This window comes from Dipteris shenzhenensis, chromosome 1, assembly GCF_047967505.1.
Source record: "Dipteris shenzhenensis isolate YYH24624 ecotype China chromosome 1, Dip_SZ_1.0, whole genome shotgun sequence".
NCBI lineage: Eukaryota > Viridiplantae > Streptophyta > Polypodiopsida > Gleicheniales > Dipteridaceae > Dipteris > Dipteris shenzhenensis.
Window position 1 is genome coordinate 55,073,135 of NC_141596.1, and position 72,089 is coordinate 55,145,223.

At 41.8% G+C, this 72,089-nt stretch overlaps 2 protein-coding genes across 8 annotated transcripts; both read right to left on the bottom strand.

The window, feature by feature from the left end:
• Positions 1-8,557: 8,557 nt before the first annotated feature.
• LOC147906056 (uncharacterized) lies at positions 8,558-34,423 on the bottom strand. Of its 7 annotated transcripts, none has more exons than XM_087376351.1 (14): positions 33,621-34,423; positions 33,371-33,406; positions 33,218-33,241; positions 24,294-24,378; positions 24,092-24,165; positions 23,867-23,997; positions 11,195-11,690; positions 10,951-10,989; positions 10,709-10,848; positions 10,151-10,615; positions 9,900-9,964; positions 9,725-9,743; positions 8,951-9,035; positions 8,558-8,738 (listed from the first exon to the last, which is right to left on the bottom strand). In XM_087376351.1, exons 1-13 carry the CDS (start codon positions 33,643-33,645, stop codon positions 9,009-9,011), a joined length of 1,626 nt encoding a protein of 541 aa, XP_087232477.1. In that variant the 5' UTR covers positions 33,646-34,423; the 3' UTR covers positions 8,558-8,738; positions 8,951-9,008. The 7 variants fall into 7 exon arrangements, with proteins under 7 accessions (XP_087232477.1, XP_087232470.1, XP_087232462.1 ...); XM_087376344.1 differs by having other exon boundaries at positions 10,709-10,851; XM_087376336.1 differs by having other exon boundaries at positions 10,951-11,046.
• Positions 34,424-54,022: 19,599 nt separating this feature from the next.
• Positions 54,023-57,102, bottom strand: LOC147906057 (pentatricopeptide repeat-containing protein At2g33680-like). The gene has a single exon (XM_087382895.1). The coding sequence runs from the start codon at positions 56,854-56,856 to the stop codon at positions 54,112-54,114; it is 2,745 nt and encodes a 914-aa protein (XP_087239021.1). The 5' UTR covers positions 56,857-57,102; the 3' UTR covers positions 54,023-54,111.
• Positions 57,103-72,089: the final 14,987 nt, after the last annotated feature.

Here is a 72,089-nt window from a genome sequence, read left to right on the forward strand (position 1 = left end):
CCCATGATTTTCGTCCCAGTTTCCTGTGTCCAAGTTCTACACTCCTGCCATGTCTGCCAAGACAACAGGATGGAAGATGACCCTGGCAGCAACTGGTTCCAAGCAAGCAGCTCCTTTTTCCGACGATGGGTCTGCTGCCTGTACATTATTGTTACTTGACTCTGGAGCCCAGGCTTAGCGTCTACTGTGCCTCTTTTGCAGCCTCATGACTGGGCTTTGTGGTCCAGCGATTGGGTAGCTCTGTGTGGCAGTGTTTATACTTGTCATTCCACTTTTGTGGAGCTCTATGGACTTTGGCTGTATTCTCTGACGCACTTTCCAGATCTGAGGTTTCTCTTTGCTGCACTCTCGACTTTCCACTGTGTGATGGGAGAGAAGTGAGATCCTGACCTTCACTATGTGATGGGAGAGAGTTGTGAAATCCTTCCTTGAGGGATCCATTCAAAGTGGATTCTACAAAATCACTAAGAAAGAAATGTATATGATTCAAAGACCAAGCATGATTACACATTTTATGCAAAACTAGTGCACCAAACTATTATTGGGTGGGTGTAGCATATGCCACATAGGAAAATATAATATAATAAGTTGTAGTTACACTCTGATATTAAGTCTAAATTATCTTATTGGATTGCAATTTGCAATGTGGGCCAGTAACTATTCTTCTAGGATGCTAGTATAAGCCATGGTTGATAGCAAATTGTCTACTTTGAACTAACTGTTTATATTAAAAAACAAATCCTCTTACTACCAATAGCATAGGGCCTCAAATTGTATTATATTAAGATGATAGGCAAAGGAACTACATGTTCTCACTTATTCTCTCTTGTATGTGTTGATGTGTTGGTTACCTTCTTGCATCATTCTTGCTAGAAGATAGTGGATGTGTTTGCTAATAGCATAGGGCTTTAGGTTATCCTCTATTAAGAGGTAAAAAAATGAAGGCTATAAGAGAGAGAAACACACTAGGGGTGGAGAAATTTGTCTCCACGTTGCTAAGGTTTTCAAGAATTAGAAAAAGATAACCCTTCTCCACGTTGCTAAGGTTTTCAAGAATTAGAAAAAGATAAGGGTTTAGAAGCGTTAGTTAAGGGAAAGAACAATGAAAACATCTCCTTCACTATTTGAAGGGGGTTGGGTTCAAAAACTTATCGAGGAGTTTAATGTTGCTATGACTAGATCAATAGTAGGGATTCAAGGTGTAGAAGATGTATTGTTGCAATACTCGAGCACTCGAGGTCACTTGACAACATACACTCTTTAGACTTCAGTCTTTCTTTCTCTAACCTCAAAATACGTGTGATGTTTTAGTGCAAGGCCTTCATGTAAACTGGATCGGCCACGAGACACAAGTGCATACAGAGTTGCATTTAAAGCACTCTCAATCTTTTTTCATCGAGCTCATAGTGAGTGACATTCTCTCACTAGGCCTTGTCTTCTATATAAAACTACAAGGTTAGAAATAGCTAAAGAGTGTTTAACCTATGGCCATGTTATCATATACATCAGATGTGCTTTTTGAATTTAGCTTATTAGAAGTAGAACTTGTTGCTACCTCACACACACACATGAACTACGAACACAGATTTCACTGAATTTTAACTACTGAACTATTGGGCACACTTAAATTAACAACTCTCGTAGATTACCTGTGGAATCTCTGTCTCTTAAACCTACTTTGTGCTCTTTGATTTGGAATGTCGGACCTTCATGATACCTCAAGGATTTAAGAATTTGTGATCAACCATTTTTTTAAAGTTGATACACACAACAAACTTTGAGAGTATTGACTCAATGGTAGAGAGGTACTGATTCAATCTTTAGGTGGAGTGACCTCAAGGACACCTCAAAGATTTGACTCCATAGATTTTGTCGATAGGATCTAGGAATCTATAGGCAACCGATTTTCCAAATTGACACAAACAGAATCTTGAGAGTATTGACTCTATAGTAGAGATGGCACTAACCTTATCTTTAGGTTGGGAATGGAGCTTAATGCAAGCATGTGTTCATCTATTGAGATCAACACTTCAACAACTAGAGGTATATCTCACTAAACATGAGTCTATCCTTCAACTCTAGATAGATTTCCATGATATTTTCCTTTATATCTAGACTTCCATCCAATATCTTTTGCATGGGACCTCAGTGCCTTGATTAGTATCATATGGGTCACTACTATAGATTGCACTTAAAAACATGCAATTTAATGTCAATAAAAAAAGAAAATTATAGACAAATAATTAAATGACACCTTTTTAAAAAAATTTTAAAAGCATTGCTACAAGAATTGTTATCATCATTTCATAAATTGTGTTAGTAAATACTGCTACAAGAATTGTTATCATCATTTCATAAATTGTGTTACCAAATACTACTATAAGTGATTAAAACACTTATATTATAGGTGAGAACACTGGAGGCAATGCTCCTCTTTGTCAATTTCTTCAATTCCTACCTTATTCATTATCCTCCCTCATCAGTCCTCACATTTCTCTCTTTTTCTCTATGCCCTCCAGAGACTTTTGCTCTCTTCCCCTCCCTTTTGCTTTCCTACCATTTTGCCCTCCATTTTCCTCTAGTCTTGCATAGCCTCTTGCTCTCTTGTACATCTTCTTGCCTTCCTTTTTCTTTCTTTGAGGATTATCATGGATCCAAGTGTGAATTCATGTCTATTGATAATCTTGAGAGCTTTATTTGGTAAACAGGGTTGCCTCTATCTAATGTGGAGACATCCTTGAATGCTTTATCTTATTTTTCCAGGGGTTAGGTAATGAACACCATTAATTCACTAAGTGCTTCTTCAGTGACACTTATGAGTCTTGACACGTCGTCATGGAAACACTTTGTCTTTGAAAAGGGAAAAAGTACATGAATTAAAGGAGCTTACCACCATGAGATGTTGTCAAGGCTTCGTAGCTTGTGACAATGGCCAATCATCACAGGTGGACTATACTAGGACACAATTAGAGAGTAAGACATGCCCTATCGCTGCACCAGATGCACATCTCCCACCTACCCAATAGCATAGTAGTCCTTGCTTTGTTACGAAAATTGTATTTCTGATATTTCTTGCTATGGATATTATTTTATTTTAGTCAAGTGTGACTATGGCAAAGAATTCCATAGGAGCGCACCGGACGCGACAAGGGTCTACTAGGATGCTTTGTATGGTTTAGTTGGGGACGCCTAACTAGCCTGTGATTTGCCATGCTAGATGGTCGGTATTGTGGTTGGGTGATTCCATGTTAATAGTGATGTCGCTAGTGTTATTGATTTTGTGTTTGATTATTATCCTTTCAGCGCAATTATATTGGGATCAATTGATTCAGTAATTCGTTCAATTGTTAATAACTAATGTAATCTATGGCTTGAGTACAGGTGATGGAACTACTTACAAGGATTGGATTTAGTGCAAGGGTACCGATCACATTGCATGCTCTATGGCCATGGGCCAATGTTGTAAAAATAATGAATACTTAGCCATGGACTATTAATTGTGGATGAGGGTATATTAAGCTTGAGCTAGTGAAGCTATGTTGAGAAATTCCTCCAATTATGGACAAGAATGCTGTTGGATGTACTGTTTTTGGCTCTTTGCTTTTTGGAATATGCAATTATAAATACTCTAGATGGGAAGCAAGAGCCACCATTGAGAGGGGGCAGATTGGACCCCATGCCGAGTCACTTTCTTTTCTTTCCTTTGTTTTCTTGTTCTTTGTTTCTATGGATGTGGTAATTTATGAACTTGTGGGCATGGCTATATCTTAGTTTTTATTACACCCTCCTTGCATGCTGCCTTAGATCCTACCTCCACAATGAGGAAGAGGGGGACACACATAGTGCAATTGATAGTGTAACCGGAGAACTGTTGATAGTACCTCCAAAAAACTTTACATCGATGGTAGCAACAATTGAACATCTCCATTCCTAACAGGAGTAAGTATAATTTTTTTCAAATGTTTGATTTGGATTTGAAATAAAAAAGATTATTATAACTTGACTAATTTTATTCAAAGGTTTTGTAAGAATCAATGTGAAGAAGGTAAGAAAATTGTCATTACCCAATTAGAAAAGGAGTTTTGAGCGAGCTAGACCCATATTGTGTTACCCTTGGCGGCGTGAGATCTTGTAAAGCATAGGTGTGACAATGCCATATACATTTAGTTACACTTGAACTTAATTTCTTGCATGAGAGAGAGAGAGAGAGAGAGAGAGAGAGAGAGAGAGAGAGAATAATGATATAATATGATTCCCTTAAAGTCCACTGGTGACCCTTCAAGGTCTATGGGACTTGAAACTACTATCAAATGAGATAGTGGTTATTTTGCATTTGGAATTCCCACAGTGAAACTCTAAAAATTTTCTCTGTGGCTAGGATGTGTCTAACTAACCTATGTGCCATATCCAAAATTTTGTTGTTATGTCCTAGAACTTCCTTCAAATATGCACTCAATTGCTTAGCTGGTTGACTTAGAAGTGCCTCTGTGCTATTGGCATTGCTACTATAGTTCTCCTTTATATGCGTAAGCTCCATAATGGAGAAGTGTGTGCTCTTCATTTTTTCTCACTCTCGTTGGGTAGATATTGCAAATTCTCTCTTCCCTTGTTATCCTTGCTCTTGCCCATCTCCCTTTTATCGTTCCAAGTTGTGGGAGCTGGTCCTTATCGTATGGATCATGTGCCTCTTGAATACCAATATATCTTTCCTAAGGTTTCCTTGCCTATCATACTTCTCGATTGAGCTCATTGCTTGTTTGTAAATATGTATTTTCTTTCTTGATTGTTGCCATAACTTTTTCTGTATTTTTTGCATGACCAGCTCTTTGATTTTTCCATTTTTCTAGGATATTCACAACATAATTTTCTATAGCTCCATCCATTTGATACCTTATCACTACCATCCTTTGTATTTATTGCCCTATAGATATATAACGAGAGTTTGCTTGGACACATCTTAGCTACTTTAATAATTTAGGTCATGTGTTGGCACAATGCTCCCCCTTCTAGAGGCATCATTCCTATCTTTGCTAGCAAGATGGGGTAGGTGTCTTGCATTTTTTGTGTAGTTTCTATTATTTTTCTAGTATGTGCCAAGCCACACTTTAAAAGAAACGTTGGAAGGTGAAACATTTTTTTAAAATAAGGGGAGTCGAAATTTATTTTATATTTTTTGGGTCTGAATGTTGCAAACATTTAGTATGCTAAAACTATGCAAAACAAGATACAATGCTTATAATGACCTAAAGATGTTGGAAGGGCAGTTCAAGGTGCTACAAAAATCTTCTCTAGATTTATCATCATTCATTCCTTAGTGCTCATTAAATGTTAGAATGTGATCGTTAAACTTACAAAATCAATAATATAGAAATTAGATTACAAATTTCAAAGTTTAAACTTTGAAATCTAATGAGGCATCAATAGTCTTGAGAAACTCAACAATGAGCACTGGTGGTTAAGTTTCAAGGTTTATAGCTACCTGGTATCCATCATCATTACTATCTAAATTTGAAGTCAAAGAGAATAAATTCAACAATGATGAGGGTCTCTCCTACTCTTCAAGAGCAGATGCAATTGAAGTTGATGTTGCTATTACTGCTCTCTCTACACACTTATTATCGCATGCAATGTGCCAACAACAATGCTTGCTTCTCAATAATGAATGCATATGCATCATCATCCTCATCCACATTATGAAGCATTTCATTCTTAGGAACCTGCACACGTATCTTACTAGGATTAACCTCCTGTGGACTTTGTATGCTCTTCATTCTTCAAAGCAGTCATAAATTGCATGGACATATATGAGCCTACCATAAGTTAGTGTTGTTTGCTTTTAGCCAAATTGGCAAGATGGTCATATAATATAGCAAATAAAGTGGCATAAGGAAGTTGACAATGGACATGCGTATACCTTGTGTCACAAAATAATGAAAGGTAAAAGAATGCCATTCCACTTTAAAATTGGTGTTTTATTGCTTGTTGGTTGCACCCATGGCATAAGCAAAAGTTTGGCCGGCTGACCCGAGTATGAGGATGATGATGATGTTGATGACGATGATGATGATGTCACTGCTGATGATATGACTATGTACTACTTAGCACTTAGCATTCAGCATGGGTGTTTAGTAGCTCCACCCTTTCTGCTTGATTTGTATCAGTTTTCTATCAGTCTCATAGACCCATCGGTCTTCCGAAGACTTTAATAAACTTTCTTTCTTTCTGCCCTCTTCTTCTTTTGCTGGATTTTACTGGTTTATCCCCTTCTCTGTTGGGCCCTTCTAGCCTTAATTTCGTGTGCATAATCTCAGACTGTCCATACGCCCTTTTTCTCCCTCTATTACTGGGTTTTCAGTTCTCCAGGTCCTACTCTTTAAAGGCCTTTCTTGACTTGCTGTTCATAGCCTTGGGTCTGACTTACAGGAAGTTTTTCTTGCTGTGTTAAGATGGCAGCAAATCAGTTTGATAGAACTTATAGGACTATAAATGACCATCTAGCAGCCTTGTTGGCTGCCCCTTTTGCTGGCTCTACTCCCCCACTCTTGGCCTTTCTGGGCACCATATTGGGCCTGGCAACAGTCCTTCATAGGTCTCTAAGTGCTGCTCATGTGGCAGCCTATCTTGCTTCCCACATGGCAGCCACAACAGTAGCCCATTCTCATTCTCCTCGTCTCTCTATTCAGCCCCTGTGCTTCCTCTTTCTCAGCCTATGTGGCCTCTATGAACCCATACCTACTGCAGGTCATCCTCGCCCATTTCCTCATGTGGGGGATCACAGCTGGGGAAGTGACTCCTAATTCCCAAAAACATCCTCAGAATTTCCACAACCAAACCAAGACACACTCTGTGAAAATCACTGCTAGTAGACTGAAGTCTCCTCTTGCACACGAACATCCATCACGACATTCTATGATAAATCAAGGAGATAAATATCTTTAGTTCTTATTCCAGGAAAGAAGAACGAGTTAATAGAGGAAAGTCCACCAAAAAAAACAAAAGGAAAAGAACACTCTAAATGCTTCCAAAATCTGCCAATTTTCTGTAAGGGAGTTTTTGCCAGATCATCAGGTCACCACTCCTTGAAATAAATGTGTCACACTTCTCACACAATAAAATTCAAAAATCTATTCTCTGCTTTTCTATTTTCAGGCATAGTCACATGAAAAATTGGCATACTCCTAATGGATTTGTACCCATGATGTTATGCACTAGTGGTCTTGATTAAAGCTACTGGGGTTTTTTTCGTACAAAATGGTTTATTTCATCAATCCAAAGTTCGTTCTCTAAAGTTGAAGTTACAATGGATTTTTCCAAACGAGTACCAATGTTGTGTTGATCTTAACCATCAAAATCTCCCAACAAGAATCTTGCTTAAAGTGGCATTCCCACACTCATCCTTTAACCAATAAATTTCTACATTCCAACTCTCTCTTGACAACGAGTCCTTAAAGTACCTCTTTTGGAGAGGTTAAATTACAAGGGTTTTTACAATTTAACTAGACGCTCTAAATGCGTATGAGAATGCTCACTTATAACACTCCATGAATAGTCTAAACTTCTCCCTAATTGGTAGTGGGAATAGGCCCTTGTTAAACACTGATTTTTCTAAACAAGCCATATGCTCATGCATTCAAAGCATAGAGGTGGCTCCGTCTTTTGTTTGTTTGGTTTAATCACCTCTTACTCCTTCCTGCACCAATTCTACTCAACTTTATCCTTATGATGGGGAAAAGACCGACCACAATTTGTTCATAAGCCACAGAAGGAACAAACATTTTCAAAAACTGTTTGATGTCCATTAACATGGCATGTCATCCTTTGTGTATAGGGTCCCGGTTCCTTATTGAGATTTAATGGGCCGCTTACTTGTATTTTGTGCAACATGAGCTTGCAACCTATGCAAGCGAATGTGCTGCAATAGTTTTGACTTTTAGTAGTATACAAAAGTCTGGGCATGTCTTTTATAGTCAGTCATTCAGGTGGTTTTAGGGATATATCAGACATAAGGCAATTGTTATTACCCATATTTCTGAAATTTAAAAACTGCCTTATGTCTTATTTGAACAAACAAGGCATGGCCTCCTGTGACCCCATTTGCGTATAGAAATCCTGGCTCCTTTTTGAGCTTTAATGGAATGCTTAGTTGTAGTTTTCAATTTTGATGTAACATGAACTTGAAATATGTGCAAGCGAGTGTCCTGCAATAGTTGACTTTTGGTTGTGTGAAAAAATCAAGACAGATCTTTTATAGAATCAGTCATTCAGCTGGTTTTAGGGATAGACAATTCAGACTGAATTATTTACCCTAAAACGTTTGGATAATCTATCCCTAAAGCCACCTGAGTGACTGATTCTGTAAAAGATCTGCTCTTTTTGCACTCCTAAAAGTCAAAAGAAGGTTGCAGCACATTGGCTTACACAGATTAGACGTTCGTGTTGCTATCAAAATTGAAACCTACAGCAAGAACATGAAATTTGGGCAAATCCAATCAAAGGTCTTTGAAAAAAAAAAAATCCCAATCAATGGAAAAACTCTTTACACAAAAATATTGTGTACGTGATAGATTCCAATGGAAAATTTCCCGCTACAGAACATCCATGACCTGAAATCAGGAGATGTATGATGTCAACAACCCCTCTTTTAGCCTTGATAAAATACCCTGTGATATTCTAGATTACAGTTCCCTTTTGAGGCTTTGTCACTGCATCTAGCCCAAATGATTCGCTAAGTTCTCCTCCTGTCAAAAAAGTAGGTACAGCTCCAGGTTGTGAGTAGATTGCTAGTCAGGTGAAGACACACCTCTCTGCTCTTCATTTTTCAAAGCAAAAATGCACACATACTGAGTTAGGATGGACTCAGCCAAACCGAGCAGCCATGAATGAGTGTCTTATGAAAACTCATGGGACCTCTTTAAAAATTCCATGCATATATAGAGCTATTGTAAATCACCTGTGGTAGAGCTTCATGCAGGAGCCTAAATCTCCACACACTTCTAGAGAATGATCAATTATTTCCTCTTTTTCACTTGAGATTTCTGCAATAGACGAATTCAAAGGAAATTACCTATAAATATCAAAAAACATACAGAAATACAGCACACACAATAAACCAATGAAGTCGTTCTTGTTGTCTGAATACAAAGTTCAAGCTCAGATAGTGCACATGAAGTTAAATTTCAGAATAAAAGAGGCACATTAAGGAAATAGACTATAAATTCAGCCGTTCCTCAATGTGAAGAACCTAGTGTTTGGCAAGTACCTAAAGCATCTTTAACGTTTCTAATCCTTTTGCAGGTACCTAAAGCGTCTCTAGCGTTCTAATCTTTCATGTTTAAAGTCCGCGACCGGAACCAACCATGGTTCGTTGCTCTTCTCTTAAAATCCTATCTTATGAATGTAGCCCAGCATGTGCTTTAGAAAGCGTTGACACAATATTTTTTAATACCAAACGGCAAAGTAAATGCAAAAAAAATGAAAGCAACATGCAAACAAATCCCAAACCAAGACTTACCTTGCTAAAACATTCAACAAGAGGGTGTGTGCTTTTGTTGAAAGCCTTGGCAAGGTCTTCACTTTAACCCAATAAAAGAAATCCAAGGATGCTACGACCCCTCTTAAACTCAATTGGCCAAAGAAATCAGGTATTTACCATCTACATGGAAATGCATGAGGAGGATCTACAAGCGATGTGATGCATAAGGAGAATCTACAGGTGATGTGATACCTGTGTGATGCTTGCTCTCCTATCAGCGAGCCATATTTCATGTATCAAAAGGCATACTAAAAATCAGCATTTAAACACTCCATCATGTGCTATATAAATAGACTCAAAATAAATCATACTTCAGCGTCTGCCATTATGGTTGCAGATTAACAAGCAACAGGTTGGGCATATGCACCTTCTGCTTGAATTAGCACCCCATATAATAACTCCAACAGCAACCATTACGACTCCACCAAGAACCTACAAAAGGGAATTTAAAATGTTTAACTATAAGGAGCCGTACCATATTACAGTTAGAATAATTTCACCGACTGTTACTAAATGAGATCACCATCAAGGAATGCTGTGAGGTTCAATTCAAATTGAAACAATGATGCCTGAAACGGTTTTTCTACTCAAAAGAATATTATAGAGCTGATTGATTACCTGTTTTGCAACATCCAAAATACCCAATGAGCTCAAGTTCCTGTTCTCTTTTCCTTCCAAGTATGCATTATATTCTTCACCCTTAAACTGCTCTGAAGGTTTAAACACAAGATCAGGGTCCGTACTTTCGACATTGTGTGAACACTTTACAGAACTATCTGGAACTAAATCCTGCTGTAGCCCATATATGCTTGGATCTCTTTCAACAATTTTGCTGTCCCTGACTGCAACTTCTTTCAAATGCCTGTCCACATCTGCAGTGATTTTTGGGAGCCCTACAGAACCATCTGCTCTATCCCCTTGTTTTCTACTGGTTACATTGTTTAAACTTCCCCTTTCCTCCTCTAAGGGTTTTGTGTCACCTTCCAGATTCCTACTTGCATACTGCTTCATACGCTCTGCAGACTTCTGCCCCAAAAGCTTAACACCTTGTGATGGAAATGTTTGGTGTACAGGACCAGCATTCTGCATTCGCAAAACTGAACACCATTTAATCAATCATGAAGAACTTGAAAGATATTGAATCTGAAACAATTTTCTAGAAAGTAAGTTTGCTACCTTTGAGAAAGATTTCTCATAAGCCTTGACCTTGTCTTTTACAGTGTTTGGACTAAATCTGCTGTTGGACATTTGTATTGATTCAATGTGGCAATCCATGCTCTCTTCTATAGGGACCGTACTCACAGTGGATGCAACCTCTGCTGGAAGGTGAACCAATGGTGTCAGTGAGATTGAAGAGCCTTTTGAGACTTGTGGAGTCAAACTGTTACAGTCCAGTGATCCATCATGGATTCCCACACCTATTGAAGCAGCTGCAACAGAGGTCTTATTTCCATGTTCTGCACCATTGGATGCAGTAGATGAATATATGGAAGATACAACAAAATCATGTGTAACTGCAAGAGCAGAATCTTTTTAGTGCAATCTAAGAATCTGTTTCAATTGACTGCAAAAATTGCTTTGATGGTGCTGTTTTAACTAAATATTCTTCTATGAAGCCCCAGATTGGAAAGAACGCAACAATTCTCTAAAAACCAATGGTACCTGCCGTGGTAATGTCCTCCCTTTTCAAGTCAGGGCCTTCTGTTAAATTTCCAGCATCTGTCGTATCTGCAATAAGATGACCGCTTGAAAGTCTGCCAGTAAACTTTATGGTATTCTTTTTGTCACTAAAGGCATACTGTGCTATCTCAGAAGAATCTCTTCTTAACGGAAATGACAATGAATCCTCTGGTTTATCTTCATTCGTATCAGAGCAAACGAGAGTTCCAGGCGTTTCCTGTGTTAGGGCATTTACAGATCCCTCCATCATTTTTGAGTCCAAATTAGGACCTGGTGAGTTTACACTGTCCACCTCGTCTTTCTTTTCATCACCTAACATTGATTCTCTGATAGGGCTCAGAAGTGCCTCAGTTCTCCCTGTCATTGTTTGAATTGGTGCAGAAGAGCCTGTTCCATTTTCTCCTGCCAATTGAAATGACTGATCATTACCAAACAGCTTTGAGATTTCTTGCTCTCTTCTTTTCAAAGCCGCTGCCCTCTGCACACAAAAGATCCTTCATTGCTTCTTACCCATTAAATGATCACTGATGCTTTACTTCTTTCTTGCGCTCAAGTAATTTTAACAAAAGGAACTGTCCACAAGCTTATTCGTAAAGGCAACAGCTTAATACAGTTATTAAAAGACAGCCCAAGCCCTGAGTGGATTATATAAAGCTAATCAGATAATATATTTCTGGACCAAAACCAACATCTGCAAAACCAAATTTTCTGCATATACATAAAATTTGACTGTAGCTGCTCATGAAAATAGTATTTCAAAGCCTATGGATACCAATAGATTCATCTTTCATGATAGCATTTTGTATAGAATTCATCCATAGCAGAATGACATCTTAAGAAGTTACAACCTACAAACTATTGCATATTCAAAGCTCTAAACATTTAGCCTAACCACTTCTCATGAATTTTTTATGTGAGATATACAAGCAAGGTCGTGCATGCATACTAGTAGTTTAATCTATTTTGTAATAATGCTTGCAGGCCATGTCAGAAGATTTAAATCCCAAAACCAAAAGCTTCCAGCTCTTTTCTCATGGCACTCTTTGTCATCCTGCTTCAACATGTATCCACTTGCTTGGTAATATTTCTTTTTGTTTTTCGATAGTATGCTTATTAAGAAATGAAATGTTTTCCTACTGTTCAGTTACAGTCAATGGGGACTAGGTCTAGCATTTGAGGGTGGACCCCCTTGCTTGGGGTTATGGGCATTAGTGACCCACAAGAGTGATGGCCTCTCTTTGAGAGGGACATCTAGAAACCACACCCCACCTGAGTACCCAAGCATGGGACCGATCAAATGCACAGATTGCATACTGACCTAGGAACCATTCAAGAGAATGCTCCTTGAGCTTTGGGTGTGGGCCTCGCAGCATGCCAAGAGTAATGGAGATACAAGATAAGACGACAAACAAATGAGCTCAGTATGGCTCAATTATGACCTTAGAGTATGTCAGTAGATAGTCCATGCTGTTAGAAACCCGTGGGTGCGATCATAATGGAATTCTGACAACTTAGAAATTTTAGGGTTTTTGGGAGTGACACGTGGCAGACTGCCACATGGAATCTGAGCTGGCAGGTCAGTCCACCTGTCCCGCACATGTGGCAGCATGCATGGCAAGTGGCAGGGCATGCAGGCCAAGTGCCTGGCCCCAAATTTGGTAGATTTGGAATAGGCTGTGGGCTGTCCTCTTTGGGACTGCAGCCCACTAAAAATCTGGGGCAAGTGTCCACCTTCCACTCTGTGCCGGGGGGGGGGGGTGAGCCTATAAAAGAAGGCCTCTCCCCTTCATTCTGTACATGAAAAAAATCGTCACTTTTCTTCTCCCTCCTTTTGGTTGATGCAGCAGAACCTCTCCAGGTCCTTGGGTGCAGCCAGCTTCTCCCCAATCCATTCTCTCACCTCAGCAGCACTTTCTCTCTCTAAAGCAGCACACTCTCTCTCTACAGTTCCATCCCCTCCTCTCCAGAAATCTGCCCCCTCTCACCTCTTCTGAAACAGAAGCAACATCCTCACTCCTTCTCCTAGCCTGGAGCAGCCACAGCCCCTTTCTCTCTCCTGCTGCAGTATTTCTCTCTCTACTGCAGAATTTCTCTCTCTACTGTTCCAGCCCCTTCCCCTTGCAGAAATCTGCCTTTCTCTGCACCTCTGGAACAGCAGCAGCTCCTCTCTTACATCCCCTCCCTTGGGATCAGCATTGGCACTCTCTCTCTACAGCTATCACTCCATGAAAGCTTTCTCTCTCTAGCTTACAAGCTGTTTTTCTGAGCTGTTCTCATTCCAGCCCCATTTTCACACTCTCCTCACCCAAGGGAGCTTTAGAGGCATCAAGGACTTCATCTACAAAAGGATCAAGTCACGAAGGGAGTCTGTATGGTCAAGTTTATCTCATTTACAGCACTATTTCATGTTGTTTCTACTATCTTTCTAAAAACTAGTGCTTGCCACTAATGTTGGATGTAAGTGGTGATTGTTGCAGGCTTCTTCCTTGTGGATTGGGCAAGCCAAGAGTTGAAACCTGAGCTTGGAGTCCTCCTTTCTGTTGTCTACCTTGTACATATGCTCTTGAGTCTTGTATCTAGGTCCTAGGCTTTCACTGAGTTCATCAGTTTGGAAGGTGCATTGCACCTTGGTCTTGTATCTCCATTTTCAAGAATAGAGTGAGCCTGGATAAGGGGGGGGGGCCGTCTTGGCCCCTCAATCATATTGCAATTTCCAATGATGTCACTTTTGTGTTTAAGCTGTATAAGTCTTAATTTCAGCTTAATTGCAATCACCTAAGTTCAAGTATATGTGTTTGGCAACTCGCAATCATTTCATTCAAACGCCTCTGCAAAATCCGTTGTCCGAATTGATAGAAAGCACCGAGTAGTTTACATTGGTATTAGAGCTTAGGCAGTGGTCCTGTACTCTGTGCTTTCTCTTGTTGAGTCTCTCCTTCATTGAGTCACCTTGTCATCATGGCAGCCAATGGACCTGACCGTCCTCCTAACCTGCATGAGTTGAGTGCTCTCTTGTCAAACATTGTTCAACAGGTTTAAGTGCTGGAAAGCAACCAAGCAGAAACTCATGACCCAAGACCCCAATCCCAAGGAAGAGGCCGTGCGGACAACACCAACTCCAACAAGGAGGGAAGATCATCCTCTTCTTCCCCTCCTCGAGGTAGATGGCGTAATCGGAGTCCATCTCCTTCGAGACGTCCACGGAGACGAAGGTATACAAAGCATACGGTACCTCTTGGAGACAAGCTCTTCAAGTTTACCAAGTACAAGGGAGAGGACAAGCCCGAGATCTTGCTGGCCTGGATTCGAGACCTCGAGTATTTCTTTGAGGGGGACGAGTACGAAGACAAGGCAAAGATCCGGTTTGCCGTCCTGCACATGCAAGACTGTGCTTCACTCTGGTGGGCAGCTATGGTCGACACTAGACAACAAGCCCACACCTGGAAGCGCTTCAAGAAGAACTTGATGAGGCACTTCCTGCCTAAGGAGTTTAAGAGAGATACAATGGTGCAGTGGCACATCCTCCGCCAACGCCAAGAAGAGGAAGTCAACGAGTATGTTGATCGTTTTTGGGATACTTTGTTAAAAGTTCAAGCATTCAGTGGGAAGGATAAAAAAGAGCAGCAAAGAAGTTCTTTGCTGGCCTACAGTATGTTGTTCAACATGAGGTGGACATTGCCGCTCCTACTTCTCTCGAAGACATCACCAACATCGCCTTGAAGGTGGAGAAGAAGCAGTAAGCGGAACGGCAGCAGCAACAAGCGGAAGTCCTAGGGAACCTCTTCCAGGGAACAAAAGGGTAACGAGACAGCAAAGGACGCACCAAAAGAGCAATAGTCAGCCAGCCAACCTCCTCCGAAGAAAGCAGCCCGCACTTTCAGCTCATTGTCTCCACAACAAAAGCAAAAGCATTACTCCGAAGGGCGGTGCTTCAAGTGTGGCGAGCCAGGCCACAACTTCTACGAATGCCCTCAAGCTGCCAAAAACAGCAGCAACAAAGAAGCAGCCCCCAAAAAGCCAGCTTTGGTGGTTAACAAGGTAGAAGCACCTCCAGAAAAGGGAGCTGCAAACGACACCCATAGTTTGTTGAAAACATGGGGTTAGGTAAAGGATCACTCCGCTTTGTTTTTGTTAGATAGCGGAGCTACTCACTATTTTATTTCTCATGAGATGGCACATAACTTGGGGATAGCCCTAGAGGATAAAGGAGAAGCCTTGGAGGCAACTGCAGCCTTCAAGAACCAAGAAGAGAAGGTTGTACCCCATCATCGGCAAGCTTCGAGTACACATCCAGGGGTACTTGGATCATCTACCCTTCATGGTGGCACCACTTCAAGGATCGGATGTAATTCTCGGCATGCCCTGGCATAAGCAAGTCAACCCCCGAATCGATTATGTGAAGAATATTCTAACCCTCCAACATAAGGGTAGAGATGTGAGCATTATAGCGGGAGTTTCAGGAAACACCATTCCTATGGTAAGTCATGCACGATCTCCCAATTTGCTTAAGAAAGGAGTATGTTCTTTTCTAGTGTTTGTACGCAATAAGCAACCAAGTGAAGAAAAGTCAGATCCTCTCACAAAAGAAAGATTAGATTTCCTTCAAGAATTCTCTAGTTGCTTCTCTCAAGAACTTCCTAGTCACCTCCAATCTGAGAGACTAGAAGATCACAAAATTGACATAGTTCCAAGGTCTTCACCTCCAAATAGACCCCCATATAGAGTTAGTCAATCCCAGCAGGATGAAATCTTCAAGCAAGTCCAAGAACTCTTGGACAAGCAATTGATCCAACCCAATAGTTCTCCCTTCTGCGCTCCTGTCTTACTAGTCCAAAGGAAGGATAAAACCTTCAGGATGTGCAAGACTATAGAGCCTTAAACAAACAGACGGTTAAGAAGTGTTTCCCGATTCCTCGTATAGACGATATCTTTGATCGTTTAGGAGGATTTGAAATTTTCAGTCGCATAGATCTTAAGAGTGGCTACCATCAGGTATGAGTTGTACCTGAGGACATTCATAAAACAGCCTTCCGAACCACATTTGGGCTGTATGAATATATGGTAATGCCATTTGGCCTTACCAATGCCCCAGCCACGTTCAATCGGCTGATGAAACAGTTGTTCAGGAACTATAGATAGTTCACTGCCGTCTTCTTTGATGACATCCCCATTTTCAGCAAGAATGAGGAAGAGCATAAGGAGCATCTAAAGATTGTATTTCAAATCTTAGCTGAAAATGCTCTTCACATCAATGAGAAGAAAAGTAAGTTCTTTCTACCTGAGATTCACTATCTTGGTCACATTATCTCACGAGAAGGTGTCTGTATGGACCCAGCCAAGATACAGACAATTGAAGGGTGGCCTGACCTGAAGAATGCCCATGAGGTAAGGTCTTTTCTAGGCCTATGCTCATATTACCGAAGGTTTATTTGGCATTTTGCTGAACTTGCAGCCCTTCTACATGATCTCACTAAGAAAAATCTGAAGTTCAGATGGACCCAAAAAGAAAAGGACTCTTTTAATGCTCTAAAGCATGCCCTGACTACAGCTCCTGTACTTATCATTCCCGACTTCAGGAAACCATTCCTAGTAGCAGTTGATGCTAGTGGTGATTGCCTTGGGGCTTCTCTTACCCAGGATGGTGATGCTATGGCCTTTGAAAGCCAACGGCTAAGAGATGCTGAACTTCAATATGATATCTATGAAAAAGAACTCTTAGTTGTAATTCATGCTCTCAAACTTCACTATCTTTTAGGGATAGATTTTCTTGTAAAAACTGATCATGAAAGTCTTAAAAATTTTCTAACCCAACCTCTGATGAGAGAGAGACATATGAAATGGTCTATCCTTCTGCAATCATTTCATCTTCATATACAATATACTCTTGGAAAAGAGAATGTAGTGGCTGATGCCCTTTCTCGTAGACCACGGCTTCACCATGTTTCAGCTCCCTATCATGATGAGCTAACAGCCCTCAAAGAATTCTATGAGGGAGATGCTGATTTTGCTCAGCCATGGGCACATCTGAAAGATGGAGGCACCCATCAGCCTACCACATCAGGGATGGCTATTTATTCATGGAGAACAAACTATGTATCACAAAGCAGCTTAGATCTAAAAAGATGGAGGAAAGCCATAACCCACCCTATGCTGGTCATAGGGGTATTGTGGCCACTTTTTCAGCCATGGATAAATTTTTCTACTGGCCTGACATGAAAAAGGACACTTCTGCCTACATTTCAGCTTGTCTCGCACGTCAAAAAGCTAAGTATGAGAGAGGAAAACCCAAGGGTTTACTTCAGCCCCTACCCATTCCTGAGAGACCATGGGAACACATCACCATGGACTTCATTACAGGAATTCCCAGGACCAATCAAAATCATGACATGATTTGGGTGATAGTAGATCGATTCAGCAAGCAAGCCCACTTCATTCCTTGTAGAAAGAATCTCAAGGCACCTGAAGCTGCCCATGTATTTATTAGACACATCTGTAGGCACCACGGCATGCCCAAGCCTATAGTATCAGATAGAGACTCAAAGTTCACTAGGAACTTCTAGCAGGCTTTGTTTGAGAACCTTGGAACTCTTCTAAGTTTCTCCTCAGCTTTTCATCCTCAAACGGATGGCCAAACTAAAGTTATGAATAGTACACTCTTGGATTTGCTGAAATTTTAGTGCATGACCAGCAAATCTTTTGGGAGAAATTCCTTCCTCTTGTGGAGTTTGCTTATAATAACACAATTCATTCCTCCATTGGAAAAGCTCCTTTCGAAATTGTAAATGGTAGATCTGTAGCAACTCCACTCATGCAAACAAAAGAAAAAATCTTTGCTGCTGATCAATTCGTGGAGGATTATGACTCTGCTTATGCCACGGTTCGAGCAACCATTCAAAAGGCACAAAAGAAACAAAGAGCAGCTACAAATAAAAGACGAAGGGCGTTTGCAGTGAAAGAAGGCCAATGGGTCTTATTGAAATTTGAGAAAGCCCGGTTAAAAACCAAAGTGAGCAAAAAGCGCATCTACTTCAAGCTATCCTTTCGATATTATGGTCCTTTTCAGGTGTTGCAGGTTATAAATGATGTCTTAGTCCGATTGAGACTTCCAGAGCATTGGAAGATCCACAATGTCTTCCACGTAAGCTTGGTGAAACCCTTCATTGGGGAATCACCTCAAAAGCCCACATTGGACGATGCACCTCAAGTAGAGGACAATGAAATATCCCAGAGTAGATTATTCTACATAACTTCACTACAAGCCGTCGAGGCACGACTCGCAAGATGTATCTTTTGAAGTTCAGAGGGCCCCCATCCACTGATGCCCAATGGGTGGACAGAGCTACATTTCAGGAGTGTCTTGAAATCCTGGATGCTTATGAGGAAGCATTTCAGTTGAGGACAACCGAATGAAAGACGAAGGGAATGTCATCTTGCTTCAACAACATGTATCCACTTGCTTGGTAATATTTCTTTTTGTTTTTCAATAGTATGCTTATTAAGAAATGAAATGTTTTCCTACTGTTCAGTTACGGTCAATGGGGACTAGGTCTAGCATTTGAGGGTGGACCCCCTTGCTTGGGGTTATGGGCATTAGTGACCCACAAGAGTGATGGCCTCTCTTTGAGAGGGACATCCCTACCTGAGTACCCAAGCATGGGACCAATCAAATGCACAGATTGCATACTAACCTAGGAACCATTCAAGAGAATGTTCCCTGAGCTTTGGGTGTGGGCCTTGCAGCATGCCAAGAGTAATGGAGATACAAGATAAGACGACAAACAAATGAGCTCAGTATGGCTCAATTATGACCTTAGAGTACGTCAATAGATAGTCCAAGCTGTTAGGAACCCGTGGGTGCGATCAGAATTGAATTCTAACAACTTAGAAATTTTAGGGTTTTTGGGAGTGACACGTGGCAGACTGCCACATGGAATCTGAGCTGGCAGGTCAGTCCACCTGTCCCGCACATGTGGCAGCATGCATGGCAGGTGGCAGGGCATGTAGGCCAAGTGTCTGGCCCCAAATCTGGTAGATTTGGAGCAGGTTGTGGGCTGTCCTCTTTGGGACTGTAGCCCACCAAAAATCTAGGACAAGTGTCCACCTTCCACTCTGGGCCTGGGGGGGGGGGTGAGCCTATAAAAGAAGGCCTCTCCCCTTCATTCTGTACATGAAAAAAATCGTCACTTTTCTTCTCCCTCCTTTTGGTTGATGCAGCAGAACCTCTCCAGGTCCTTGGGTGCAGCCAGCTTCTCCCCAGGCCATTCTCTCACCTCAGCAGCACTTTCTCTCTCTACAGCAGCACACTCTCTCTCTACAGTTCCAACCCCTCCTCTCCAGAAATCTGCCCCCTCTCAGCTCTTTTGGAACAGCAGCAGCATCCTCTCTCCTTCTCCTAGCCTGGAGCAGCCACAACCCCTTTCTCTCTCCTGCTGTAGTCTTTCCCTCTCTACTGCAAAATTTCTCTCTCTACTGTTCCAGCCCCTTCCCCTTTCAGAAATCTGCCTTTCTCTGCACCTCTGGAACAGCAGCAGCTACTCTCTTACATCCCCTCCCTTGGGATCAGCTTTGGCATTGTCTCTTTACAGCTATCACTCCATTAAGGCTTTCTCTCTCTAGCCTATAGGCTGTTTTTCTGAGCTGTTCTCATTCCAGCCCCATTTCCACACTCTCCTCACCCAAGGGAGCTTCAGAGGCATCAAGGACTTCATCTACAAAAGGGTCAAGTCACGAAGGGAGTCTGTATGGTCAAGTTTATCTCATTTACAACACTATTTCATGTTGTTTCTACTATCTTTCTAAAAACTAGTGCTTGCCACTAATGTTGGATGTAAGTGGTGATTGTTGCAGGCTTCTTCCTTGTGGATTGGGCAAGCCAAGAGTTGAAACCTGAGTTTGGAGTCCTCCTTTCTGTTGTCTACCTTGTACATATGCTCTTGAGTCTTGTATCTAGGTCCTAGGCTTTCACTAAGTTCATCAGTTTGGAAGGTGCATTGCACCTTGGTCTTGTATCTCCATTTTCAAGAATAGAGTGAGCCTGGATAAGGAGGGGGCCCTGTCTTGGCCTTTCAATCATATTGCAATTTCCAATGATGTCACTTTGTGTTTAAGCTGTATAAGTCTTAAATTTTGCTTAATTGCAATCTCTTAAGTTCAAGTATATGTGATTGGCAACTCGCAATCATTTCATTCAAACGCCTCTGCAAAATCCGTTGTCTGAATTGATAGAAAGCACCGAGTAGTTTACACTCTTGAGTCTTGGTGTTGTACCACGGGCTCCAAACTCCGAGACCTTGGTATCGAGGATGTAGCTAAAGATAGCCCACTTTGTCATCAATTGAGACAAACAACGTAATCTCCTACCAATTGATATGCACAAAGTGATTACTCCTCACAAGTCACGGGCGATGGCACTCAGTTAATCCACCCAAGCAATCTCTGTGATAACAAGCTCGATTACAATTCTCACGTTAATTCACCTGCATACTGTACACAAAGTGCACAACTACCTAGATGGTTCTACATGCCACATGTCACATAGGGCCATCCTTTGGTACACCATTTACCCCTCTCTTGGAGTACCATTTAATTCCATTTGCCCCTTGGCAATTACACATTTCGGTGCACCTAGGGCCCTGACCTTAGAACATCTAGTCAGTGCCAATTCGCCCTCACCAAGGACCTTGATATTGATTCCTTTAACCACATACTTGAAGCGCTAGAAAATAAAATACAACACTTGGTCCTCTAAAGGAAAATGCCCATCAACCCTTCCGACGTCATGTTATCTGCTTGAGTATAACATTCCTTCCCTCTTCAGGCATCAGCGTCCATGATGATAAAATATGGGAATGCTCTCCAAATCTAGTACACGGATTCCCAAGTGCCTTAGATAGAGGTAGACCATGCCATGCAACCAACACCGTGGGTATCTTCCGATTGCGTACTTGCGTTGTTCCTTGGTCCAGGATTCTTATTGGTTTGTGTCTTGCATTATCCTCTACCTCCGGAAACAAGACAACACCCTCGATTAGTGAGTCACCTGGATGCTAAAACTTCTTCAAACGAGAAACATGAAACATGAACCACTGAGTGCACCTTACATCCCTGTGGTAATTCCAACTTATAGGCTACCTTGCCTATTCTTTTAAGAATTAACCACATCCCACAATACCGGTGTGATAGCTTAGCACACTCTCCTGCAGTCAAATACTTGGAGTGTGAAGGAATTCTGAGAAAAACTTTTTCTCGTTCCTTAAATTCTCTAACAGATCTATTTTCATCCGCATATGCCTTGGCTCTATCCATAGCTTGGTAGATGTTAGCTCAGGCAAGTGCTAGCATCTCTCGCATGACCACATAGTTCACGACACTAGGCACTTTTTGAGGTATTCCAACCGTAGTTGGATTTGCTGGTCTATAACCATAGTTTATGCTCGAATGGACTCATTCTTGTAGAGGATTATTGCAGGCAAATTCTAACAGTGACAACCACTTGTCCCACGTATGTTGCCTCAATGAAACATATGCTCTAAGCATATCCTCTAAAGTTTGGTTGACTATTTCCGTCTGACCATTCATTTTTTGATTATCCCCACTACTCATTCCCAACTCAGTTCTTAGTGCCTCAAACACAACAGTCTAAAAATGACTGGTAAATCTAACGGCCCTATCTGACACTATGGATCTGGGTAATCCATGCAAGACGATCAACCACCACAAGTATAGAATCATATCCACCTTGTGTCATAGGTAGACCTACTATAAAGTCCATGGAAATGCTCTCCCACCTACCTAGTGGTATTTCCAAGGGCTATAAAAGTCAGGGTGGCTTCATCCGCTCTGCCTTACTCACTTGACACGAAAAACAATGTGTCATATACTCATGAAAATGTTTTTTCATTTTTGGCCAAAAGTCAGCTTCTTCAGTAAAACTTAACCTATAGGGGAGCCTATTTACAGGTTTTGCCCCCAAGATAAGTTCAATCTTATGCTAAGCATTCCACTCTAGAGGTTCTGCCCCCGGGATAAGTTCAATCTTATGTTGAGCATTCCGCTCTGGAGGTAACCCATAAGGCAACTCATCCCTAAAACAGTCAGAGAACTCCTCTGCAATTTGATCAGCCAATTGGCCAACTCCTCATCTTAGGTAACATCAGTGCTAGCCGATGGACCATCAATCGGCTCTACCGATGCTGTACAAAGAGACAAAAACTCCTCTTGAGTTTTTCAAACTTCCATTATGGACATTAATGGTCCTTGAGGAAAATCCTTTTCACCTCGCAAAACATACATCACATCGTTCATCTTGAACTAATAAATGTGCTTTTTCCAATATAGATAGCATGGATGATATATATATATATATTTATTTATTTATTTATTTTTATTTTTAAGAAACTTCTATTAAGTATTAAAGAAAACTGTTAGAGCAAGCTCCATACGGGAATACGTGATACACCATGCAATGCATGAAAAGCTCAAGAGCCAAAAAGAAAGGATTGGGACTGATAGTGCCATCTCAATCCGGTAGCAACCTCCGAGAAAAAAGGAGAACCCCTCCAAACTTGAAGAAATACAGTCCTCCTAGAAGAGGCTGCCTGTGAAGGGCCCTGCATGCTAGCCCATATGGCTATCAAAGTGTGAACCGTGTCACTCCAAATACCCGTGAACACCTGTGATGGGTGTATCTAGGTGTCATCCAAGGCCTTTGTGCATCTGGCTCTCCAAATGTGCCAAGAGGAAATGCTAGCCAAAATCTCCCAAGAGGTGTCCACTGAAACATGTGAAGCTCTGAAAGGAATATGTGGTACATCATGAAGAGAGCAGGGCTCTATCACTTGTCGGCGGATCGAGAGTGCCCAAGAAGAAGGCTCACCCTCATAAAACACCTGGGACCCAGTAAGGGATAACCATGCGACCGAGCCCCAAGTCATGAAGAAAGGGAAAGTATGAAAAATGCTGAGTATCCGAGCAACTCCTTTCCAAACAATTCTCACTTGATTGCAGTCCCAAAGGCAATGTCGTACTGACTCCTCTGCAGACATAAATGATATTTGACATTCCAAGCACGCGAAAAGCCTTGGGAGAAACTTCATTCAAGCTCCTCCTGAGAAGATACACTGTGGTGCTCACCAGATTTGCCATAATGAACTGGGCAGATCTCAAAACTGAACATCCCAAGTGACAGAGTACACCAGAAGAACACTCCTAAATGTATCAGTTCTCAACGTCAATGGAGGAATACATGCATGAAAGGAATTGTGATATGCATGTAATCCAGTTCCAAAAACTTGACAGGCATTTATGGTGGTATAGTTGATAGGAATGAAAATGAAGCCTCATGATGGTAGAAGAGATTGTTGAAGCGGCCAAAATATTAAATCTCTCTCAGAAAACAGCAATTGATGCCAAAAAGCCCACCTAAATTTTGATTAATGCGAATTTTTTTTAAATCTTACAATTCACATGCAATTTCATACTACATGAAACGGAGGAGAAACAAAAACTTGTAAAATACATGGTTACACCTGTGAATGTATATTTTCTGTCTACATCCGCTTGAAGTTGGTCATTTAAGGTCAAGGAGGAAGAACAGGTGCATGTCTTAGCTGCATGAAGTTCATTGTAAAGACCAAGGTTGAATTACAGTATTACCATTACTTCAATTCTCCGACGCTCTTCCTCTGTAAGTAGAAAGCTGAGCCTCAAGTGGATACTTCCCCCCCCGTGCATAATGAGAACCTCATCCCAGAAACCCTTCTCCACTATAGATGGAGTGTCTATTTCTGCAAGGGCCAAGACGAGATTGAGCCATACTAGAGGCATGTACATGCAAATTTGAAGTGAAAAAATGTGGAATCCAAACTGAAACACTCTTACCATTCTTAGATATTTCTTCCCCATCGCAACCAACAAGCACCACCACAAGATTATCCCTGAGGTTAAGCACAGGACTGCAAAACTTTTGATGTAAGCAACAAATGCTGCCAAGAAAATACGTGGCAGCCCATAAATTAAGAAAGTAAAAAAGTGTGAACATTGCATAAAGCAAAATGCAACAAAGCAAAGTATTCACACTCACAATGTAAAATTTGAATTCCACAGAGTTGTTTTGCCACTTTCAGCTACGCTTGTATCTGTCTGGAACTCCCTTTTCCCAACAGAGACTACAAGTGACAATCATGTAAGTCAAGCTAAGGCACTAAAGAGCTTACTCTAAGACAGACATGAAGCTAAAGCGTGATTCAGTGCAACAGAAAGGTAATTCCCAGTGGAAAAAAGAGAAGGGACACTCAGAATAGTAAGTCTCTTACAGACATTTCAAAGAACTCACAGCACAGCCAAAGCAGCATGCTCATTTTTCGAAGGATGACAAAGCCTTGTCTTTGTAGAGGTGAAGGGGGGTGCCTCTACATCTGGCACTATCGATTGCAAGGTGGAGCCCCATGTGCCCTGTCTTATGCTTCTACTTCAGACAGGGAACAGCTCAATTTCTACTCAGGACAAGGTCTATGACTCGTGATACTTGACACTGCCTCAAGACACACAAGACTCATAGAAAAGTGTTGTTTAAAATATCATAGATAGGTAGCAAATGATGCTTCTCATAACATCATGGGAGCACAATTTTTTCCCACATGTTTGAAAACTAGAAAAAGTTGGTAAGTACATGATGCTCAGTATGTTCTAGTATTTAAAAAGCATCTGATTTCAAATTCCTTCTGTACCATATGACTAGCGCATGTTGGTTGAACTTCAAGATGGAAATTGAAGATTTAAAGATGCCACTGAGGGATATGCAATGGCAGCCACTTGTACATGTAAAGGGGGGCTATACAAGCTTGATGCTAAGGCCATAGTACAGGATGCTTTTGAGTTTGGGCATATTAATTGCAAAGTCTTTCTTTCTTCTATGATCATGCAAAGATTGAGAAAATGCAAAAAATAAATCAATTCAATTTGGATTCATAAGAAGGACGGGTTCTTCAAAGGCTACACCATGTTCCTTTTTCAAAAGATGGCTTAGTACAAGCCAGATAAAAAATTGCAGCTTGTGCATGGTAATGTATTTGGACCCATGAATACTCCTACCTACGGAGAAGTTCAACAAATAAAATTCAGTGTTTTGTATTTCCTTGAGTTCAAAGTCTTGGCTGAATACCACATGGGCTGCAAACTCAAAACACTCAGAAGTGATAGAAGAGGAGGGAATATGTAAAATGTTTTCAAGGCATATTTGAAACAGAATGGAATTCGGCATTAGAGGTTGGTACACAACACTCCATGACCGACTGGTGTTGCTGAAAGAGACAAACAGGACACTCCTGGAATAACCTAGCATATGCTTAAGCACAAGGGAGCATGCGAGGCTGCAATTATAGTCACATATCACCAATGCATGGGTGGATCTCACTCTATAAGCCCAAGGTCAGTCACTTAACACTGTTTGGATCGGCAGCATACAATTTGGCTTTATAAAAACACATTTCAAACCTTGATGACACAGACGCGAATGTAATTTGTAGATGTAGTAGTGAATATAAGAGTTTCAGACTCTCAAAACCCACTCCTGAGAAATGGCCTGAGTTAACAGTGATAATGAAGCATTCAATGATGTGATGTCAGTGGAGCTTGCTGCTGCTCCCCGCTCCTCCTGCTGCCCTTCCTCCTTCCTGCTCCCCTCCTTGCTGCCCCCTCCCTCCCCTCCTTGCTGCCTCCTCCCTCCCCTCCCCCCTACCTGCTGCTCCTCCCCCCGCCTCCCCTCCCTCTCTCCCCTTCCCTACCCCCCGCGCTGCTGCAGCCCCTACCCCCACGCTGCTGCCAGCCCCTCCCCTGCACGCTGCTGCAGCCCCTCCCCTCCGCGCTGTTGCCCGCGCAGCCCCCCCTCCCCCGCGCTGCTGCCCCTGCGTGCCCCCCCCGCGCTGCTGCCTGCACAGCCCCCCTGCCGCCCCGCCCCCCCCCGTGCTGTTTCTTCGCTCCCCCCCCCCCCTCCTCCACTCCTCCTCTCTTCTCCCCTCCCCTCCTCTCCCCTCCTCCTCTCCTCCTCCTAGCCCCTTCCCTTCCCCTCTCCCTCTTGCTGCCCTCCCTTTCTCCTTTCTGACTCCTCCCCCTCATTCATTCTCCCTCCTTGCTCAATCTTCTCTCTCCCTCCCTCCTTTCACCCTCTCCCTTCATTAGGTGTACCCCCTATTTTTTGGGGGTCTCCTAGGCTTCAGGAAAGCAGACGGAGTTTCTTTGTGTTTGAGTCGGCCTTTCCCACCTCGATTGATGAATGGGTACCCATTCAGTCAATCCGTTACCGCACACACCGGCCACGAGAACCGTCACTTTCTCAAAAGATGAGCTGCAGCAGTTGCAAAAGGATTTGGAGCATGAGTGTTCCATGACTCTCTTCGCACGCATCTTTGGCTCCCACCCCTCCAGATCACAAGCTAGAGATTGGATGCTTGCGGCGCTTCCTCAGGAGCTTGCTCCCCACCTTAAGGATGTACGTTTGTTAGGACGAGGTTTCTTTCAAGTGTGCCTAGATTCCCCGGACATCACGAGAGACTTGCTATAGACTGGGTTTCTCTTTCTAGGCTATAGTAGGATTTTTATTTCCCTTTCAATTGGGCCTTGACCCAGTTGAAGAGGACAAGCACGGAGTTTCCGTCTTCATCAAGTTCCCTGGTCTACCTTCAGTTTATCACTGGCTTCTTTCAATTATTGGCAAGAGGTTTGGTGTGGTAGCAGAGATCCCCCCTCTTCCTGGCAAGCCTTCGTCGGCTGCAAAGGCGGTCAGGATGGATGGGGTACCCAGGGTTAGGGTCATTGTCGAGGACCCTAACATTTCAGCTGACCACATCATGCTACAACGACCCGATGGGTCATTCTTTCACCAAAGATTTGAGGTTACAGGTCGTCAGGACCAGTGCAGGATTTGCAAATCCTCCGGGCACTTCGCCAGAGATTGCCCAAAGAAAAAGAAGAGGCCAAAAAAGCAACCAGCTCATACTAGGTTACGACAGAGATTAGGAGTAGGACCTAGCGCTCCACAGGCACCGCCTCAGACACAGGGCTCCCCCTCCTCCTAGGGCTGCTCGAGTCCCTCCTGCACACCGCACTACCTCTGGCCCCCGGTGGGTTCCAGTCGCAGTTAGGCCCTCTACTTCAGATCATACTTCCGCCGCTCCGGAGACTATCCCTCAGGAGCCTCAGGAGGCTACAGCCGTGGAGCCTATTGTTCAGGAGTCTTCTTCCGCTCCACCACAGGATCAAGTTGTGCCTCCTTCAACAACCCAAGTTGTTGGCACCTCATCCACAACACTTCTTGATCAGGACGCAACACAGGTGCCTCCTTCTGTTGACAGAGGGAAAGGGGTCTTACATTCTCTCAATGCTTCGGTAGGAATCCTTCGGACCCCTTCCCCGGGACTGGCTCAACGGAATTCCTTTTCCGATCTTGAGGACCTTTCTGACCTCCCAGATGATGATTTTGTACCCTCCACTTTCGAAGAGCCAGTTATCGGCATCCCCTTTGAGAGATCCTTCTCTCTCTCACTAGTGGACTTTCCTCCCCTTGGATCTCGTGTGTATGGCAGGAGGTCAGCTCCGGTAGAGGGTTCTTTTTCTGCCACCAGGTCGGGTAAGGTATTCCAACCCGCTTCCTCCCACCGATGAAGATAGCCAGTTGGAATATACAGGGGTTGGGCGGCATCCCTTATCACCGTTGTAGACAGCTGATAAGGAATCAGCTTCATCCAAGTGTGTTAGGTGGTTCCTTAGACATTCTTTTTCTACAGGAACACAAACTGGATGCCAGAGATTGCTCCAAGTCAGGTAAGCTGCTTTCAGGCCAGACGTTTTGGCTTCCTGCCTTGGGAACCAGAGGAGGTACTTGCATATCAGCCTCAAACTCTATCCTCCCTCTAGTCATTGGACACGGTACCATCACCCCTCCAGGGCCCAGTGGATTTTGCTTATGGTTAGGCTGGTTTCCTCAACCTCTACACTCCGAACAACAGAGGGGACCGTGTTCTTTTTTGGAGAGAGTTGCTCTCATGGGCTGACATTGCATATTCTTGGATTATTGGAGGTGACTTCAACATGGTTGAGGCACCATCAGATAAGAAAGGGGGAAGAGAAGGTGGTATTCACTCCCTTGAGAGAGCAGCTTGGGATGCCTTCTTGTTCAAATTCAGTGGCAGAGATGTTTGGTTAGATGATGCATTTCATATTCAGTCTCAGTCACTCTTGTTTTCATGGTAGGGTGTAGATGCCTATCCATGCTCGGATTGACAGATTCTATGTGGATGACTGGGCTCTTGATAGAGGGGGGGACAGTTTGCATTGCACCTGGCGTTTCCACCTCCGACCATTTTCCGGTAGTTTTGTCCATCTCAGAACCCCATCTGAGAGGAAAATCTTCCAGTATCAAGATCCCCGATGCCTTATACACAGATGATACTCTAACAAAGGCAATCTTGGAGATCTGGGTTTCTCACATGCAGGGGGGGGGGCCGCATCTTCACATGTGGCCACAGCACTTGCCAATATCAACGACTTTTATCATTCTGTCGCTAGTACAAGGCGAGGTGAGGTACTAAAGGCGGGAGATCAGTATCCGCCGGCAGTTGACAGCCCTGCAGAGGGAGGAGCAGAAACGACCCTCAGATGCTTGGATCCAAGAGCGCCTTGCTACAGCAAGGGCTCACTTGCAGACATTGCTAGATCAGAGAGCAGAGTATGCCTTCCATGCACGGGAGTCTTTTTGGATACAAATGGGAGGGAGAGTCAATAAACACTTTTTCTCTACACTTGGTCCTAGACATAGTAGAGAGAGTGTCAGGCAGCTTATTGACTCTGACGGGGTTTTACACTCTTATCCGGATACCGTCATGCACTTAGCGACAGATTTTTATGCCTCTCTTCTTTCTGCAGACCCTGACACACATGCCAGAGATGTGGATAGAGATGCGGTTTTGCAGCGTTTACCTGTGTTGGTCACACCAGAGATGATATGCTCACTTGATGCACGATTTATCAACACAAAATTCAGGACTGCTCTCTCCGCCCTTCATAAGGGCCTGGTTCAGATGGTCTTACTCCATCTTTTTTTATAGCCTTTTGGGATATGATAGGTGATCATATTACTTTAGCCCTGCAGGGCATTTGGGACTTGGGTGAGATGCTTGACTCACTCACCGAGGGACTTATACACCTTATCCCGAAAGGTGGCAACATGAATTTTGTATCACATTGGAGACCCATCACTCTTTTGGGCACTCTATACAAAATTCTTGCCAAGGCGATCAACATCAGATTGCAGCCCCTTCTTCCAGACCTCATCCATTTTTGTGCATGGCAGGAGCATTTTCGATAACATCTTTTCCTTTTGGGAAGCCTCAAAGTGGGCTATGCAGAGCAGGCAGAGGCTGGCAATTCTACTCTTGGACTTTGAGAAAGCCTATGACAGAGTAGATTGGGATTTTCTTGAGGGCACTCTTCTACGATTCGGATTTTCAAATGCATAGATTAGAGGGGTGGCCTCCCTTTACAGATCCGCCCACAGCCAGGTTTTGATTGGAGGGGTAAGAGGTGATAGTTTTCAGATTTCCACATCAGTCCGTCAAGGATGCCCTTTAGCCCCCTTCCTTTTTCTTTTTGTGGCTGAAGCTATGAGTATCTTTCTTAGATCTCAGGCTGGTTTATATGGGCTGAGATTGCCCTTGAGACGGGAGCAGGAGCTTCTGGACTGTGAGTTGGCTGATGACACTGCCGTTTTTATTGAGGCCTCCTCGCAGTCACTGGATGCTTTCCAGACAGCCTTGGATATCTTTTGCTCAGCTGCAGGAGCACACATTAACTGGCATAAATCCTTTGGCTTTTGGATCAGCGATGAGGACACTCCAGGCTAAGGAGTTGACATTGGCTTCTCCTGGATTCAGAGGGGTATTCCTATCAGATATTTGGGATGCCAGGTAGGGTTGGGCATCTCTCGAGCACAACAGTACTGGAGAGCATAAGGAAAAAGCTTCTCTTCTGGAGCTCAGCCAAACTTGACCTTGCATCTAGAGTTGTGGTAGTGAACCAGGTTCTCTTGGCCACTGCCTGGTTTGTGTGTTCATGCTAGTGCCGGTCTAGAGAGTGCATCACTCAGCTCATTAGACCAATCAGAAATTTTTTATGGAGTGGACTGGATGGCATGGCAGATGTTGCAGCGAGGGTAGCCTGGGAGAACATTATTCTCCCTACATGTGAAGTAGGCCTTAGTATCATTGACCCGGACCTGCAATGCAGGGCATTGCTTTGTAAGGTGGTGGTGAGCCTGGGCAAGAACCTTGGAAGGACTACTTTTTTAGACGCATTCACGCTTGCACACCTACCTTGGGAGATGATTGGGTGGACGGCCCTCGCTGGATTTTTACTTCCACCCCTCTCAGATCTCCTGCATCTCCTCTCATCCTGAAAGCTTGGGGTAGCTTCAGGAATACACTTCGCAGGGTTCCGCCCTTTACCCTCGAAGAGATTGATAGGCAACTGGTCATTTGGAATGACAGTATTCTTGATGAGCATGGCACACCACTAGGCACTTCGCATTACATGCAGTGGTCTAGATGGGAGAGAGGCCCCGCCTTCATAGTAGGCACTTGGAAAGCATTTATCAGGCTACCTGAGGATTAGAGACTACAGTCCGTGAGTCACCTCAGAGGGGTAGCACGCAGATTCAGCAGATAGATGCAGCCATCCCCGTGGACTGGACAGTTGATATGCCTATTACTTCTGCCACTTGGATGCGAGCTTTCTCAAGGACAGTAGTTCCTCTTCAGGTGATCGCTCTTCGAGGTGTTGGGGAGGATGCACTTGTCTTTGACGTTGGGGATGGGGGTATACTTTCTAGATCCACGGATGATATTCTTCTAGAGGTTGCCTTTCAGCCTGTCAGGATTGCTGGCTTTGTGGATCATGGAGCGGGCTTGCAGTGGTATTTAGACCCCAACCCTCTGCTCTTGGCCTTGGGATCCTGGAGATTGTGGTTATATGGAGGTGCACCTATCAGGTGCTTACAGTGGGACCCAGGAGAGTGGGAGTGGGCACCGAGAGAGGGGGATTCCCTTCTTTTGTTTCACAGTTGGTAATGCCAGGAGATTTCAGTTGAGCAGTAGGGGCTGGATTCCCTCCAGAGCCCCCCATTGGGACAGCTTCTTCATCACAGCAGATTTGAGTAGGAACTTCTTGAGGAGGCTCTGGAAATCCCTTAGAAATAGAAAGATCACTCTTTTCTTTTGGCTTTCTATTCACGGAGGGATTGTAGTGAACCTGTGGAGATCATGATTTGGGGCTGACCCTACTTGCCCTCGTTGTCATTTTGTAGAGGAGTCAGTGCGACATTGCCTTTGCGACTGCAGTCAGGCGAGGACTGTTTGGAAAGGGGTTGCTCGGATACTCAGCATTTTTCATACCTCCCCTTTCTTCATGACTTGGGGCTCGGTCGCCTAGTTACTGGGCCCCAGGTGTTTTATGAGGGTGAGCCTTCTTCTTGGACACTCTCGGTCCGCGGGCAGGTGATAGAGACCTGCTCTCTTCAGGATGTACCATTTACTCCCTTTAGAGCTTCTCATGCTTCAGTGGACACTTCCTGGGAGATTCTCGCTAGCATTTCCTCTTGGCACATCTGGAGAGCCAGATGTACAGAGGCCCTGGATGGCACCCAGATACACCCTTCACAGGTGTTCATGGGTATTTGGACTGACACGGTTCATACTTTGATAGCCATTTGGGCTAGCATGCAGGGCCCTTCATGGGCAGCCTCTTCTAGGAGGACTGTATTCCTATGAGTTTGGAGGGGTTCTCCCTTTTTCTCGGAGGGTTCTACAGGATTGAGATGGCTCTATCAGCCCCAATCCTTTCTTTTTGGCTTTTGAGCTTTTCATGCATTGCATGGTGTATCCCGTATGGAGCTTGCTCTAACAGTTTTCTTTAATACTTAATAGAAGTCTCTTTTTGCACCAAAAAAAACCCACTCCTAGACACATCATCATCATCAATCAGGATGTTGTCTTTGAAAGGGTGAGGGCATTGCAGCACACTCACACCACATGATGGTAAGACTCGTTGGGAAAATGTGATTGAACTTGAGCCTGCTGAGTAGCGATACGTTGAGGGACATGCTCTGCATTGTTGCATAATGGACAGCCTCCTCTTGCTTCACAAGATACACCTATTAGGCAGCTTAAGTTGGACTGTTTGAAGAGAGGAGATACTAAAGTCATTCATGAAAGCAATACATAGCCTTCTTTAGGCAGGATCAAGGCAGCCAGCAAGCATGCCAATGCTGAGGTCAATTATGCACATCAATGAACACCTTCATGGACGCTTCCGTTAAGCATCAAACATGATCAGGATGTACAAATTGTTATCATGGCAAAATGCCATGGAATCTGACCACACCCTAGTCTCATCTGGCTGACATGGAACCATTGCGGGCCATAGATGCATAAAATGCCTACTGTAATGCACTCCTAAATGTGACTAAATAGGCACAGAGCTGCACCAATTATGCATATTTTTGGTTGTCCGTCATCCTGACGCTTCAGCGCATGCATGGGTGTGCCTATAAGTTAATGTATCCATTGTCCTATGGTCCTGGGGACTCTTCAATAGTGAACTTCATTGCATAGTCTGAAGCAAAGCACTAATATGTGTTTCCTAGAAACCAGCTTCAAGACTGTCTATGTCACCACTACGCTATATAACATTGTGAATTGGCTATTCACATAATTGTGTCCAACAATGTTTTTATGAACTATGGAGCTATGGTTTTTGTTATATATCGCTTTAAGGAGCAGAGGTGTTCTATAACGGTTGCCATTGCGAGCACAACATGCTAAAGATAAAGCAACTGACAAGATGCACATAGAATGCTTTCAATAAAGACTTGCTTCAAAGTTAAATTTGATTTTGAAGTGCAAAAGAACATTCAACGTGACAAAGAGACCTGACTCTTGGGGAGACCTATTTGATTACCTTTAACGGACACGTATTTGCCATCTGCATTGGAGCCCAAGCCACAGTCAGTGGTAAAATAAAGTTTGTGAATGAGAGCTTGATTCATACAACACCCAAAACTGTTCAACTTGACCAGAAGAAAAAATGATTACAATCCCATTGATTACTCACCAGTGGCTGCTGTAGGCAAATCAAAGGCCTCCAGAACTGCGTATTCAATAACCATGGACCCCATGTCAAACAAGAACTGTTGTTGTGAAATTAGATTGTATTTTCTACTGTTTCAAAAAATGCACAACATTGCAGGGCGGTCGATCTTAATGGTGCGATTAGTGAAGTGTCTATGATGGATGAATTACAGGGGAACTTGAAATAGGCCGATACAGGATCACAAACAGCCAATTGTGAACTGGAGTCGCACCTGAAACTTGAATGTTCCCTGGCATGGTGGCCTTTTGATCTTATGCGCGCTGCTCCAATTTCCCCGGAATGTTGATCGGCCCCTCTGCGTTACTACAAATACTAAACTGACTGGGTGCCCAATTACTCGCTGCGGCTCGACTATGCTACGAAAAATTGTGTCGATGATAGAATAATTTGCCAGCTATTACAAATCATTCCTTTCATTGAGTAAGAAAGTAGCATGGGAGTGTCCACAGGTGGCCGTCCGGAGCATTAGCTAAGAGAAAGGGAGCGAAAGGGCCACGCTTGGGCTCTACCCATTTGCTAGGCTGCTATGATGGAGAAACCCAATGGCCAGAAAGAGACAGATGTGTTAGGGAGGGCCGAAAAGCAGAGGCAGGGTCCTGGGCTCTGGAGTTCTCCAGAGAAGGCAAGCAGACGCAAGCGCACAAGAAATGCAAGCCTCAAGAACCAGATAAACAATGAGGCAGGAAGCCAATTGCAGAGACAACAAAGGACCCACATTTATGGGATCGTGGGATAATGCTTTCAGATAAAGGGTTAAAGCGTCTTTGCAAGGTTTTGATCAGAGTCCAAACATCAATCACTGATCACTGCAGCTCCCCTTCCCTTCCATAGCCATCCCTGAGGATGATCACCAAATTGATGAGAATTTTCTGTCAATTCAAATGTTTAAAGTTTAGATAATCTCTCGGAAACAGCTCCTATTTTGATGCTACCGTGTCTCCCTCATCAATGATCTCTCACTTCCTGTCCAAACTCCAGATCTTTGAATCAACATTTATATGAGGCAAGCTGAATATTAATCCACCTCCCTGACTCGCTCTTCTATTTCAAATTTACAGCGCAACGATTCTCAATTTGTTTTGAGTGCATACAGTCCCTCCGAATTATACATACACTTTGGTCACCCTTCTTTTTTGTCACCTTGTAAGTTGTTGGTATTCAAAGTTCCTCGCATGGGTCATTACTATATGGTGTTGGCCAAATTCGAATGTTAGATTTGGCCAAGACTACCATCTCTCCCTTCATGAGGATCCGCATTTAGAAAGTTTTATCGCAAAAAAAACGATCTGCATTTGCTAAGCATTTGTGCATCCATTCTAAATTAGATCCATTTAATCCTCATTTAAACCCACTAAGATCCAGTTTTTTAAAAAAGTTCCATAAGTGCATTTTAATTGGATGAGTCTGTTCCCTTAGTTTGAAAACAAGGTGAACGGCATTCAAGTGGCCTGCCTTACAGCAAGGAAAAGAGGGGGAGAGAGTGAGAGAGAGATGACTTGGATCGCCGCACCAAGGAGAAGAGAGAGAGAGAGAGAGAGTGCTTGGCCTTTGGTAGCTTGTCGGGTGACGGTTGAGGACATAGCTGCTGTCAGTTTACGACTTGTAATTCTGTGACTTGTTTTTTATGCTGAATGTTGTATTAAATAGTTTTATTCTGTTGCGTGACTTGTTTTGGATATTGAATGTTGTATTAAATAGTTTTATTTTATTTTAGCAACATGTCTATAAGATCAGAGCTCGAGGATTGACACCGAAGCTAGTTGGGCCAGGTTGAAAGTATTGTAAGTTTATGACTTGTAATTCTATGGCTTGTTTTTATTTTGATGGTTGCATTAATTAGTTGTATTTTGTTTTAGGAGCATAGTTGGGCCTGACGGACAACACCAAAGCTAATCAGGCAAGGCTAAATCTCTTTAGGATAGGGCATTTATGACTTGAAGCTCTCCTTAGTCTCATTCTCGTAAGCAGATTTGAAGTTGAACTTTTGATTAGTTTATCATATTTCAATATTTATGAATTTTCTATTTGGATGATAGTTAGGGATCTCTAGCAGTTTCTCTATCACAAACCATTGTGGCAGACAGATGAAAGGATCTTTGGTGCACATGTTTTTACGTCAATGTTCAAGATCCAGGAGTATGATTTGCCTTTTGCTTTGCAAGATATAACATTGACATTTCTCCCTATGGAGAAAAGGATATTTGACTAGACTGATGAAATGTCCTTCAAACGTATGGCTCTTCGGGCCTTAGTCATTGCTGACTTTTAGCAAATGGCTAATAGGGGCCATCTGTCTAGCTCTAGACTTATCCATTCAATTGCGTTCAACCTACTTGACTCCATCTTTCAAGCAACAGGTGCCCTTCAGCTTTAGTGTGGCCTTTGGTAGCTTGTTTGCCACAATGGTTTGTGATTTTGAAAGAGAAACTACTAGAGATCCCTAACTATCATCCAAATAGAAAATTCAAAACTATTCAAATATGAGAAACTAATGAAAAGCTTAACTTCAAATCTACACACGAGAATGAGAGAAGGGAGAGCTCCAAGTCATAAATGCCCTACCCTAAAGAGATTCAGCCTCGCCTGATTAGCTCCAGTGTCATCCCTCAACCCTAGCCATGCTGCTAAAACAAAATACAACTAATTAGCGCGACATTTAGAATAAAAACAAGCCATAGAATTACAAGTCATGAACTTACAGTACTTTCAATCTGGCCCAACTAGCTTTGGTGTCGATCCTCGAGCTTTGATCTCATAGAAATGTTGCTAAAACAAAATAAAACTACTTAATACAACATTCAATATCCAAAACAAGTCATGCAACATAATAAAACTATTTAATACAACATTCAGCATCAAAAAAATGTCACAGAGTTACAAGTCATAAACTGACAGCAGTTATGTCCTCGACCAACACCCCATCACGAACAACTATGGCAGATAAGCTACCAAAGGCCAACTACTGAAGTTCAGCATTGACTAAGGCTAGAAGAGCCATGCATTTGAAGAATATTTCATCAGTCAAGTCAAATACCCTTTCCTCCAAAGGGAGAAATGTCAATGTTATACCTTGCAAAGTAAGGCAAATCATACTCCTTGAACATTGATGTAGAAACATGTGCACCAAAGATCTTTTCACCCCTCATCATCTAAGCTCGACTGATCATCACTAGTAACAGGTAGTAATGCATTTTGTGCTCCTTGAAACAATGTTAAAGAGTTGAGTTTGATGAAGCGCACAAGTAGTCATATCTAAATCATGTGCAATGTTTCAGTGTCAAAAGCAAACGGTTTGCAATTTTAAAAGAGAAACTTCTAGAGATCCTAGCTATAGTCTCCTTTCCAAAGTGAGTCACATGAAGAAAATGTGTCTTTGAAATATAAAAAAGAAGAGGTCTACTAGATATGTTGGCATTTTGAGGTGATACTCAAGGAGGAGATCTACTAGATCTATTGGCATTTTGAGGTGATACGCCACGGGAAACGATGAGGGGAAACGAGAAAGGAAGAGGCTGAGAAGACGCAGTCATGGAGAAGAATCATGAGAACAAGCACTCATGGAGAAGAATCCACGATGATTGTAGAGATGGGGATGAAACAAAGGGTGGGCAGGAAAAGAGGCGATGAGATTGGGCGAAAGAGAGCGAGGGTAGAGGAAGAAACACCAACAACACAAACACATAGATTATGTGATTAAAGATTCCTATGTAGTGAGAACCTGATTCCACTTGAATACTTGCAGCAAAACAGGTAATGAATTTATACTTTATATAATTGCTGACAATGCTCACCAATTTGTATGCTGTGGTGAGTTGTTGCCTCGACTACTAGAGTAGGCAAGAAGTCAAAAGTGGATTTTCATCGCTTTTGACTTCTTGCCTATCATAGTAGTCGAGGACAACAACGAATTTTCAACTATAGCACAATCAAATACGGCAAACTTTGAGCAATTTCTTGCTGACCAACAAAACCAAAAACTGTACAATAACTTTGTGGGCGTAACGTGGCAATTTTGTGAGACCCTATAGTACGAGTCGAGGCAACAGATCGGTCTCAAAAAATTGCCACGTTACACCCACAAAGCTATTGTATAGTTTTTGGTTTTGTTGGTCAGCAAGAAATTACTCACCACAACATACAAATCGGTCTCACAAAATTGCCACATTACGCCCACAAAGCTATTGTACAATTTCTGGTTTCGTTGGTCAGCAAGAAATTGCTCAAGGTTTGCCATATCCGATTGTAAAATCAACCATATTATGAGACATTAACGCTTTGTCTCTATTTGCTCAAGCAGTCTTTCTTTCTTTGCAGGGTCGACTAGCTCTATTGAAGCTCCTCCATGACACCTCTACATGACCACCACTTTTGGCCGTTTAAAGCTCTTTTGTGTTAGCAACAAGCTTCTTCTAATAGCTTGCTGTGCTATTATGACTCATCTTCACCAGACTTCAAGCTTACAAGCTCCTTGTCAACTAGTGTCTCTGCTTCACAAGCTCTTGCTCACATGGTGTTGCCTCTGCTTAGTCCTCTTCTTACATTGCAAGCTCAACTTTGATGTTTGAGTTGTTGCTCCTATTTTTGAGCCTCTGCAATCGCTTTTGGACTGTTCTCCACCGCGTGAAGCTTCCCTCAACTGTTGTTGACAATGCTCTTGTTTCACATCTTTAATCCTTCATGCTTCAAGTTCTTGCTCTCCACAAGTTGTCGTTTGATGGAGCTCCTTTATGTGAAGCTTTATGATGCAATTCCTCTTCTAAAGTAGTTTCTTCTCTCAAGTTTATTTAGTTGCCGGTGATTGTTTGGAAGCCATCTGCTCCTAACTTCTGCCTCTACGCCACCACTTGAGCTCTCAGTGATTGGAAGCCATCTGCTCCTAACTTCTGCCTCTATGCCACCACTTGAGCTCTTCTTTGAGCTTTCGATGACTGTTTGGAAGCTGTCTACTCCTAACTTTTGCCTCTATGCCACCACTCGAGCTCTACTCTAAGCTTCACCTATAGAGCTCATACTTTGAGCTGATTTCTCTTGTAATGGATCTTTCTTTTTGGTAGTGTAGGGTATGTGTTTTCTCCTTTAAGCTTTGCAAACACTATTTAAAAGCTCAAAATGACAAGAGTCACTATGCAACCTTTCTCTCAGCAACCCTTTTGGCAAAATACAGGAAATCTTTGCATGCACTTAGCAAACCTTTGCAAAATCACTCTCACGCAACCTCGCAAACACTCAAAACTCAATCAGCAACACTTTGCAAGACACTTACAACATCTCTTTTTGCAATGCACTCAACAAGAACTTAGGCTTGAAATGACACCAGACAGGGACACTTCCCTAGGAGCAAACCTTGCACACACTCCTAGGCAAGATTTTGAAGTAACCTTGACATAAATTTCGAAATGTGAGCTAGTGGGATGCATAAAATACGTTCCTTGACACACAATTCAGTACCAACACGGTGTGGCTACATGGATTTCTAATATCTGAGAGACTCCTAACACCAGTCAGAAAACATACCTACCATGCAAAAATCTAACACTACTCTAATACCATCCTAAAACAGGGATACATAGTCCATCAATGGATACAAGTCCAAGACACTCTAAGCACACAACAAAGAGGATGAGAGAGAATACACAATTGGCTATACACAATGTACACTCCCACGTAACACAAAATGAGAAAGATGATAGAAGAGGTGGGTGGCCCTAAGTCCATAAGGAATATTTACATAGGGACTTAGGATCCCTCTAGAGAACTCTATCCACCTATCCATGTACCCATGCATATAACATCTACATATATACATGGGTGATGACCATACCAATTACCCTATACTTCAACATTAATAGCAAGGTATGTTTGTAAAAAGTGGCCAAAAACAAGATGGAGAGGCTGAATCATGGCATAAAGGCTTGGCCATATAAATTATAGAAGGTTGAAGGAAATGCTAGCAAAAGAACTTGTGAGGTTGCCTGATTTTAGACATTTGGATTTTAGCTGTGTGCCCAGCATGCAAATATGCCAAGCAAGATCCCTTTCCCATTTCCAAAGGAAGGAAAGAGTAGATAGCCTTTTGAAAGTATGCACTTTGATGTGTGGGGACCCACTAATAATGTGACACCAAGTGTTGCAAGGTAATGTATTACCTTCATAGATGATTATAGCCTCATGACATGGGTCTATTTTTTGAAGGCAAAGAGTGATGAATTCAGGGTGTTTTTCCAATACAAGAAAATGGTTGAGAAGGAGCTTGGTTACTATATTAAATGCTTTTACATCGATATGGTGGTCAATATATGTCTTATCAGTTTGATGAGTATTTGTATGTTGAAGGCATCAAAAGGTGGATTACATGTGGATATACTCCACAACAAAATGACGTGCATAAAGAAATAAGAGAGTGATTGGAGATATAGCTTGAGCTATGATGGATGGGATGCATATGCCTTTGGCATATTGGACTGAAGTAGTGGACACAACCATGCACATAATGAATAGAACACCTATGGATGCCATACATGGTATGACTCCATATGAGAAGCTCTATGGACACAAGGCAACTTTGGCATACTTGAAAGTATTTGGATGCATTGTTATGTCCATGTGCCTAGTGACTCGAGGAAGAAAATGGAACCAAGGGGAGTGAAGTGCATATTTCTTCGATATTCCATAAATAGAAAAGGGTAGAAGTGCTATGATCCTAGCACAAGACAAGTGTATGAGATTAGGGATGTCAAGTTTAGTGAGTATGAGTCTTGTACAAGCCCAAGACCATTGTGGTTGAAGATGAATACATGCCAAAGGAGATAAAGCTAAATTACACAAGAAGAAAGTGTGGATAGTGTCAATCTTTGGAGTCGGTGAATAAGCATGTGGATAAAGAGAAGAAACAGTTGACATTGAGAAGACCATAGAGGAAGAAGGTGGAGATGAAGAAAGGGATTTACATCCCATGCTAGAAAGTGGAGATGAAGTAAGGGATTTACATCCCATGCTAGAAAACAAGGATCATGTGAGAAAGACCGTGGAGGAGTTTGTTGAAGCTTGAGGGGGGGAGATGTGTTAGAGTTGGAGAGAAGAGAGGGGGGGCTGTGGAAGGAGGAAAGAGGGAGTTGTAGATGGAGGAGAAGTGAGTAGTGGAGATGGTGAGAGAGAAGTGGCATGGAGAAGTAGGAGCGCAGTCATGGTGGAGGAGGGAGACAAGCTGCTGATGAACATCCAAGTGAGGGGGAGGCGCTGTAGATGAACGTCCAAGTGAGGGGGAGGTGCTGTAGACATGGGCTAAGTCGAGAGAGAGGGAGGGGGCTATCAAATTCAATTTTCATTTTTCCTTTGCCCTTGGTGCGCAAATTGGGAGGGGGGGCTCGTTTGAATTTGCATCATCGGCTAGAGGTGGTCTGTCAGGGCAGGTATGGGGACGATGACCTCCATATAGCAACGCCACTTTGTTAGAGGCCCACATCACCTCTAGGCGGTGCATGGGGATGGCCTCTTAAGTGTATAATTAAGTGAGTGGTCCAAATGACATGTGAGGTCCTTTCTTCAGCATAGGATCCCTATTTGTAAGCAATGTAATAATTTTGAAGGAACAACCATATTACCACAGTCCCTTTAGTGGTTAAATGACATCAAGGATGAAAATGATGCCTTAAATATCATCTTAACAATTGAAGTCAGCACTAGGGGAGGGTGCTAACACTCATTAATAGATGTAGCTAACAGAGGATTAGGTGTTTCCCATACTCTAAGGGAGACCCAACCTAAGGACATATGGTAAATTGGTGCCAAAGGACATGGCTTGCCAAGTTATACCAGGAAATCCCACGCTAGGAGATATACATTCTTAAAGGCATCTTTTGGCCTTATCAAGCTAGATCATATTAGTTGTGAGGTGCCAAAGGAGATGGGGGAGCCAAGAAACATAATTAACCACTAGAGTCAACTTTACCGAGAAGTATGTTATTGTAGTTAAGAAGACACATACAAGGTTAATGATGAGGGAATAAGAGAAAGAAGCACCTTAGACACTTCTTTCCAATGCCTGATCTTGTGTGAAATTTGACAAGGGAATACGTGTGTGTGTGTGTGTGCGTGCGCGCACGCATAGGGTAGGAGGGGCAACACTGGTCAAAGGGTGAGGTAGGAGGTCGCCCGGTGAGGGGGTGTTGAGGGCCATGGGAAGAGAGAGAGAGAGAGAGAGAGAGAGAGAGAGAGAGAGAGAGAGAGAGAGAGAGAGAGAGAGAGAGAGAGAGAGAGAGAGAGAGAGAGAGTCTCTCGTTATCTTTTTTTCCAATAATCATGCCTTTAATTTGAGCCTCTAATGTCATCTGTTGGTCCATGTTGCCCAGTCTTAGGCTTGAGGCTCAATCTTGTCTTATGGCTCAATCTTAAGTTTGAGTCTCAATTTCATGTTTAGGGGTCAAGTAACAAGTTTATGACATTTCTAGTTTCTGCCATGACATTTTGTTGTTTCAACACTTTCTTAAATGCAAGTGCAAAAGGTATGGAGTACAGGAGAAGATGTTCTTCTTATTCAAGGGAGCTCAAGAAAGGGGCATGGCATTATTTTCTCCAATGATCCTATGGATTTTTGTGGCGGAAAAGCTTTGAGTATGTATGTAGTTTTTCATTTCCAACAATGGGCACTAATACTATGGGTGAAGCCATTGGCAGTATTAATAAATGGCTAGTTACCATGTTAGCTAAAGGTGTCCCAAAGCACATGGAATGCAGAGAAAACAATGAATAAGATAAGATTGAAACAATGGTGGGAAGAGATGCTTGGAGAGAAAAAAGGGTCATTGTGTGGAATGAGGATGAGTCTAAAAAACTTGGATATGTAGTGATTTTCTTAGTTCAACATTATAAAGCTATCAATTTTAGGGAGCTAGGAGAAACACACTTAGGCATTATTATTGAGAAGAGCTTGGATATGTACTCAATTAGTGTATGAGCTCTACTCTTAGGGAGAGATCAAGATTACTTTTCTACCAATAGATTGGTTGTGCTCTTGTAGGCACCATTAAATAACAAAGTCCAAGTCATAGATATGGGCTCGCAAATTTCTTTGGTGAAAATTGGTATAATGAAGTTGATACCTTAGATTATCTTTTGAACTCAAAAACCTTTTATAACTAGTCAACCTTTTGCTTCCCATATTGAATTGCATGTTATTAAATTCTTTAAAAGAAAAGTAAACTTCCAACAAAAGGGTCATACGTTTGTTTAGCACCTCCATATCCATTTATTCTTCCCAGGCTAAACCACTAACGATCTTGGAATTTCTTCATCCTTGTTCTTAAACGATGTTATAAGAGCACAAGAACAAGTACCCTTTAGGAGAGTGGCGTCCCGACTTCTTTTGCGTAGGGCTAAGAGGTCTAGTCCAAGCAGTGTTTGAGAGAACCAAGAGATGTGTGGGGAGCTTGGATTCAATCCACTAGCAAATCATTAGAGTAGTGGGCCTCTTGGGCATGGAGTGTTTCATCAAACCCACTAGCATCTCAAATCAGGATGCACTTGATGGCTCCTTTGGATATGGAGGGCTAGCCCCGTCAAGAGGTCCAGCGGAATCTAGGAGAGTAGTTTTGGCCTTCTAGAGTAGGCCACATAGAGCACATGGATGAAGTGGCTTTCTTCTCTTACTCAACATAGATAGGACAAAGGCTCCACATGGAGACATCTGTATGGACTCTTTCAAGGGAGAGACACTGATTGGTGCAGCAGGTGCCCTAGGAGATCAGATCTAGATTCCCAATGCTTCTATGGTCTAGACTACCAAAGATATCATACTTGTTCTACCTAGCTGCCCACGGTGGACTATCCATTAGACCATGGGTGGACCAAATGTGCATGGATGGTCAATGCCACCATTGCATTGATGGAGGCCTTGAGACAACAATACCTCATTGCCTCTAGAACTACACCAATGTGCATAGGATTTGGTTGGGATCCCTTTGGATTGTGTCTTGATTGTACAACTTATAGAGGGACTTCACCTTGGGCATGGCAGCTTGGTTGACAGAGGGAGGCCATGTCTTCCATATTGGTGAGGCCTCCCCAACTTATAGGATACATGGATAAAGAATACATATGATTGAGCTTTAGTACATGACCCCTCAAGTGTGCCTTGATCCTCCCCCTTCTACAGAGGATAGTGCATGGGAAACCAGGCCAACATTAAGGCATGGAACATATATGGGCATTGGGTTGTGCACTGCAGCTTGGTGATGGCGAGCACCTTGTTCCACCTGTGGCCACTCTGGTCACCATTTGGCAAGATATCATCTCCATCTAGGAGCATGGACTCTGGGTTCTAGAGTGATTTCCAGGAGGTGAGCACAGTTTTTGCAAGGCTTGGCCTATAGGTATCTTTTACATTTTCACATCATGAGGGATTCACTAGCTATCTAGTCCCACTTCCCAGTTGTTGGTAGCCCTTGTTCTAGAGATTCCATAGGCTGGGTTCTTTGGAATAGTCTTATTTTCCTTTCAACCAGTCTTATTTTTCTTTATTTTCCATGATAAGTGCCTCATGGTTGTTGATTGGTATGGTTTTTTTCTCTTGAAAAAAAAAAGATACATGACTAGCTCCATCATGAACGAAGTTCCAACAAGTTTCCCCAGCCTTGGATTTCATCATACTGAGCCCACACTAGCTTGCAACAACAAATCCAAAAGGTATCCCTGAGAATTGGGGACACAAGATTTGAAAACTTCCTTATTGATGGAGGGTCAATAAAATCAACATTAGGCCCAACGATATGCGACAAAATCATCCCGTGTTGGTCACGTTCAAGGTAAGGATGGCATATCAGCAAAAAGAGAAAAGATCCTCTAAGTCATCCATGTAGTCCCCATGGATGTAGGTGGTGTGATGTTTTATTTATTTTCAAGTTCTAGCCATGCTCTAATGAATTTAGTTGTTCCATCCTTCTTGGGTGATGCTCGGCCAAGGGAGTCCACAAGACACACCCTTTATCCTCTTGGACACCATGGAACAGAAAATTGACCTTTCCACCAAGGTTGGCCAATACATAATAGAGTCTTCCCTAGGATATGAAGCGGATGTGGGTTTTGAGGAGGCAACCTGCCGCCAAAGAGGAAGAAATGTGTGCTCATGTCGATGATAAGGGTATCCATTGATGTAAATTGTGATGAAATAGACTCAGATGGCAAGAAGACAGTAATGTTGGATGCAGCCAACATGATGATATGAGAGGAAATGCCTAGGTATCCATGATGTAAATTGTGATGAAATAGACTCCGATGGCCTCGGATGGCAAGAAGGTAGTAATGCATCCAACATGATGATTTGAGGGAAATGCCTGGAGGGGGCATTTCCTAGTTGGGAAGTGGTTGAAACCAATGAATGGCCAAGAAGTTGCAAGTTGGTTTCGAACCACTTCTTGAGTAGGAAGTGTCGACCCCAAACAAGTGTCAAGGCATTGGAGGGGGTGGAATGCAACAAGTTTACTGACACATGTCAATGGTCCAATTTACGGCTCTACTTTGACAAATTAGGATCAAACCCCTCAATTCCCACTGTGAATTGCACAAGAGGATGAGCAACGAATGATTGCTGCCATGCTTCCTCATTGGATTAGCAGACCCGAAGCTGCATGACCACTTAATGGTTATGAATCCCACTTCCTTTGAAATATGCATCAAAGTGGCCATCCATATAAGTGATAATATGATGCATAAGGTTTCTAGGACAAAACTACAAATCAATTCGACGTATCACAATCGATAAGGTCTTCAAGTACGGAGCCTACCAAGAAGGACAGCAATGAACCTAAGGGTCTGGATATGAGTGAGTTGGCCTCCAACATACTGAATCAGCTGGGCCAGTAATGGGAGGTTAGGGACCTCCAAGGAGACACCAAGTGACCCCCACTTCACCCCTCCAATGAGTGCCCCTGTCTTAGGGCACAGCAAGCACTCTGCTGTGCACACTGCTATAGATGGGGAAACCACGCCACCTCCTAATGTCGATTCCCTATGGTCCTTCACTGATCTATCGAGTGCTCAAAGTCTAAAAGCATGAAGGCTCAAAAGAATTGCCACATAGAAAAAAACACTCAACAAAAGTTGAACCTTGCATTGTCTCTCTATTGTGTATGATGATAGCTTGGACTCTTGTAATAACCAACAAAGACCCATTGAACAAGATTGAGCGAATAAACATCCATGAAACCTCAGATGCAACAAAACCATGAACCCTCAGATGTAATAAAGAACCAATGCACCAAACTAAGCACATAAACATCCTCTAACTTGTATCACACGAATGATCTCTTTGCATTAATAGAAATGTGCAACAAATGGTACTCACCATATCTTCATGGCACCCAAGCACCCAATTGTTGTCAGACTCATCCAAAGCATGCTTTGATTCATCAATGTATTCCTATGGAGTTGATGCTATTGACACATCTTCCATCAACACATCACTTGTTGCAGATGCTTGCTTCTTCGTGTCATGCACCTCTCCCACATTGGCATTGGTTGCCTTGCTTCTCCTCATATGCTGGAATCATCACTTTAAGAGAGCAAAAGCTGTAATCAAGTTGGCAGAAGTTGGTGGAGATGCTCCATCAAAGATTTGTAGAGGCAAGGATTCACATAGCAACTATGCATAAGGGGAGAATTGGGGTCTCAAAAGGGCCTCATAAGGAATGGGTTAAGAAATGGATTAGGCCTAATGCAAGTCCTCTTGTGGGGTCCAAGGGAGTCCTAGCCCCCCCTACCTAGGTGGGTTAAGCCCAGTTGATTCACCTCTTACACCTCTTACACCTAGGAGGGGGCCACCTCTTACACCTCTTACACCAAGGAGGGGGCACTTTTCCCAAAGTCAAAAATTTGAATTTCGAATTTGAATTCCCTCTCTCTCCCTCCTCCCCCCATCCTCCAAACTTTTGAATTTTGATATTCCCTCCTCCTCCCCCCACCTCCTCCTTGTCTCCCTCCTCCCTCCTCCTCTTCCACATGTTCCACCGTCATCGTCATCCTCCTCCTCCTCCTCCTCCTCCTCCCTCCCCTTGCCTCCCTCCCCCCCTTCTCCTCCCTTTGTCCACATGCCTCCTCCTCCCTCCTCCCACATGCATCCTCCTCCTTCCCTTGCTACTTTTTCCTCCTCCCTCCTCCCACATGCGTCCTCCTCCTCCCCCCCTGCTGCTTTTTCTTGCTCCTCCTCCTCCCTCATGCTCATCCATTCTCATCTTCCCTCATGCTCATGCCTACTCCTCCTTCCTCCTACTCATGCAAGCTCCTCTCTCATGCTCACGCCTGCTCCTGTTGCTTCTACTCCTCCTACTCATGCGTATTCGTCTGCCTTCATCCTCACACCTAGTTCTCCACTTACTTCTCCTCCCTGGTAATCATTCATGGTCCTTCTCATCCCTCCTCAAACATCACCTACCTTCAATCATGGCCTATCACAGTCTCTATAAACTCTACGACTATTGAGGGCACCATTTGAGGGGATCTCCCATGTTACCATGTGACCGTACACATGTGACCGTACAGTTGTAGGATCAATATGTGATCCATGATTGTTTTTTTCAAGAAAAGAAGCATCTTGAACCTCAGTAGGTGCTCTAAAGAGGAGAATATGAGATAAAATGTTAATTTCGTAGTGTTTCAATGTAATTTCTTACTTTGGATTATTTACAGTGGTGCATTGCTTTTGCTAAGGTTCCCTTAGTTGTTCTTTCAGGACCTTCATGGAGGATGATATGAGAATGGTGGGCATGGATGATATGGACTCTTCATATCGAAAGACACAAAGTCATGCATGAGGAAGTTGTTTTGGAGGTGATGCACGACTTGAAGGGAATGGTGATGCAAACGAGATGCCTGGAGCTTGGGATGCGCTAATGTAAGTCTTGAAGCTCAAAAGTTTATTGAAGAAGAAGAATTCACATGATGCATTACATCTATCCCTTTTAATGTCCTCCAAGTCATGAAGAAAACCTATGCAAATTCCAAAATGCCCAACCTACAATTTATGGATAGCTTGTACTAGTCAAACACATTGTTTGATGTAGCACGAGGGATAAAATGGACATTTTCATGCATTTCTCTAGATTCTTGCCTGCTATTTCACCATTTCAAGTAAAGTTGAAGGACTATACATTTCGTTTTCCATGACTAAAAGGTATTCCTACACATAACTTACAGATAGTCCATTGTTAGTTATATCAAAGATTCCACTACTTCCCACTCCTATGTTAAAATAGGAATTTGTGAAGAAGATAGGCAAGGAAGGTACATAGTCTAAGAAGTACATCCTTCCTCTTGGGAAGCTTATGTGGACCCAGCATGTATCTTAGACTATATCGGATATCAAATTTTATTCAAATACATAAAAAGTATGCTCCATGTATATGCAAGCAATTGTTCATTAAAAAGTGTATGATTTAAGCTTCTCACAAACCAAAGGAGATAACTAATTGACAACATGTGCTATTGTTCAAAAGTATGGTCCACGTATATGTATCAATTCTTCATTAAAAATTGTACTAAAGCTTCTCCAAACCAAAGGAGATGAGTTGTGCAATGCTGCATTGCAATTATAGATACACATCTGGGGACACATCCCATAACTTTTAGTTTTGAAACTGGAAATCTTTAAGGAGACACACCCCACACCTATGGAGTTGCCACATGATTGTCTTAAAACATTGATCTTTGGTGATATTCATAGCTTTATTTACCCTAGAATGGATGTCTTAAAACATGCTTCAATGTATGAAGAAACTACATGGTGGTCTTAAAACATTGATCTTTGGTGATACTTATAGCTTTATTCACCCTTAAATGGATGTAATATCCCTACATGTGCATGCTCTTTGAATAATTCCAACTTTACTTATCATTTTGCAATTCTTCCTTTTCCACGCATGCACTTCCTCACAATGGGACCCATAAATATGTCAAAGGTGACTAGATTTTTTCATTCAACCCATCAAGTCAACTAGCATGCCACTTTTCCTTTTGGTCATTTCAATCATTTTAGACCTCTTTGGACTTGGACTTGGTTAGTGTAAGTGAGAAATCTAATTTGGTGACGTGAATGGATGGAGGCAAGCTAGGGTCACTTACTTTTTCAAAATTTCACATCTCTTGAATTGGCTTTTGAAATTTCTTGATTCTTGATTTAGTAAATCCTAAATATTAGTAGGCACTCCTATATTTTCCTTTTTCCATCTATGCAACTATCCCATTCCCAGATCGCTTTCAAAATCATATTCTTCCTCCATGTTTGTCAATTTGTACTCTTTGTGCTACCATTTCTTTCCCTTCCTAGTGCATAGTTTACTTAGAAGTTTATGTAGCCAAACCACGAAGGGTGCTTTAATTGGGCATTTGAGAGAGTCATTGTCTACCCTTGTTTGCTCTCTTCACAAGATAGTGGTCTAAGACTTTCTATTCTTGGTTCATTTTTCTTAAAATAAGAAATCATTGTTAGGAGAAGTGGGAGAAGCTATGGGAGAGAGGAAGATGGAGGGAACTACCTTAAGTCTAGGATAGTATACAAATGTGCACTTTCTATATTGCATAGAGATGTCTTACAATGTTATATACATAATCCTAACTTGGAATCAATTTACACTCAATCTTTACACGTGGGACATGCCCATTTCGACCACTCTTGTATACACACTACCTGGAATCCAATTTACATCCTCAAGGCCACCTCTTAAATTGCACTTAAATGATGCACCAAGTAGCATTGGAATTTTAAATGGTGTTCCTTTTTCTAATTATAAATTCACTCTCAAAGGTAGCCTAAGTTGTCAAACTGTCGTTTGTTTATGTAATGTGAGGATTCATGAATAATAATTTCATTTGTCTAGATAATCAATCAATAAATGTTCTTTCAAATCACCACACAAGCGAGTTTCTTGTGCACATTGTTACATAAATTATATTTTTCATATATCTTGCTTAGGACATTATTATTTTAGTCAAGTGTGACTATGGCAAAGTACTCCATAGGAGCACACCGGACGCGACGGTGGTCCTAGTGGATCATCCACCATCCATTTCTTACCCTACACTCAAAATCACACTTCTTCCGTTTAATTTCTCATACACTTAGTATCCTCATTTCCCTCCACTCCGCTTTATTTGTATTTATCGCATCATCATGGTGAATCAGCCACAACCACCCACGCTCCAAGAGCAGTTAGATGCACTTTAGGCACAGTTAGCCGATGAGCATGAGCATAGGGAGAGATTGGAAAAGAAAATCAATGGTAAGAAAAGGAAGCGGCATTCATCTGATGATGAGTCATTCGACGATGATTTTGAAGATGATCCTATTGTCAGGACAGTCAAAGCCACATTGAGAGCTCAAAATTCAAGAAAGGGGAGTAAGATAAGTAGAAAGGCTTTCTCATTTCAAAATTTCAATGGAAAGAAAGATGCATGCACTGTCTTCACTTGGATTAAACAACTAGATGATTATTTTTCAGGGGAGAAATTCTCTGAAAAAGATAAGATATAAATGTGCTGTAAATCATTTAGTGGAGAGTGCTGCACTTTGGTGGAACATCACTAAGCACAATAAAAGGCGACCAAAATCTTGGAAGTCTTTTCAAAAGCTCATCAAGAGAGATTTCCTTCCCTCACACTTCAAAGCAAAATCCAAACAATAGTGGGATACTTTCAGGCAATTCGATAAGGAAACGATCTCCATATACACTGATAGGTTTTAGAAAACGTTGATCCAATTACATTCCTTAGAGAAAGTGAGTGAGCGAGATCAACAAAGAAAGTATGTGGCAGGTCTAAAATCTAAGTTGAGAGCTGAGATTAACATGTTTCATCAAATATTTCTTAAACACCAAGATTGTGCGGTAGTATTTTTAGATGATATTCTGGTGTTTAGTAAAGACATTGAGGAGCATAAGGAACATCTAAAGCTAGTCTTTTCACTCTTGAAAGAAAATCAATTGTACATAAATCTTGAAAAAGAGTAGTTTCTTTCAAGATCAAATAGAATATTTGGTTCACATAGTATCCGCTGATGGGATTCGAGTAGATCCAAAGAAGATTGAATGCATAGTCACATGGCCTAAACCCCGAGATGTACACAAATTAAGATCATTCTTGGGATGGTGTAACTTTTATAGAAAGTTTGTCAAGAATTTTGCATTCATTGCACATTGTTGATCGAGCATCAAGATAAATCTTTTGCAGCTCTGAAAGAAGCTCTCACACAAGCTCCTATGTTGCAACTACCCAATTTCTCTAGACCATTCTTTGTAGTTGTAACCGATGCTAGTGGATATGGAATTGGAGCCGTGCTTATGCAAGATGGACATCCTATAGCATATGAGAGTATAAACCAACGGAATGAAATTATAGTACATATGATAAAGAATTAATTTGATGGAAGTTGAGTTTCTTATCAAAACCGATCAGCAAAGTATCAAGCGTTTGTTAACTTAGCCACTAATGTCCCGCCGATAGGCACATCAAGGGGGCATCATTTATATAGAGTTTTCAGCCCATGATTCAGTATCAGCCTGGAAAAGAAAATGTAGAACTTTGCTGATTCTCTTAGCAGAAAGCCAAGTATAAATCACATCACTGCTGTAGAGACCTAGCCTTTCGAAGGTATGAAGAATTGTTATCAAGAGGATCCATACTTTTCCGATATATGGAACAAATTAGATAATAATAATTGGAATCCTACGTTGGACTATTCATGCAATGATGGATACCTCTTTTATCAAAAAAAATTGTGCATCACTCGACCCTTTGGACAAATTGTAATGGAAGAAATGCACCAACCACCATTTATGGGACATAGGGGAGTGACTGCCACTTTACAAGTGATAGCAAGAGAATTTCATTGGCCTACTATAAGAAAAGACATGGCTAAGTTTGTAGACGAATGCATCACTTGTCAGAAGATCAAGAGTTACAAAGGAAAGACCTCTGGATTGCTAATGCCTTTGCCTATTCCTACGCAACCTTGGGAACAAATATCCATGGATTTCATAACAGGTTTTCCTACTACAACACATCAAAATGATATGATATGGATGATAGTAGATCGTTTTAGTAAGCAAGCTTATTTCATCCCATGCAAGAAGACTTTAACAGCTCAGCAAGTCATCAAACATATCTTTGTTCATCATGGCTTGCCAAAGATTATAGTGCCTGATCGAGATTCTAAGTTTTGCAGTAATTTTTAAACTGCATTATTTCATAATCTAGGCACTAAGTTAGATTTCTCATCAGCTTTTCATCCAGAATCGAATGGACAAACTGAAGTCACAAATAGTACTATTCTGGACATGTTAAGAGCTTATGTGGGAAGTCAACCAAAGACTTGGGACAAATATCTTCATCTCTTATAGTTTGCTTATAATAATACTCTAGTTTGCTTATAATAATACTCCTCATTCTATAATTGGAAGAGCACCCTTTGAGATCATCTATGGGAAAGTTTTACCTATTCCTATTACATGATTGACCCATAGAGTAGAGGCAGCGGATGCATTTACCCATGACTATCAAAATAAGAAGCTAATAAGAAAGGGAAACACATGTTTTTTAAAGAAGGTGATTATGTACTTCTTCAGATTGAGAAAAGAAGATTGAAGAGCATTGAGAAATGGCCAATAATCAAGATGTCCCCTTGTTTTTATGGACCTTTTAAGGTGATTCATAAAATCAATTATCTAGCTTATAGGCTTGAATTACCTGATAATTAGAAAATACATAATGCTTTTCATATCAGCCTCTTAAAGCCCTTCAAAGGACCTTTACCTATACATCCTATTTATGAAGAGGCTCCATTGATTGTTGATGAAGAACCTGAATGCATTATTGATCATCAACAAACTTCGACTCGAAAAGGAAATGTCTATACTAAATATTTGCTCTAATTTAAGAATCATCCGAGAGATGATGCTCAATGGATGCCTGAGCGGTTCTTTCAAACTTTTCCAGACCTCATCAGTTCCTATAATCAAACATGCAACTAAGGTCAAATGCAACCCAAGCAAGAGGGATGTTACATAAATTATATTTTTGATATATCCTGCTTAGGACATTATTATTTTAGTCAAGTGTGACTATGACAAAGTACTCCATAGGAGCGTACCGGATCCGCCGACAGGGGTCCTAGTGGATACTTTGTGTAGTTAGTTGGGGATGCCTGACTAGCTTGTATTTTGCCATGCTAGATGGTTGAATATTGTGGGTGATTCCATGTTAATACTGATGTCGCTAGTGTTATTGGTGTTGTGCTTGATTATTATACTTTGAGCGCGATTATGTTAGGATTGGTTGATTGGTGATTCGTTCAATCGATTGTTAATAACTAATGTAACTGGTGGCTTGAGTACAAGGGATGGAACTCATAGCGAGGATTGGAGTTAGTGTGAGGGTACCGATCGAGGTGTTGCACAGTGCATCATTTATGGCCATGGGCCAATTTTGTATTTCTTTATTATTGCAAGTTTGAGCAATATATTTTGGAGTGGACATAATTCAATTTTGGGCCCAAAGATGCCTATGTAAAGCAAATCCCTCATTTTGGAAAAGAGGGATAATTTTGGCTCCTTGAGCTTTTATGAATATCATAAATACTCTAGATGAGGAAGCGTGAGCCACTCATCTAGGGGGGGGAGATTGTACCTAGCCTGCTGTCACTTTCGTGGTGTGAGTTGTGTTCTTCTTCTCCAATTGATTAAGTGGTGAATTTGGTGTGGAAGAGTTTACTTTTGGTTTCACACATGATTGAGTGGTATACCAAGTCCCTTGGATTGAAGTATAGTTCCAATTCTTAAAGTTTACACTGGTCTTTTAATTCATATTTCATAATAATAATAATAATAATTATTATAAAACCTAAAGTTTTAAAATATGTGCACAATGTTGATGTGTAGAGAAGAATCTAGCTTTAACTCTTCCTTTATTTATACTATCTAAATACAAAATGAATGGATAATGCAACAACTGTAAAAGAAACACAAAATTTGTAGTTGATTATTGCATGTTATATATAACAATGTAGAGGTATTATTATATTGTAGTATAAATATATAAGAATTTCAATTTGAAGCATTTGAAAGTTTTGTCAATTTCTTCATGATCCCTATTGTCTCTATTTCCAAACAAGAGCAAATCTCAATCATGGTTGCTCTAAGCACCAATTCTCTTATTCAAATTCCTCTTGGACTTAGGTTAGCAATTGTCAACCATAGGGATAACCTAGATTCTCCCTTTACCTTTGTGGAAATTTATTTCCATACAAATACACATCCAAAAATTAAAAAAAAAATCCGTCTTTCATTATTGAGTCAGTCACAGCATAATTATTTTAGATACATGGTGCAAGGAGACCAAATTTGAAATCCTGGATGCACAGACTTAGGTTAGCAATTGTCAACCATAGTGATAACTTGGATTCTCCCTTTAACTTTGTGAAAACTTATTTCCATACAAAGCAGTCAGATATACACATCCAAAATTTAAAAAAATCTCATGTCTTTCATTATCGAAGCATGTTTATTTTACATACATGGTGCAAGGACCAAATCTGAAATCGTGGATGCAATAGACATCTTGAAAAGTAATCTCCCATTTTCCATCCTGGATATCATCTTGCATTCTGATAATCATTGCAGTTCCTCCATGGTGTGTTGAAAAGCATAAAGACTCTGGTCACTTCTCTACACCTCACAAGATGTGGCTTCCTTCATTTCACAAGAACTGGGTCTCAAGACCAAATCTAGATTCGACACATGCCCTTCTTCCCTCATGCGTGAACTCAAGATTTCTAGCATTGCTGAAATTTCTTTACTTGGGTTATTTCCCACCAAAAATGCATGCACCTCATTGTTTACCTCTACAAATGCAACTGCAGGCTTCTTTTTTGCCCCTGCATGTTTCCTCAGGTCCTCTATTCTATGTGCATCACCCCACCTGTCAGCACTTGTATATATGTTTGCCATAAGCACATATGAAGCAGAAGATTCTGCATTCATCTGGACAAGTTGCTCAAAGCATATCAGTCCTAGTTCCATTTCCCCAAAACTTTTGCAAGCACTGAGCAAAGCCGTCCATGTTTCTTCAGACGGGGGGATCTGCATGGTTTCAAGAAATTTATTTGCCTCATACAAATGCCCTGATCGTGCAAGAAGATCGACCATGCAAGTATAATGGTCTATTGTTGGAGCAATGCCATATTCTTCTCTCATCTCCTTAAAATATTCCTGGCCCTTAAATACCAGGTTATTATGGCTGCATGCCGTAAGAAGACATGTGAATGTAGCAGCATCTGGCTTCACACACCTTCCTTGCAAGTCCTCAAATAATTGTATAGCCATATTACTCTCATGGTTCAGGCCATATCCATTTATCATTGCATTCCATGACACAACATTTCGAAGTGGCAAATTCCCAAAAACTTCCTGCGCCTCTGAAAGAGAACCAAATTTCGCATACATGTCGATTAAAGTGCTGCTGACAAAAAGATCTTTTTCAAACCCCTTTCGTGCAATCTCAGCATGTATTTCTTGGCCCTTGCTTATGGCTCCTATGCTCCCACAAGCTTTTAAGATGCAAACAAATGAGACATCATCTGGAGTGATGTTCTCCAGTTGCATCTGTACAAAACAATTCAGAGCTGCCTGTCCAGGTCCATGCTCAGCATATCCTGCGATTAATGTGTTCCATGACACAACATCTCGAACTGGAAGCTTGTCAAAGACTTCGCGTGCCTCTGAAAGTGAGACACATTTGGTATACATGTCAACCAAAGTATTGCCAACACAAAGGTCTCTTTCAAACCCCTTCTGTGCGATCTCAGCATGTAGTTCACGGCCCTTGCCTATGGCTCCTATGCTCCCACAAGCTTGTAAAACACACACAAAGATCACAGCAATTGCATAGACACCTTCCAGTTGCATCTGGTCAAAGTATTTCAGTGCTTCCTGACCAGATCCATATCCGCAATATCCAGCAATAAGTGCATTCCATGACACAGCATCTCGAACTGGTAGCTTGTTGAAGACTTCCTGTGCCTCTGAAAGTGCAGCACATTTAGCATACATGTCAACCAGACTATTGCCAACAAAAATCTCTCTTTCAAATCCCCTTTGTACAATCTCAGCATGCATTTTACAGCCCGTCTCTATGGCTCCTACACTGCCACAAGCTTTCAAGATGCAAACAAATGTGACAGCGTCTGGAGAGACACCCTCAAGTTGCATCTGTTCAAAATATTTCAATGCTTCCTGACCAGGTCCATGCTCCGCACACCCTGCAATCAGTGCATTCCATGACACAGCATTTCGAACTGGCAGCTTCTCAAAGACTTCCTTCGCCTCTGAAATTAAGCCACATTTGGCATACATATCAACCAAACTGTTACCAACAAAAAGCTCTTCATTAATTCCCTTTCGTGTAACCTCAGCATGTATTTCTCGGCCGTTGCCTACTGCTCCTATGCTGCCACAAGATTTCAAGATGGCCACAAGCGTGACAGCATCCGAAGAGATGCCCTCCAGTTGCATCTGTTCCAAACATTTCAATGCTTCCTGAGCAGGTCCATGTTCAGCATATCCTGCAATTAGCGCATTCCATGACACAACATCTCGGAGTGGCAACCTGTCAAAGACTTCCTGTGCCTCTAAAAGCGAGCCACATTTGGCATACATGTCAACCAAAGTGTTGTCAACAAAAAGATTACTTCCAAATCCCATTTGTTTCATGTCAGAATGTATTTCTCGGCCCCTGTCTAAAGCTCCTATGCTGCCACAGGCTTTAAAGACACAAACGAATGTGTGAGAGTTTGGAGAGATGCCCTCCTGTTGCATCTGTTCAAAACAATTCAGCGCTTCTTCACCAGGCCCATGTTCAGCATATCCTGCAATTAGTGCACTCCAGGACACAACATCATGTACTGGCATCTTGTCAAACACTCCTTGTGCCTCCAAAAGAGAGCCACATTTGGCATACATGTCAATCAAAGTGTTGCTGACGGAGGGAGCTTTTTCAAATCCCCTTTGAGCAACCTCAACATGAATCTCTCGGCCTCTTTCCACGTCTTTCAGCCTAGAACAAGCTTTTAGTATGGCCATAAGTGTATATCTGCTAGGATCTACACTATCCTCTTGCATTTTCTGGTAAAGGTTCACAGCATGCTGTATTTGCCCACATTCAATATACCCTAACATGAGGGAAGTCCACGAATGCTCATTCCGATGAACCAACCTGTTGAAAACCTGCTGAGCATGAGAGACACTTCCACAATCCACAAGCATTGGCACAAGGTAGTTCCCAATAGCCCTATGAGCTTCCAGCCCATTATTGCAAATGTGTGCATGCACACACTTGGCATATACCAAGCTTTTTTCTTTCCTGCACTTTTGCAAGAGGCAGAGAAAATTATCGGCGGAAAGCAACCCAGCCATCTGCTCCAAAAAATATAGTCTCTCATCTGCTCAGCAGATCTCAAGTGTCTCATCTGCTCAGCATCTCTCAAGTGTCTCATCTGCTCAGCATCTCCCAACTGTTGCCCTCTCACAGTTCTTGTGGGCGCCCTTGAGCTGCAGATTTAAAGCTGGCCTTGCACGTATAGGCAGGCAATTGTAGCTCCTTCCCAAGCTGGGATCTGCAGAATTTGAGCCGTTCCCTTTCTTGCTTTGCATCTCGATCAGATGCTTTGCCCACGCTGATTCCCTGGCTTCCCCCCTCCTGAGCTTCCTTGTCTTTAAGTCTAACTGTGGTATAGCAGCCATTTATTTTTTCATGCCTAAAAGCTAAAGCACTTGGGCCTGTCTGATTGGACTTGTTATCGCTAAAACCATTGAGTGAAGAACTTTGCACCCACTAAGGTGCATTATATCATACTTTAAAAGACAGGTCATCTCAACAGCCACAAAAATGAGCCATTTGCAAATTTTGCTTTGAGCTGAACGATGAGACCATTGCATTGTCGTTCCTTTGGCCAAGATCCCATCATAACATTTTAGGCAGGGCAATCGCCCTGAGCTGAACGCAAAAGATGAAAGAACTGGCAATCATCTTCCTTTGACCAAGCCTTCATTAGGGCAATAGATTAGGTCCTTGCAATCTACATAATGCACACAAATCGCCCGAGGACAGAAACGAATATTTTGATGAATCGCAAACGTTAAAACATGTTTCGACCTACTCCAACAGGATAGGGCACTGTTAAGCCTCAAACACTTTTGGCAATATAATTTTTATAGTCCGACTCATGCTTACAATGAAGTAACTTTCTTCAACATACCACATTTGTTTGTGAGGTAAAAGCCTGTAAGCAAACTCTGGATCAAACCCCTTTACGTGTGCGCTTTGTGAGGTAGACTGCACACCAGTTTACCTTTTGTAACGTAAGAATGCGATTTATACATCAGAATCTAAACATTTTAACCAGAACCTTTTGGTAAACGTATGCCTAGCAAGCATCGTCATCTTTCTTATTGCCATTTTGCTGTGAAACGCTAAACCCAGTAAGCCCAGTTCAAATTTGCGCTAGCTTGACTTGTAATCCGTGCTACTTATTAAAAGTTGCTAGAGCTTCACTAGTAATCTCTTCTACTTGTGAGTCTAGAAAGGAAAGTGTTAAACATGTGCTGTGGGATTGCCCGGGGGCCTTTCCGGCATGGAGAAGAACTGTGTGGTGGGTTAGTATAATGCAGATTTTCTTTCCTTTTAATTGGAAGGTAGCACTTATTGAATCAAGAGCTCTGGAAGGTGTGGCAGGTTATAAGGCCATAGTTATTAATTGCATATGGAGAGGGTGGAATAAGCTGACTTTTGACTGCGAATATAGTCATAGCACTTGTTCTCGAAGTTTAAAATTTTGGCGTGCCCTTGCCCAGGTCTAAGTGATGCTAAATTTCCATTTATGGAATTCTCTCACTTCACGGATTTAGTGTATCCATGCGATTTCAGGAATTGTTGGCTAAATTTTCATTGCTTTCTGGTGATTGGTTGGGACCATGTGATCTCCACCACTTCCTCCCTGTTTTCCTCTTCTTTCTATTTGGAGCAAGACAATGAATGTGATTCACCTTGTTAAACAAGGCTGAATTGTATTCATCAGACCTTCCCTTCTTATTTTTTCAAATATTGTCTTCAATTGTTGTGAACAAGATGGAGTGATCTGTCAGGTAACTAAATTGTGTTCCAAATTTTATTTATTTTTGTGTGTGAGTTTGTCCAAATGTGGTCAAGTGTCGATCCATATATAGTTGTTGGTGTCCGAATTATTTGTTGCAAGTTATGCTTTTGTATAAGTTTTTTAAGATTTGTCAAGTTCTAGTTTTCTTTGTTGTAGTCAATGTTGAAGTCACCAATAATGTATGTTTGATTTTTTTCTGTAATTTTTTTAAATATGTTTTTTATTATTGTTAGCAGTGTTGTAGTTGGTGCACCTGGTGGTTTGTAAAGATTGATTAAGTTGAATGCTTTGGAGTGTGCGCTTTGAAATATCGTTAGTAAACATTGTATTCCTTTGATGTGAAAGTATTGTGTTTCTATTAGTGTTATATTTCTTTTATAGTAAGTTGCAATGCCCAGTCCGTCATGTTTGTGTATAACTTCAAAGTTTCTTAATTGTATGATGTCTTCTTTGTTTGTGTGTGTTTCTTGTAAGCATAAGATTGTTGATTCCATGAGGGTATCTGTTGCTTGTATGTCTTTTTTATGTGATTTTATGGTGTTTTAGTTCTGAGTCTATTTGTTTCCTCAATTACGTTTGGATCAACTTTAATGAGCTTGTTCTCAATGTTTTGTAGCAGGAACAGATTTTGTGGGTCCCTTATTCTTGATAGTGCTGTGTATACTAGTCTGTGGTTCTTGATGTTTGTTGGATTAAATGCTAGGGAATCCATTGTTAACCCCTGAGATCGGTGGACTGTTCTAGCAGTAGCTGGTTGAATAGGGAATTGTGTTCGCGTGAATGTATTTAGATGGTTTCTTCCGACTTAAAAATCTCTTTATGTTCTGAATATTCGTGTCCATCGAGGCGGTGTCCCATTGTTGTACATTTTCCTATTGGCATACCTTGCTTTTATGCCGACCTTGTCAATGTTAAAGAGTATCCAGATTATGGGTTCGTTTGGACTTGTTTCTAAGTGCATGATAATCCCATCAGCACTGTTTACAAGACCATCACTTACGTCTAAATTTGCGGAGCAAATTTTGACAATCATCCCTACTTTTAAGTGGAGGAGTTAGTGTAATCCTCCTGTGCACTTTGGGTTGTCTGGAATTTGTATTTTTTTATTGCCATTAGGAAAAAAGGGAGCTCATTTTGGGGCCTTTTAGAAGAGAGAGAAAATAGGCTCTCAACCAATTAGGAGTGCGCCAACGTAACGTTGAAAATTCAACAAAAGAAGATGAAAATAAGAAAAAGAAATAGTACTATATGTTCGTAGAAGCATGTCACATTAATGAGGTGATCTGATTTGAATCTTTAAAAAATTTATTTTCTGTGCAGAACTTGGTGATTCTGACATTGCAGACGCGTCCGGAACGGCCCAAAACCCCAAGAATGGCACTGGAAACGCTGGAATCGGACATCCAGAGGCCCGGAAACGGCCAAAAAAGGCCGAAAAACGCGATTTGCAGCAAAATGCGATATGGCACTTTTGAAATTTCAAAAGTGCCATATCACAAAATCCGGAACGGCCCAAAACCCCAAATTTCAAAAGTGCCATATCGCATTTTGCTGCAAATCGCGTTTTTCGGCCTTTTTTTGGCCGTTTCCGGGCCTCCGGATGTCCGATTCTAGCGTTTCCAGTGCCGTTCTTGGGGTTTTGGGCCGTTCCGGACACGTCTGCGGTGTCAGAATCACCAAATTCTGCACAGAAAAGTGTTGCTCTTATATGAACATTGAATGTAAAGCATGTGAAAGAATATATTTATTCCTTTTCACACTGACATTTCTCACGCAAGTATCCATATTTTCTTGCTTTTGTAGAGAGAGAAAAGAGAAAATAGTGAATTTCTTACAGGGCCCCAAAATGAGCTCTCTTTTTTCCTAATGAATGACTATGCTTTTTGTGTTTTGCTTGTAGAAAGTGCGGTTGTCTGGGCAGTGATTGGAATACCACTTTGTTATGCTTGTCTTTGAGGGGGTTCGTGTAAAATAGATGTGGTATTTTTTCCTTTGTTGATGGAAGGCGCACAGATTTTTTGTTGAGTATGTTTAAGTCTTCTTGCGATTGTTCACCAACTCTAATTTTGTTTAGAAGTTGCAAGTATTGCATGTTGTCTTGCCTCATTGGGAATGTTAACTCATAGTACCTGAAGTTATCCTACCAAATTTTTGCAACAGATAGTATTTGATTACACTTATCAAAGAAGATCCAGCTGTCTTTTGTAGGGCTTGCTTGGAATAGGTCTCCGCATAAAATGACATCAACTCTACCGAAAGGCTCGGAGTGGTTGTGCTTTATTTCACGCATTCGCATATCGGCTGCTGCGAATGTGTTTTGGCCAACTAGTGAAATTTCATCAATTACAAGCAGTTCCAGTTTATCAAATAGAGTTGAGAGTTCTTGTAGTTTCTTTGCCCCCAATGCTACATAACTTGAGCTAAGTAGCGGTAAGTATAGTGCAGAGTGTATGGTGTACCCCTCGATGTGAAAGGCTGCTCTGCCTGTGTACGCTAGAATTAGCACCCTTTGTTTATTACTTTCTATTGTTTGTTTGTGGTAATAGTGCCGCAGTAATGCTTGAACGAGAAGCATCAATGTGAACGTCTTGCCTATTCCAGCGTTGCCTAATTAAAAAAGGTGAGTTTTTCCTTTGTGGTTATTTCTTTTCTTGGTAATGATGTCGTCAATTATGCATCTTTGGTCACTGTTTAGCATTCTATATTTTTCACGGAACTCTTCGTTTGGCATTATTTCATGTGGTTTGAATGTCTGCATCAGCTTGTTTGTGTGTTTTGTGCCCTGTGGCATGTTGAGTGCGATGTCATATTGTTCATGTTTCCCTTGGTGCTACTTCCTGAAGTAGCTAGTCGTTGCTCACGATGTGATATAATGGCCTTGGTGAAGTTGTTTTTGTGTTTATCGATGGTTTCTTTGTTTTCAGTGTATACATTGTGCCAAGGCATGTTCTGTTTGTTTAGTGAGTCTTCATTTCCCTCGAACGGCTTATACAATAAACACAACTCTCTGTAGTAGTTCTTGGGTCCTTTTATTTTGCTGTAGTTGTTAAAACATATGACCTTTTGTCTTTTTCTTTTTTGAATTTGCTGCTTCGACATGTTGAATGTTGCCGCGTATTCAGCGAGGCAAATCTCATTTAAATGTTAAGGTTTGCTCAGGTACTTTGTAACAATGTCATCAAAAAATATCTGGTTGCTTTCAGGGTCGAGCTTCTCGAGTCGCCAATGCCTTTTGAGTAGTAGTGTCCGTTCCTCTAGCAGGCTTGTGTTAATATATATAAATTCTCTTAAGCTACATGTCAATAGTAGAGAAAGGGTCAAGTATACCGCTTGTTGTGAACTTATGTGTTATGTGTTGAGTATTGCGGACCCAACCTTGCGCACCCGTTCGTCCGTGTTTGCCTTGTTTGCCATTGCCTCGTGCATTGCGGCATTCACAGCGTCAGTTGTGGCTTTATCCTCTTTTGCGATGTGCGATGTATAGTATGATGTTGCTCCGTGCGGGTTTAGAATGAATTGTATATCAGTATTCGCTCCCCATAAGTTTGAGAGTGTTGGGCTAAAGTTATTTGTGTATATGTCCTTTGGGTCCCTTTTTAGGAAAATAGTTGGCTCGCTTAGTTTTTATTTGAGAGCTGAAAGGTATGTATCCTCGCTCAATCTCACGTAGTTATCTTGCTCTAATGTATTGTAGATAAGTTTCACATCAGGTGGAAGTGGTTCCAATATTGTGGTGTTCTGCATTGGTGCTCTTGGAAACCCAAACCTGCAACGCTTGCTTCACTTGTTGCATGTTCTCCTATGCCTATGCACTTGAATTTCCCTTTGATTACTATCAAATAATGAGATGTCTGTTGAAATGTATTGATCAATGAAGTTTACAACTTTATCTTTACTTGCCCCTCAAGAGATGGTGCGTCTTCAATCCATATAAGCCTGTGGTCATGCTGGCTTCCCCTGTTTTGGAATTCGGTGACAAAGAAGTAGTCTAGCACTTTCCTAATAATAGATGAATCTTTTTGCAGTAGAGTTTTTAGGGCCTTGAATTTGTGCACGTAGTAGCATGCTGTTGTGATTGGGTCTGATCGAATTAGTTCACGTAGAATCCCCTTAGCTATATTTGCTTGCGGTATGGTTGAGGGATCTCTTAGGTTGTGCAAGCATTGCATGAGCAGGTCCCATAGTTTTTTCGCAGCAGACAATGTTACGAAGAATGTTGGTGCACCTAGTTGGCGAAGCATTGCAAAGGCGCTTTTCTTTAGTTTGTTCTTGTAGTCTGTTGATGTTTGTAGGCAATTGAAGTCTCTGTAGCCAATGTTGGATTGTAGTATCCAGTCAATGTTCATGTCAATGACGACTGCATCTCTGGCAGTTAGTAGTTGTCCTCTTAAGTTTCCTTTTCTCATTCGAACCCATGACGATGATGCAACCTGTCGTACCATAACTTTCATAGTTTTAAAGAATAAGTTCTCGATAGAAATCGCAAACCTTCGAATTTTTCTAGAAGTTCCCATTTTGCAATCTTTTGGTCTGAAGTGTATTGCGGCGTTTTGTGTTGCCAAGGGTAACCATAAAATAGTGTAGGAAATGCTAGCTCCTCACAGTTCTTGTCTTTAAATATTCCAAGTGGTGAGAAGCCCTCGGAAGGCGCAATACATATTGTTTTGTCCTCATAATCAACAACTTGCTGTGTGGTGTAGATGCCATGTACAAAGGTGTCTGTTTCCATTTCATCGTCATTGTTGTCATGTGTTTGTGATGCATGATCTTGCCTAGAAGCCCTCAGCACACCTTGTAGGGACATCATGTGTTTCGCCCATAGGTCGTTTAGCTAGACATTTGCTTCCCTGTATAGTGGTGTCTATAGAAGTTCTTCTAGAGTGAACTTGCATATGTAGCTATGTGCGTACTCAAACTTCCTCTTTATTGAAATGGTGATAGTAGTAGCATCATCTATGAAACGAGGAAGTACACATTGAGCTCTGTCAGTATCAGCGAAGACATTGACAATGCTGCCTCGCGTTCCAAATTGGCCATCATGTGAGAGTTCTCTTATTTGAGAAAAAGGTATTCTAACAAAGACCAGGTGTGCTTCCATGCTATTTAGGATGGACGTGTGCATTGTTTTGTTTGACATTGTCATGGTCTTGGTTGATAGTGTCAGTAGCTTGTGCTTGTTAATTTCCCTCACGCATGGGCAAAGACATCTTTCGTGCATCTCAAATGACTGCGAGATTACAGATTGTTGTTGCAAGAAGCTCTTCGATATGCTACTCAATGCCCTTAGCTTGGACTAGAATGTCAATGTCCCGCAACAAATGCAAGCATGCTGTGGTGAATCTTTTATCTTGTGTTCATATGCTTCTTTTGCCGTGCGCTTGCTTTGACACCTTGTTCTTTTTGGTTGCGTTGCTGGAGCGTTGCTGTAGCGCTAATTTGCCCAGCATCAATGACCACTGTGTTTTGTACTCCAACAACGTCTACGTTTGGGTTTGCAATAACTGCATCTGCAGCATGTCGTTGTTGTTGTCTAATTTTGTAAGTTTTCATCATGATACCCTACAAAGAGTATTTGTCGCTGGCTTGGTTTAACGCAAACACCTCCGCGATTTGCCTGACTGTGAAATTTGGATTGAAGTTCATCAAAGCACGTAGACCCCTTTCATCCTCCTCCCCCCACATCACATATTCCTTTTTCCTTGTATGCAGTTGTAGCGGGTATATTGTTGGTGGTTCTTCGCTTTCATCTATTAGCAAGTGGTAGCAAACCCTTTGCTAGTCGTTGCCCATGATCAAAATTGTTTGCAATGCTTGACCATTCGTACATGAGCAATTTGAATTTTCAACAATTGCAAAAAGTGCAACAGAACATCAAGCACTAATAGTCTGGATGATGCGGAGTTGCTCAACAGCGAAGCCACATATGCTCTAGGTATATCGTCAAGTCTCATGCATTCCTTGGTCTTTATTGCAAAGAGGAGGAACGGTGATGTGCATTTGGGGCAGTGCAGCAACTAGTGTGTCACACAGTTTCGTGATGAGTAGGCTAGCTATGGTAATCTTCGAAAGGAAGGAGCGCCAATAAGCATGTGATTACGTCTCTGTTGGGTTGGTTAGCATCTCCAAATGCTTCCAACTTAGCTAAATCAAAACCATGCAAATCAAGTGTTTGATGCTTCTTTTGATAATCGAGGCAATATCCATCTCCTCGAGCAGTGACAGGATAGACCAAGGTGAGATTGAAGCACCTCAAGAGAAATCACAACGCGTATTGCACCATTGTTTGATGTGAAATTTGGTTTTCCACTTGCTCTTGTAATCATGAAAGGGTTACTTTAACCAAGAATAGTGTGACTTATTTGGAGTGTGGTATAAGTTAAAATGCAAACCATTCGGAGTAGAACAATTCCAATCGCTTAATATTGAAGCCAAAAAAAAAGGAAAGGACTCGAATGAGCACCTCTTTATTAATTACATTTCGCAATGCACGTGCTTGGTCTCTACTAATAGAAATAAATCAGAGTAGCAAAGGGAGTAGAACCCCAGTGGAGTAATGAACATGCAAAGAACATCGAGATGAAGAATTTGCTATATGGAAAAGTGTAACTTTCATAAAATGTAGAAAGATGGTTACATTAGCCCGTGTGTTATTTCAAAATGGGGCAATAGCACCACCATAAGAGCAAGCCCACACCATAGAAATCAACCAACTGCAAATCTCTACACACTGCATAAGGAAAGCATTAAAAAGATCTAAAAAATCGAAATAAACTATCACATCGATGCAGTGAAGTGTCAATCTGCATCAAAAGCAATAACATGGCCGGAACTGTTGATGGTGAAGAAGCCCATTGGCTTCAACTGAAGTAGCATTGTCTAAATGCGCAAGATGTTTTCATTGTAAAGCACTAGGAAAGGTGTCTACAAAATGAGAGAACATCGTCCACATGGCTGCCGAACGATGACTTGAACGGTAATCTTTGAGCCGTCTTGCATCAATATTTTGCCCTTCAATGATGGAACAGCTACAACTACATGAAGAGCATCACAGGTGAAGCAGAATGGCAGCTTGACTGGATCATGGCTCACCCTGCTGCCAGAACAGATGGAACATGTGTACTCCAGCCAGCTAACCATTCAAACCAGTGAAGTGTAGAATGCTAAACCTGCCCATGAGACAAAGTTTGCTAAGCCTCGCGTAAATGAGTGTGTTCTAAAAGGAAAAAGGATTTGGAGGACTTACTTTTCTATCGTATCCCAAATCAGAGACTTAATCGATAAACACTTGCTTCAGGTCTTCCCCTTGCGTGCCCTTAGGAATGTCAGATGCACAACGAGTCATGTGCACACATGTAAGAAACATTCCTGAGAGTGTGCATGACTATCCCATTCTCATTGAATTCTTGGATCAGTTGTGCTTGAACATTCTCGATCGTTCACAAATGTTAACTATTCCAAAACTCAAATGTCAGTTAACTGTAGAAGTGTGGACATAAGAATTGAAGCAAAGTGTTGATATACACTCACCATAGCCCAGTGTGGTCCATCCACGATAATTACTTGATCATTGAGACCAACCTTTGAATCCACTTTGATCATGTCGAAAACGATGGTGCTAGCTACAATGGATATGTTACCTAAGGCTGACTTGATGGTGGAGGATGCCCAAGGAAAGTGTAGTGCAATTGTTGTCTCAGGCAAGAATGAAATAGTACCATCGAAGGGCTCCCCCGCATATTATAGCAGTTGTTGCGTTAACATGTAGGGAATAACTTGCCGTCCCACCCTCTCCAGTGGCCTTAGGAACAACTGTAGCACCCTCAATGCAATAGAATGAATCCACCTCTAAGTAGTCTTTGTATTGGTCAACAAATGCACGTGGGACAACTAAGGTTATGGTGTCAAAGACACCAATCCATTACGTCTGCGTGAATGCAAATGGGATAGTTGGGATTGCGTGCATGGAAGGTACCATATTTAGCTAGAACCTTGTATTCCAATGCAAAGCGATGTCGTATGAATTCAGACAAGACATCAATTGTGAGTGTAGGCAAAGAGTTCCCTCCCCAAGCAAAATTCTCTGACAATGGGACAATAGGCCCTACACTACAATGGGCACTACGTAAAGGAGGTGTGTCACTACGCCTCTCTTTCAACGATGTCTTGGATGTGGCATCATCTTCGGAAAGTAATTTGATGCAAGAATGCTTGGATGCTATAAATGAACGGGATGCATGTAGTGAGAATACTATCTTCTAATAAAACTCATATTACAATTAAAAGAATCATGACTATCCATAATATGAAAGGTGTTTTTTTTTTCAAAGAAGCGTAAATTTGCAAGGAAAATATCCAAAAACATTGACTGAAATTGGAGAAATTCACAACGAAGAAACTAAAACATAGATGCTTTGAAAGAGAATTTGCAAAAAAAAAAAGGAAAATAAGTTGATAAATGTGATGTTGTTCAATTGGAGAAAATAACAATATCCAAAAAGAAACATACATTAAAAAAAGCCAAATACTAAACAACATCTGCTACAAGTCTTATTGGCCTATATGAGGCGACAATACATGTATTCTCGAATATCTACTTCAATCCAACACTTCTATGTCTGTAGTCAGAGTCTATGCTATAAGTTAAGAGTATAGCAGCAGCCCTTCCGGTAGTTTCCTATGGATTTCGTTGATTGATGTTTGTTATTATCCTTCAAGTTGTTGGCGTCCTCATTCGTCACCATGAAGACGCAAGCGTCTGCGGGCAGCGCCCCGAACGTGCCTAGCCTATTATCTTTCTTTCTTCCCCAAAAAACTGCAATAAGGTTGCTCCGCTCCTCTCATTCTCTTGAGCTTGCTCTCTCACCACACAAACACCTTGCACTGTCTGTACTCAGTCTAAATGCAGTCCCTCCTCCAAATATCGTCGCTGCTTGCAACCACTTAGTGAAACTAGAGCTTTGGCTCTTGAGACAGTACCTTACAAGAGTTTTGGATTGATTAATATTTGTTTGGGTTTTTTGTAGAACTGCGGAAACGTCGTATGAGAGTAGCTCATGATTTTGAAATTTGGCTTGGCAAACGACCGGTAAAGGAGGAGGCTCAGACAGCGGATACTGGTTATCCTGCGAGCGGTAGTAATTTCACACTTCCAATTTGATTTTATAGCACTCGTGTGTAGGGGTTTGCGATAGCTTTTTACTTATTCTGATTTTTAACGGTGACAGGTGTTGGTTGTTTGATTACTGGTGCGGCACACAAGCAACGTCCTGTTATTCCCTGTCCGCAATCAGACCAACGCCCTGCAGTTGCATCACAGCATATTGTGGGTTCATCCAGAAGTGCCAAAGGGAGCTCATTTGGAAAAGACCAGAAAATTGAGAAGGGAGGGAGGAAATCGCTGAAGAGAGCTTTCCGATGCAGCCAAGTTTGCATATGAAGAGGGTGAGCGTGATTTCGATTTGAGGTTTTCGAATATTTAGTAATATTGATGGAATTACTTGGGACGACGCAATTACATGTATGGTTGTTGTGCAGGATACTTCTTTAAAAATCCCCGCTTTCATATGTACTGCAGTACATAGATAGCTGGTTGTATCGTGGGCGCACTGGCAGCAACTTCTGAGTGCGATAACACTTCCATACAGCAATCAGACGTCTACACCTCCTCTTTCACTTCGCATAGAGGTTGGTCCACTTTTAACAGGCAGACAAAAAGAGACGTAAAATCACAGAGAAACAAGAACTTTAACCTCTTCTTCAAGGACAACTTGCATGCATCAGTCGTATACCGATAGCATCTCCTTCAATTCCATGAAAAGATCCCATGTCAGATGTCACGCACAACTTCTCCAACTCTGCAAAACGAAATATTTTTTGAGTAAGAACTTAATACGAAGAAAGGGAAGAATGAGCGACAAAGGAAGGAAGCGAAGAAGGAAGCAACAACAGAATGAGGTGGGTATTATACCCCTCTCAAACTCTTTGATGTCTGTGTCCACAGATTCAATGGGCAATTCTCAGTGAGGTGCCATCGGTTGAGTAAGCAGGGGAATGAAGACAAACGTAAGTATTGGCTGACTAGCGAGGAGAATGTGAAGACAACGAAGGCATAGGCTGCTTTTATATCCGTCGTGGATGGTATCGCCGATCGGCCAAGGAAAAGAAAGAACCCAAGAAATTTCCAACCGCTGCAGCACTTCGACAGACTCAAAGGTTCCCATCGCCTGTTCGTATTGCAAGAGAGCCAAAAGCAGCAGCAGCAACGCAATCACCACCTTGTTTAACCAATCGAAAGAAAGAAACTTCGAATTGCCAGCACCACAACTGAGTCCACAGATCGCTCGAAGGCTCGTTGGATCTCGAAAAGGCAAGATGGACACCGCCACGAGAACACAATACGCAAATCCGCAGACAAGCGAACACCAAAAACTGTAAGAGTCATGCAACAGGAACCACCACGATCCTCTGAGCAACGGACCATCTGGTCGAACAAATCGCTGCAGAAGTCGATACGGTGATTGAAGGGCTCTAAAAACGCTGGAGCAACAAGCCATAACATCACCCTAACGCATGGAATCGGCAAATAAGAGCGCAGCGACAACACAAGGAACTAGCAGGAGTCCATAGGATGATTGAAAGGCTCCGGAAACGCTGGAGCAATAGGCCATAACATCACCCTGGTGCGTGGAATCGGCAAGCGCAGCGATAGCAGCAGGAACTAGCAGGACCACGAAAAAAGGAGATGAAGAAACAGAACAGCGTGGAAGCAAACAAGCCATGCAAGCTAATCAGGTGGAAGACACGTGGTTGCATGCAACAATTAGAGTTGGTTGCATGCAAGTCGTCCGCATAAATCATAAATAGGAAATCGCAAAGCCAAATCAAAACCATAGATTCATCGTTTCTCAAAGAGACTTATACTTTACATAAGCCTCATCGTTTCTCAAAGAGACTTATAGGCCAAAAAAAGAAGCGAAGTTTAACTAGATCGGAAAGTATGGATCATCATTGTAACTAATCTTCTTTTTTTCCCCCTTATATTAATATATCTAGAAAGTATTTCCAAGGGAAAAAAAACTCTTCTACTTATTTCACCTAAATTTGCAATTGTAGATTACATTTAAGGTCTTAAATCCCTTAGCAATTTTTGCCCACCCATGCACTCGATTTTCAATACAGCATGAGGTTATCCCTTGGCTAGAAATTGTATTCTACTTGCAGTGTTAGGCGCATGCAACCACAATTTCAGAATGCTTCTAACATTGCATTTCAAACTCCATTAGGAATTTATTATACTTTCGAGGTTATCATCACCTTCTACTCTCAAATCTCAGTTATTTCATCCCCATGTGTGGCTTTCATGCTAGATTATGTGCATTCTTATGTGGCTTTCATGCTAGATTCTGTAGACTTTTCTATCACGGCTTTCATGCTAGATTCTGGACACTCTTTTGTGGCTTTAGCTATGGATTCATGGACTATTGAGAACATGGATTTTGGTGCTGCTTTCCTTCCATACAAGTCTGACAGAATTTGTGTAGCCAATGATTGGTCCACCATTTCAGACCATGCATCATCTCCCATAATTATATATCCAACATGGATAAATCTCGGTCTTAGACTGTACGACAACATCATGTTTGTTGAAAATCATGTTCCTTGCAATTTGACTCATGGATAGAAAGTTCTTTCATAAATTTGAGATGTAATATAGCTCCTTGAGTACCTTTTCCTCTTTGATAGTGGTCTTCAATGGCAAAGTTGTAGCATTTGCAACCTTTGCATTTGCTAGATCCAATTTGGCATTTCTAGAGCCATTCTATCTTAAACCCATTTTCTTTCCCCAGCAATCCCTATCAAATTGTTCTAGTTTGCCATAGTTGAAGCATGTCTTGTACTTCTTGTCAAATCTATTCTTCCTGACACTCGAATCCCTATCTGACTTGCTCTTTGTTGAGTCTCCCTTTTGTCGTTCCATTTTCCTTCAATTTTGCTAAGTTTCTTCTCTTGCGCCTCTTGTTGCAAGAGAATGGTACCAACTATTTGAAAATAATCAATGCCAACCTTTGTCCTTCAATCATGGTCATCACAAACCCTTTGTGTCTTTGAGGAAGCATGCTCATTACTAATTTGGCAATCTAGGACTATTCTATCTTTTGACTAATTTTAGCAAGTTAATCTCACACGACCTTCAACTTTGTGATGTAGCCAGGCATTGAATCTCCATCAATCTTCATGTTGTAAAGATCAATCTCAGGTATTAGAGATATGTTGTGAGACCTCAGGTGACAAGGTCAACTAGGCCAAATTAGTTGGCTTTCTCATGCTTGGGAGATCTAGGACTAGGGGGACACATGAGGTTTCAGGTGGATTCCACATGGTCACAATATGAGATACCTTGGTTGCCAAGTGGGCATTGGAAGTTTATTCGAGTAGCAGAGACCACTTGTCGATGACGCAAGCTTTTATATTAGAGCTTATCCAAACTCTCTCATAAGTCTTCTGACACAACATCACACTTGCTATTGTGCACACAATCGTATAGTCTGATCGAAAATTCGATGCACACACAAAAAATTTCTTTGTGTCACACGGCATGGTTCCAGGGTGGTCACACGTTTGTCACGAACAGAGAGTGTCATATTAAATTCTAAATTTCTCACTCATTTTAGATTAAATGTTATTGAAACTTTGTAATGGTCTCTTTGCATTATGTAGAGCTTAACTTGATTTATTGGTAATTTTTTGAATGATTTATCTAATTATAAATAATTATTATAATAATAAAGTCATAAAATACATGCATTTTAGTAGCACACCACATTTTTTTAGTATTTTGAATAATTAAGCAAATCCAATTCGGTGGAAGGTTAGTAGGCACATAAGGGTGTGTGGTTGAATCATCAAATCCCAAATCCAACGGTTAGATTTAGGAAGATTGAAGTTTAATTTTTACTTTTACTCCTTAGAGGATCAACAAAGAATATTAAAAATAAATCTAGTAATTCTCAAACATGACCAAACATTTCAAAAATGTCAATATTTTTAGTCCTCTGCATGATGAATAAGAGGAAAAAATTTTGGTTAAATTTGAGTAAGGGAAAAACATACGATATGGCCTCCAACAATTAAATCTCCCTTTTGTGGGGGAAAAAGGGCCACCCAAGCCTAATACCAAGACAAGGTAGGCTTGGTATTAGGCTTGGTGAGGTAGGCTAGGAGCATCACTGACCCTAGTGGCAAGCCTTTGGAGTCTGCATGCTGCCCATGTGGAAGGTTGAGTCATCAAAACCATGCCACGTTGTTAGACCATGTGGTGCCATCTCATCAAGGAGATGTGACATCACTCCTTGCCATGTCACCTTACATTGCCACACGTGCTGCCACATGTGCCACCTCATCATTCCACATCATGAGCCATGTGATCACACAATGCCACCTTGGCATACCTCCTCAACCTTGCCACGTCACCAATCCCTCCACCTCGATTTGCCA

What these genes read in the sequence shown, in the direction of transcription:
- LOC147906056 (XM_087376304.1), bottom strand. Translation starts at nt 33,645, where the DNA reads ATGCCAGGGAACATTCAAGTTTCAG. An exon ending in GGAAGAAATATCTAAGAATG is followed by an intron (nt 23,998 to 24,091) that starts GTAAGAGTGTTT and finishes TGGCCCTTGCAG; the next exon opens with AAATAGACACTCCATCTATA. An exon ending in GTCGGAGAATTGAAGTAATG is followed by an intron (nt 11,691 to 23,866) that starts GTAATACTGTAA and finishes TTTTGTGTGCAG; the next exon opens with AGGGCAGCGGCTTTGAAAAG.
- LOC147906057 (XM_087382895.1), bottom strand. Translation starts at nt 56,856, where the DNA reads ATGGCTGGGTTGCTTTCCGCCGATAATTTTCTCTGCCTCTTGCAAAAG.